The sequence below is a fragment of the Hetaerina americana genome, unplaced genomic scaffold, assembly GCF_022747635.1.
Source record: "Hetaerina americana unplaced genomic scaffold, ioHetAmer1.1.p SCAF_20, whole genome shotgun sequence".
NCBI classification, from domain to species: Eukaryota; Metazoa; Arthropoda; class Insecta; order Odonata; family Calopterygidae; genus Hetaerina; species Hetaerina americana.
Window position 1 is genome coordinate 5940487 of NW_027286764.1, and position 72089 is coordinate 6012575.

Consider the following 72089-nt stretch of genomic DNA (forward strand, 5'->3'; position numbering starts at 1 on the left):
GTAGTACGATGGGATTAATAACACATTTTCAACATCACTGCTAAAGAGACCTAAATCCAATTTATGCAAGAGCTTCAATCTGCAATTTAACCTTCGCTCCTTGAGTGATTTTCAGCCTAGCTGCTCTAATATTTTGGATACGCTACTATATTTATCATAACAATGTTTTACCAATCTAGCTCCTCTAAAATAACATGGAAACTCTCGTCCAATACGAAATACTTTTTTATTCTTTGAGTAAATCTTTGTTGCAATCACCATTGGTTCCTTTAAGCTATACGTAAATTTGAGAATCAGCATGCGAATTTTCTGTATGCCAAAATATTTTTCAAATTTTATTTTCTCTCGTCAGAATTCATAATGCCGCTGAACAATAAACGCTTGCGAATATAATTCACCGTCGCACATGATTTTCTCAATGAGATTAACTTTAGAAAATGGTGTAGGTTAATAATTAATTGTTACTCGATAATAACATGATGCTGGAAATTGAAATGGCGGACCGCAATATGAGCTTATTAAAATATTTGGCTTAGATCACACATTGCAGTGCTCATTATTTTTCTCTGCCCTTCGTCAATAGTTCATATTTGGTCTTTGAGTGAAGGCGTCATGGGAAACATATGAGTAAAAGAATCCTACTCACGTTCTATTTCGGATGGACACTCGATCAATGTTCAAGGACTTGTAGTAGAATGACTTCCCTTGTTCCCTAGGATTTCAATGACCTTCCTAGTGGAATAAAATCGCCTACGAGTCAAATTCAAAACCCACACACTGTGCACTCCTCACTGCATAACTCATTGCAATCACAGAAGAGTCCATTTGCTTGAATTTTCTCAATTCGGAAGAATATCAATGCAATAAACAACTTAAAATAATAATCACCATTGTAATTGTCTTCCGAGTTGAACGTTACGTCGAAAATTGTGTATCGTGACACATAGAGTCCACGTGTCTTTACTGTGTCATACGTATTATTGGAAGCCTGTTCAAAGATCGTGTGTGCTGTCTCATGAAAGTATTAATACTGAGGGGCAATTTTTAAGTTTCATATGATACGCCTTGGCTACCGAAATCCTTGGCCGTATATTAAAAAATGACTACGGTCAGAAAAGTATCGGCTGCCCTAAAAACATTGCCGGCCACTGAATCATCGTTATAAATACGGTATGATGGTATTTGTTATGATTACGTTAACTTTGGCCAGGAACAGCCTCAGAAATAATGGATGTTTATAACAAGAAAGCCTCTATCGTACAGTACTAAGTTATCGCTCGCATCCGTATCTAATCCTACGAAAATATTATGTGTCTATTGCTTCAAAATCTACAAAAACCTACGCATGTCATGCTACTCGCAACCATGTATCATGATTAAGAAATCTCTGACAAGAGGGCCAGAATCCACTAGGATGTGAATATTTTAAAATAAAATATAAAATTTTCTGTATCTCTAATTCATTATTTCTCCCCTGAGATCAATACCAAGAACAGTAATGATTTCTTTCTTCTACCACAATTTAAGCCAGTTCCGCATTTGACTATGGTGGAAAACATGATTTCCTGTGCATATATATTCAAATGTGGAGGTTATAACCTGTAAAAATTCCATTGGCATCAGCAAAATTAGTCTGGTGTGTTTTCACCCCCTGCCACACATCCTAGCGGTGGCATGCAGGGTTCTGAAATATTCAATATCGAAATAACCTCGCTATCAGGCGAGGTCAGACAAGGCCTTGGGAAACGACGCAGCACCGGAAACAGAGCCGAGGTCCTTCCTTCGGACTGGTCGGGTACCAGCTTCGCGTTGATTCACCGAATTGGCCGCGATTTACGCCTCCGCCTGCGCGCGTACTTTTTCGAGCCCTGTCGTCGTGTATACCATGAGGAAAGAGTGTTGTCAGTTGGAGTGATTCCGTGAGGGACAGTGGGTCGCGGGGCCGAAGTTTAGTGACGGCGTCCATAAACAGAAGTTGAGTGGGTAAATGCTAAGGTTAGCTGCCAGCGAAAGCTCATAGATCGAAACGTGGAAACTACTTGATGACTACAGTGTTGACGGAGGGGATCTTTTGAACCATCTTCCACTAATTGCATTATCATTTAAAGCAGTATAACCCAAAGTCAATTATATGGTAATTAGATGGAAGATCCTCATCATAAATTACATTCTTAATCGATTATTTAAAAAATAAGTTACTCGTTCTTCGGCGTAATTGGAGTATTTTTGCTGCGCAAGGTTGGCTTTAAGCCGGCATTTTCTATTCGCTTCTCGGTGATGTCTCTCGAAGTTAAATGCTGGTAATTATGAGCGATACTCGGTGCGAAACTGAGAGAAACAAATCGAAATTTGATCCGCCATCGCCCTTTGCCTGCTCTGCTAGGAACCAGTAGCGCTCCTAACGGCGCTGGCGGCGTTTCAGGGTACCCCAGGTGTGATTGTCTGCATGGCCCGTCCCATCCTGCCCCGCCCCACCCCGCCCTGCCCCCAACGACCACTTCTCCGGCTGATTTTTTACCATGCCACGCTGCGCACGTAGTCACTCTTTTGTTTCCCATTCCGTCTCCTTCCCTCGCATTTCATTTCTGTTATTTTTCCCTCTGCCCTCACCAGAGGACGAGTTCACGGCCACACCGCCGAATAATGCCCTTGGGCGCCACCGTTTGTGTCCAACTGAAACGCTAAAAAAGCTCTTTAACTTCAGCTCCAGTGCGTTTACAACTGAAAAAATACGCGGACGCTATTTATTGTAGCCTCAAAATTTCCCTTACAAGTTTTATGGAATGCAATTGCATTTTTAAAATACCCTGCAAGCCGCCGCAGGAGGGTGTGCAGAAAGTGATCGCGCACCAGCGATCTATTCATAAATCTCTACTTGCGCGATAGTGTGAATAGTATATGAATAGTGTACATTGCTAATGTAATCCGTCACTTTGTAATATGGCTTGGTTCCTATTTCTTGGTAAATAATTGTGTAGTTCACAAATAATCTGAGTTTGCTGCTGACGTGGGAGCTTAATTCGTAAACGTACTTAGAATCCACCATAACACCACTATAACATCTGTCTTTGGCGAACTTAATCCACCGAGGGCTACTTTTTATTTGGTTAGATTAGAGGTCCCTTATCCGGTTGATCCTTTTCTCATCCAAGGCATAATATTATATTTTTTTGTTTCAGTATGCTTTGATAGAACTTGTCAAATGTTTTCTTGGAATTTGGAAATACTGCAAACTTTGTTGATCTTGCAATGCCGCTATTTACCATTTCATGAATGGCCTAATTGTACTAAGCACGATCTGCTTTTCCTAAACTTTTACTGGTTTCTGCAGATTATATTCCTTCTGTCAAGACCTTAAAAATATGTTTTTTCATATGAAAGCGCTGCTTGAAAATTTGCTCCGTTAATGCTGCGATCGTTGCTTTTGTGTAATTTGTTAATAATTGAGCCAGCATTCATTGTGAAGTACTGAAGGGCTATAAAGACTTAGTTGCTTACACTTATTGTGAGTTGAGTACCAGAAATACATGACATTGTTCCTGGGTAAGGAGTTTAATTTTAATGAGCCATGTGACACCTTCCGATGTTGAATTAGTCCATTTTCATTCACAGGGTTCCTTGTCCCTCTTTTGTAATCAATCTACTGAAATTTCCTTGCAAATATATTATTAAAAACTCACTTGACCAGATATCATGGAAAGTTGTTCAAAGTATGAATGAGCTTTCCCTGTCAACGGAATGAATGCACTTTAGCGGTCGTCGATTGACATAATTAATAATACTTCCAGCTGCATTGGCTCCAACGCCCGTGTGCCATGAATTATCTCTCTTCTTTGCGACCGCCCTTTGCTCATTTCCACCGGTGCTTCTCGTTGTTTTGGCAATAAAATATAATAATGGCAATGAAATTTGCCTGTGGAAAATGTTCCAGAATGAAGTTGTGCTATTTATAAGAAATGAAAGGGTTTAAAACCATTTTAAACCATAAACTGATTAAACTGCACCTTTTTCAGGGATGTTAGGCGAATTAAATCAGCAATTAAACATGTTCAGTTGTAAAATATTGCAATAATTTTAACCAACACGATTTATGAGTCTTTCATTGGTGGTTTGTAGCTCGAAATTACTAGTTCGATTTACTTTAAAACTTAATTTTTAGGAATCTTTCTCCTGGCATTTATGTTCACACTGTGTAATTTATCTTTTCCATAGCACACACCCTAGCGGTGGCTTGCTGGGCACTAAATAAATCTAAAAAACTAACAAGTATTCAAGGCTCGATGGGTTTTTACGGAGTTATAATTTCTGTAACGAAAATACGTAAGGATATATTGCTTTGCGAATTATCGCAACTATAAAGCAGAAAATGGCAATATTAGTGCACTTAATAATGTAAAAACTCCTTAGAAGTTTTCTATCTTTCTAAAATCTTCATTCCTCATTTGAGTCAGCCTAGTTTTCTTGACTTTCTCATCAATACATGTTACAAATAACCATCTGTAGTACGATTTGATTCCTTGTACCTCACCTTTTCCCACAAAGCTCATTCACTGCTCCAGATTCTCAGCTTCACATTTATATTACGTATCTCTGAATCATATCATTATTTTCGCATAATCATTTTGTAATTCGCTCTAACGCGTAAAATTGGATGCTATAAATATTTTTCCTCAGCTAGGATGGTTGTAACGGCTTACTATTCTAAATTGAATTGGGTAGGTTTTCATATATCTCTTCTTCCTGTTCTCCATCCGTCAAGGCCCCGCCGATACTGTCTCGCTCTTCTTGGTTATTCACACACGACTGCGGAACAGTCCCAATATATATCATATATATCGTATATATCGCATATACTTCCCGCTTTTACTCCTTCGCGTCAGCGGTCTGATGAACCGCCCCGTTTCTCGAAAATGGAACAGATCGAGATTGGCCTCGAGACGTAATTACGTCGCCCCGGTCGAGTACAATTAATCACGGCGGTGGAAGGTAAGCCGCCGGGCAGCGCGAATGGCTGAGGGCTTCCTTCGGTCACCAGCGCCGTTGCACAATGGACGCCCCCCCCCCCTCCCTTCGGAATTCTTCGGGCAATGGTGTTCAAAAAAGGGCGCTTTCATCGAAATAGGAAAGTGAGGCGGTCTGGGGTGGCTCGGAATGGAGGGGGCGGGAGTGGGCGGATGAATAACTTTTTTCCCAAAATTCTCCCTTTGCCCTCTCTGAGCCGCTGGTGCGGGGGAGGGGGCCAGGGGGGGGAGAGGCGCCGGGTTTCTCGAGTGTCTGTTCTCCGTCTCTCCCCGAGTGCGTGGTTGCGCGTTCGCCGCTCTCCCCCGGTTGCCCCGGCGACGGGGGCGGAGGAGGTCCCCCCCCTGCGCAGTTGGAGCAGAATAGGTTGCTGGGGGTGGGGCGCACCCCTCTTGCCCCCGCCCCCGTGATGCGACGCCTACGGGAGCGGAGTGGCGGCATCGGAGACCCTTTTACTTCGTACAAAACCCGCGACTAACGATCCGTTAACTGTCACGGCTCGCAACTACGCGGAGAGTTTGCTGGGGCCAGGTTCCGTGTCGAGTATCAGGCGGGTTGCGGGGTGAAGCGGCGGCCCTGCCCTTTGAAGGGGCGGCGGCTGGGAAGGGGTTGAAGGAAAGTGAAATCGTCGTTGCGGAAGGAGAAAGGGGTGGGTCGAGCCCCCGGGGGTGGGGGAGTGGAGCGGGAGGAAAATGTTCGGATGGTGGAGAAGTAAATTGAGATTCGCGGGGGGAGGGGAGGGGAAGTGTGAAATTATTTTTCGCATTCAAATAGCCTCGGGACCACCGTTATCCAAATGTTCCCTTGCAGTGGAATGAAAATTTTCTTTTACCCCTGTGCAGGTAATTAATTCGAATACTCATTTACATACTTCATGAAAGTTAATATTTCGGTTTTGTTTACTCATGATTAAGCCGTTATGTGCAATTATTATCCTAAAAAATCGAGAAACAATGTGGACAAGTTAACACACACGAATGAATATAAGTTTCTCATATTTGTCTTTGCACAATTTCCTTTTCTAAGACTCTCAGTATGGTTCCATGTGGTACGCCTGTGAAAAATGTCCCCTTTATTTTTGGGGATATCACAGCAGGGATTCGTTGCTGTTTTGCATAGAGTACATTTTACTTGCCTTAGTTTACGTAATTTGAGTTAATATCGACTTTATGTTTAATTTGTCTCCATTGTGTCAGTCTCTAAGTATGCGATGTTTTCATTTTCAATGTCTTGCCCTGCAGTGTAGAAAATGTCTAATGTCTTGTGACTGGAGGGGAGAGAGGGGGTAGTTTTAAAAATCTTATTTGATGTTCATTTTCCATCTATTCGGGTTACTTCGACAGACGCCTCCCTTCTTGATATCAATTTTGAGTTAACTTAAAGATGGCAAAAGAAGGTAAAAGTTATAATGTTAGCATAATGTTGTATAAAAAGTTATAATGACATGGAAACAATTGTGATCGTAGAATGAATACTCCTCAGAAGGGGTCTCTTAATATCTCGTCTCTTAAATACAATTAAAAGCTAACATCTATAATAATTAAAAGCTAAGAATCTTTCCGTTTAGGTGTGACTTATTGCACACATGAACCGCAGAGTTTCAGGCTTAATTTTGTGGACATTTTCCATATTGCAGGGAAATTATAACTAATAATTGTGATTTCCACAATAATATTTTTATTCACTCGACCCGAATTCCAACACTTCGCCTCATCTTCACCTGAAAGTGACAAGATGTTTTGAAACTCAGGCCGTGTGGATAAAAATACTATAGTGGAAATTACACCTGTTAATTACAATTTCCCTCCAATGTTGAACCCATAATTTAGGAAGAAATGCTGTTCTATTTCCGCATTTTCTTCTATGAACAAAGATTTACCAGATTTGTCTCGTACATAGAGTTCTCTGTTGTTTTATGAATTTTTGATTTTTATGGGTTTCTATTAAAATGAAGTGAGGGATTTTTATAATTTTAACGCTGAAGAGTTTATTGTGTGATAATGAAGAGTTCAAGCGGAGCGGCCTCGGTCTGTTCCATCCGCTCTTCCTCAGCCAATGAGAGGAGTGCGTGACTATTTCAACCAGAAGTTTAAGCCTTACTATGAAAGGGTTCGCTGTGAGATGCGCTCCGGTGAATTCTCGTCCTGTGGTATGCTTAATCCCCGGGAGCGGAGGCGAGAGGAGGGCAAGTGGAGTCTGAACAGTGGTGCGCGGGTCACGACAGCCGTATGCGTGTTTGAGGTGGGAGGGACAAATGGGAGAGTGATTTTGCAGATTGTTTTTACTGCTCTCACGATAAAGCAAAGATGCCCTTCAGGGACTTTTTTCCGTTTAAATTCGCACAGTAATAATTTATGACGTGGAAACCCCCTGGCGGCGGAGCGTGGACGCACAAGGATGCTACTCCGAAGACTTTTGAGTGGATGTATCAATTCCGGATATTATTTTTTTTTTAATCGACTCAGTCCTACTACTTTCGGGACAAACCTAGTATCTACGAGAATACGTACATGTGTATTCTAGTATTTTCTAGACTGAAAACGTTAAGCGAGAATTAACGGGCAATGCGCCGCGGCGAGACCTCAGTCTTCGCCCTCAAAGGTGGATGGGCGCACACCATTCAGGGCGTCAGAATGGTGTGCGTCTGGAGTGTGCTTCCAAAGGGGCGAGCGTTCGGAGGTGTGCCCGTGGGAGGCAATGCGTGCGCGAAGGTTTTCCCATTGCCTCTGCCTCCTCGACGCGACTAATGGCTGCGAGTCCTGAGCTGGAAAATCTTTGAAAAGTTTCTTCGCGGTCGAATGCGTCGCAAAAGCCAGAACTCGCGAGTGGCACATTTCTTCCTGTAACTCGAGGGCATCTCCGCACTCCCGTGTTCTGTGGAATTACGCCCATGGAGTTCATTTTCTCTGCTTCACCCTTGGAAATTCATTATTGATTTGCTCGTTTAATTCCTGCTTGCTCCTAGGCTTACTAAAACACGATTCGATCCGCGTGTCCCCAACTGCCATCCATCCACCGATTGGCCGTGGGGCCGAAGTCACCCACGTCAGCCGAGAGAATTTCTACGCTGTTTCAAATGTTGCTCTTATCATCGAAAGAATAATGCCATATTCATTTACACAAGAAATATGAATGATGAGTAGTAGTAATTAACATTTTAACCCTTCAAACTCAAGCCCTTCTCTGAAAAATGTTGTCAACTGGCGTGATAACTTGAGCTCCTCCCGACCTTTTCTGGGACTGGCTATATTAAATAATATTTCTTTTAGCCGGAAAGGGTGTTTTATCTCTTGGAACTCATATCGTAATATGTACTGGTACATTGGGAAATGGTTAAGTAACATCGAAGGAAACCATAACATCTACTTCTGAAATTACGTAAGTTTTAATTCTGTTAACGACCTTCCCTCAAACTCAACCAAAAACCCCTTGGTTGTGTTTAAGGGAATAAAGACGGTCTAAATTTAAATTAGAGGATTCAAAAACTATTAGGATAGGAAAGGAGTGGGGGAATCAATTCCGGGTACAATTGGTCACATGGGGCAATTTTGTTTATGTTTTTTTGAGCAAACAGTATGGCTTGTCTCGGTAGGGTAGGGTTTGACAATTGGAAAGGGAATTTAGTTTTTTTATCAATAAGGTTAGGGCAGTCGTTTAAGGTGAACTTAAATTGTGAAATGTTTTTTAAGGGGTTCTTTTTAACTCCGGGATATGGCCCGTTCTTTAACAGCACACCGACTTTTTCCAAGCTCTGTTCATTTCCCAAAAATTCCGTTTTCATTTTCCATTTTTCAAATCCATAAATAGTTTTTATTTTATTTATGTTAAGAATCTCTAAATAGTGAGATAAAAAAACCTATACATCATACCCGAATTTTTATATCAAAGTTTTTACGTTTTCATAGTTTCTTTGAAATTGTTACTTTGGCGTACTGACCTCTTTCCGCTTTTTCCTTTGGTCATCCATCAACTTAAAAATCAAGATCTACTATCCTAAGGATCTAGGATCAGTAGTTGAGCATTGCATAATCGGATGATTATGCAATGCTCAACGTTCCACCGTTAGTATTTGAAAATTTCATAATTCTTTGAAATTTCTCAATCCTCCGCGCAAAGAAAATGTTTTCACATGAAACTCTTACTATGATAGTGATAACAGCTTTTGGATGTGTTTTGGATATAAACCGGTCTCAAATAGATTATTTCTTAGGTTAATATATTTTGTTTTTCTAAAAATCTAAAGGCAGTATAGACTCGTAGGCTCCCGAAGTTGACGTATCCCTAGGGGTTAGAGTTCAATGCAAGAGTGCACTCAATGTAAGAGTAGAAATATTGTCCCAAACGCCATGCGTGTTGAGAATTGATAGACCGGAGTCGTGCCTCCTCATGGGAAAAACTTATGCATGCAAATACTCAGTAATTATTATTATTATGCACTTTTTTGGCTATATATTTTTTCGGAATTTCCTGTTGCACGTTGACTTTGTTGGTAATGACCAATGTATACGCGAAGATTCGGGTGTAATTCATACTTGTATGGAAATCAAACATCATATTCATACTTCAAAAGATAAGATCAAGGCACTGTGATATATATTGAAATAACGAGTCATGAAGAGAGATTATCATTAGCCAATCACTTAAATTCAATCCAGAAGTGGTGCGAGACATGGGAGCTAGCATTAATTTGCATAAATGTGTTTCGATTGATTTTTGGAGGAAGAGTATTTCACCTGAATGCACTTAAAGTATACATGGAACCAACATAGTACACGTAGAATCCGTAAAATACTTGGGTGTAATGAAAGCTATGGGAAAATATCCTGGGGAAAAACATTCGTGAAATTGGCGGGATAGCTAATAAAAAGTTAGGATTTATGAAAATAATATTTGGGAATTGTAATGAGAGGGTCAAGAAGATTTGTTATATTACGTTCGTTAGGCCCCACTTTGAGTATACTGCGTCACCATTAAGTAGGCTTAATTTAGGAATTAGTTCGGAAAGATAGAAGAGCAGCAAGGTTTGTGAAAAGTTGTCATGAGCAAGGTAGCAGCGTCACGACAATTTTGAAGAAGAATTAGAATTGGGGACGCTATTTGACCGTAGGCTTAAATACGGGTTAAATTTACTGCTTAAATTTGAGACTGGTCACTTATCTGAGAATTTTAAGGGCATATTACATGCCTCCAGTTACTATGGTAGATCAGATCACCAACGTTAAATCACGGAGATTTAGTTTAGAACGAATAGGTTTAAAATGTCGTTTTTCCTCGAGCGATTGGAGATTATAATAAACATGACAGAAATCGCGTAGGAAATAATTAGAATTGGTAGTGTATGTCGATATCCCGCATGTCCATATCCTGCATGTTACATTTTTTATTTGACCCATCTTTTTAACAGTTCTACTGCATGATTTGAATGCACCAATCCTGTATCTAATATAGTCGTTGCATGTAAGTGCTGTCTTTCGTGTGATTAAAATTTTTCGAGCGCATGATTAAAATAATATTTGAATGGAGGTCACATGATTGGATTTTGCATGCGTGGATGGTTAATGAACACCCCCCGCCACACGCCCTTTGGCCCTCTGAATTATCTATCTACATCTAGACAACACTCCGCAAGCCGTCGGTGCCTGCGGGGTATTTTCTGGATGTAGATAGATTATTCTGTGGCGGACAAACCGGGCTCTGCTGAGAAAGCGCGTTCCTTTCACCTACATAAGAAATAAATGTTCGTCGGAGTTGAATGGCCTACACTTAGGATCATCTATTATCCATTCACCGGACTACTAACTTCTCATTCATCGTGTCATGAAATAACTTGCGACGCTCAAGCAGAGAAACATTTGAAGCTCCTTAAGATAAAGTCAAAGCTTGAATATCAACTCTTAAACGCAGTTCACAATTTCATCGTTGCTGTTTAGATCAAGAATGTTATTTATACGCTTCCCATCGGGCATAAATTTGCTCTGTCTTCTTATTGATATCCAGCCTAAGAAATCACCATTGATGTACAACAAGCAGCTGTGAGTTGATGAACTCCCATTCTCTCGAGTTGAAGACGTTCGCCATAAGTGCGTGCGGGCCCGTCGAGCCAAACCGCCTCAGCCTAACATTACCACTGCCAATTTGCAAGATTGAAGAACTAGGGACCGCTTCAAATATAATATATCTTACCAACTAATAAGGGAAAGGAGCAGGGCTTATTTACAGACAGAATCTGAACAACCGAGTCCGATCCCTCCTGGACCTCAAAGAACAAGAGCATAAAGAGGAATCCAACGGCCCAATCAGATATCAATGCGAGAGAATGTGAAAGCATTGTCCATCCGAGCGGGATTACATTGAAAACATTTTCATTGTGAATCAACGACTCCCAGATTACGCGGACTTACGAAAATACAAATTTATTTGTACCATAGCGATCAATAGCTACTTAGATAAATGGTCCCTTGATCTGATTTTTGAAGTAACTGCCATATTTTGAAGTATTTGAAATCATCTCTTCCTTCCTTTTATGTACCGTAAATTTTTTCCTTATTGATCCGTCGTGTCTGTAAGGTCTACAAAGTCTTTTTGTCTTCCATATCCCTTCTCTCCTGCGTACCTTAAATGACTTTGGATTTCGTGATGATCGTCTGGCTTTATCCATGCATTGATATTCTGTATACTCCTTCAACGTCTGATTTCGGTTTTGCTCTCATCTGCTTTCCCAATTGTCTACAGTTATTATTCATACACAGCACCATGCTCCAAAAGTCTGTGCTGCAAAAATAATGCTCTGAAGTGATGCGGGGTATTTATAAAGATGCCGAAGAATATTAGAAAACGCGTTCACGGAAAATCATAGCAATGTTTGTTCGTTATATTCTTCAGTCTCCTATGTCGGTTACATATTGTACGCATTTTCGCCTCGAAGATTTAATTTGTCTTCAAAATAAGCCATGACATTATCCTGTGGCTCACCAGCACTTTCTTATCCTCAAAATCATTCAGCATATTGTTCAGAAAACGTCTTGTGCATTGCTCACTTTCTACGGCTACTAGACCACTGCAAGAGATGGCGACCATCACGGCAGACATGAAGGGGGTCCCTGGCGAGGCGGAAGTGGGAGACTCCGGACCTTGGAATTGTGACTGGCGCTGCTGATTCCATATTTCCGCGTTCCGAGTCCCTCTAGACGGCGCCGTCTTGTCAAAAGACTGCGGGGGCATTTTTTAATGAAGTGGAGTGGGCGAAGAGTCCCCGAATCTGACCCCAGGATTTCGATCCCCACTATCGTGGCTATGTTTATACCTTCATTGCACTTTCAGAGCCACACATACAGCACACACTGGTATGAAATTTATCCAATACACCTTCACCGCCGATGGTAATTGTCAAACACACGGTTTGTATAAAAACTTTTGGATTAATAGATTTATTTCATAAATTGATACAATGCCTCAAAATTCATCAATCAGTACATCCCTTGAGCATCGACGCACTTTTGCCAGCGGTTTTTCCGCGACTCGAAGGCTCCCTGAGAGGAGGATTCCGGATATGGTTACTCTTAAGGGTACGCGTACACGTTTCTTTTAGTCTTGGTGTGGTTCCTTTGAGAGAGGGAGGATTTGGGGTTAGGAAATAGTCTGCTGGTGCCAATTCGGGACTGTAAGGGGGTTGGGGAATCGTTGCAGAAGGTCTTCGAAAGCAGACAGACTCAGCTCTTGGTCGTCCGTCCAAAGACTTTAGGGACGGGTCAGCGCAGATATTTCGCCAAATTCTCAGTGATAATGTGCTATCATCTTATCAATGCCAATACCGATCATGCGTACACTCGACAACAGACGGTCTAAATTCAGCACTCGACGAACACGTCAGGGAAAAATTGTTAGCGATGATATTTTTCATGCAAAGCATGTACGGTGAGAATGATAACAGGATCAGCAGTAAATGTGAACGCTTACGGTAGGAATGTAATTTTTGAACAGATTTTGCGACACACTTTACCTTTCACTTACTCAATAGAAAGACGATTTGGAAAATTTCAATTTTGATATTCCGTATGAAAATCCACATTCAAAAAAGAGTCGATATAGCCTCCCGAGACTATCAAAGAATGAAAGGATATGTTGGGAAATTATGTGTGAAGGTTTGCCTCGTCAATAGTTTGTAGACCGCTCAGGAGGTGGAATCAAAACGACCCATCCTTCGCCCCGCTTACACCTGGTATGCCGATGGCTCATCAACATTACAGGTTGTTGGGGGTCGAATGCATCCCAAAATGTTCTTTCGTGAAGATTATGGTGAGCTGAGATAATTTGCAAATTCGTAGCTATATTATTATACAGCCGGAATGTCGCACTGCGGCGGTTACTAATAGCGACACTAGTTCCGGAGGAATCACACCACAAACCATCCACTTTGTCTCAATCTTCTCTCATACCCTCACTGGGCATTAGTTTACTTAATAAATAATTTGAAAGGTGCCCTTAATGCATTCGATCCATTGATTTCATTATTGTTTGGACAGCATCTCAATGCCCCGCATTAACCCGATGTCAAGAGCGACAGTGAGCCTCATCTTTTCTCCCTTGCTCTCCTCACTCCATTCATGTCGTGATCTTGATCGCCTCTTACCTGGATTTTTTTGAAGGGCTCACAATAAACTCATAGCCCTGTGTTTATATCGCTTTCTATTTGTTCTAAGAATGCGTATGTCCAGTGAGTACTCCTTTGCTCCTTAAAAATCGAAATATATGGAGGGTGTGAGGTTGGGCAAGAGGGTGGAAGGGTGTTGTTGGTATTGATGAAGAGAACACGATATTCCAGTGAAGAATGATCTGGTACTTTCCCGGCGAATAATGTTTTCCAAGATTATTCGGGTCTCCCACCGGGTCCACGTTCGTAGGGTTGCCGACGTTTCGATGGCCGAGTCGTCCATCGTCTTCAGGGCATGTCCAGTGAAGCTGCCCTGAAGACGATGGACGACTCGGCCATCGAAACGTCGGCAACCCTACGAACGTGGACCCGGTGGGAGACCCGAATAATCTTGGAAAACGATATTCCAGTGTTGTCCAGACCCTGTCGCGAGGGGAATCCGCAGTTTTAAAGGGAAAGTCGTCGGAGAGAACTCGTGCCATAGAAATATCCCTTTGCCTACGGTTGTTCTCGAATGGTGACCGTACACATTGTATGCGAGCGAAGAGAGAATTATGGAACCGTCGGGGGTGGGTGAAAGTGCGGGACGGCCGAAGGGGCGGGAGCGGGCATACTTGTGCACTTCGGAGCAATGTCCCCGCTCGCTGCCCACGCAGAACAATTGAATTCCGAACCCCGTCACACTCAGGCGCTCGCGCGACGAGCCGTACCATCCATTCAATCGCCACGGAGGCGATATATAGTATACACACGGCCCCGCGAACCCCGACAGCAAAATTTCCTCCCTACCCATTGCCACACACACCTCCCCCGGGGGCGACCAACGGCCGACCGAAAAACGGGATACACAGCGAGCCCCCGGGCCCGGCCCCCCGGTGTCCGGGCGTGGTTTATTCCGCGGGCGCCACGCCGTAATATCCGGGAGGGAAGGAGAGGGGCGGCGGGGGGGGGGGGTGAGGGAGAGGCAGGAATGTTGAGTTGGGCAATGATTTGAAATGGTATCGGAATGAAAACTGAATGCGAGTGAATGGAGTGTGACCGCTTACTGAGGTGATGCGGTCACTCTCGTCCGCCCGCTCCTTCAGTAATGTTAGTCCGAGGGGGTTTCGGGACCCCGGGAGGAGGAGTGGTGAGCTAGAGGTCGCCTCCAGGATTTCAAGAGGGAAGAAAATGGGAAGGGATTGGAGGGGTTACCTCAGCTACACCACTATTTTATACCATCATTGAAAAATATTTTTCAATAAAATCACATGATACAGCCGTAAGAATAAAAAATACTATGATCAGCCCGACATCCTACCCTATCTGACGCGTAATTGGCTTACTTCCAGGTACTTTTTACAATGCAAACACAAAAATTGCAAATAAATACGAGATATTTGCTAGTAAGTACGTTTTCTCGTCGTTTCTTGTTTTATTGTGTCTTCCCATCTTCACATTTGTTGTATTTTGAGAACCGGAGAAAGTCGCAGGAAGGCGAGATCTGGTAAATGAGGAGGATGATCAAGGATGGTGATTGAATTTTTTGCCAGAAACTGGCGAACAATCAATGCCGAATGTGCAGGTGCATTGTCATGGCGAAGGATCCAATCATAATGTTTGATTACAATAGTGTGCACTGTTGATTTTCTTAAATTCAGTTCATCTTCTATCATTCGGACTGTTTTCCGACGGTCGGTAAGGACATGGGACCGCACACGATCAATGTTGTCGTCAACACAGGTGGTCTTCCCGGCCTTGCATCATTCCTGGCGTCTTGACGCTCATCTTTAAAACGCTTGATCCACTTGAAAACGGACGTTTTCTTCAGAGTATTATCACCGTAAACAGCTGTCAACATTTCAGTAATTCCGGGATAACTTTTACCGCAGTTCACCAGAAACTAAATGTTAATTCTTGCTCCGTTATTTCGTAAATTTCCATTTTCGGCAAACAGTAAAAGAGCAAGGGCAACATGAAATAACATATCTGTCACCATACGCACAGCTCGACGATCCGCCAAGCACTCATTGGGTCTCAGGCAACTAGCGCCGCTGGGGTGGGCGGGGTTATACTCTGCGCAATGACCGCCAGAGTGCACCAGTTCGCGTATTTATTGGACAGACCTCGTATTATCCCATAACTGTCATTCCAGTATTCCCCGCTTACCTTTCATGTCACCTCGCACAGACCTAGCACATCTATATTTCTTCCTCTGGTGATTTCTCACTTTATATTGTCAAGTTTTCCTGCCTTCAACCTTGACCTGATACTCCTAAAATGTACAAAGTGACAACATTTTTCGAGACACAAAATAATCTGAACCACCACCTTTCAACACTTCAATTGACAAAAACGAAAAAAATTGACCAAAATGTACTAAGGGTCCAACTATTACGAGATATAAAATAATCCGAATAAAAATACAAAAAATGGAAAATTATGATTACCTCTCATAGCCAAACCGCATTAAATAACTATTTTTAAGTTGAACTACTTTTTCTATACCTCAACAGAAAAATCCCTAAAAATGGCTTACAATGTACGAAGTGAAAACATTTTTCGAGAAAGAAAATAATCTGAACAAAAAAAGAAGAAAAATATGCTTTTCTCTGGTAAAAAAAACCCATATTAGACAGCCATTTTTAAATTAACCACCATTTCAAGACTTCAATGGAAAAAACACGTAAAAATTGACACAAATGGACAAAAATGTAGAAAAAACATTTTTCGAGATATAGAGTAACCTGAAGATAAATAAAAAATAGCATAAATTAGCTTATTTCTAGTAGACGAGCCATATTAGATATTCGTTCTAAAGGTCATCAAATTTTTTACTCATCAACAGAAGCAATACGTTAATATGGATGAAAATGTACGAAGTGACCAAAATTTAGGAGAAATAAATTAATCTGACCAAATCTACTAAAAGAGAAAAAATATCTTCATTTGGCGTATGCAAGCCATATTACATAATCATGTTAAAGTCACCCAACGTTTTCTACACACAATCGAAACAAAATGTGAAATGGGACGGAAAAGTACAAAGTGACAAAAATATACGAGACAAAAAATAATCCGAATGAGAAGGCAAAAAGTGGAAAAATATGAATACTTCTCGTAGCCAAACCATTTAATATAACCATTTTAAAGTTAACCAACTTTTTCTACTCTTCAACGGATAAAATACGTACAAAATGGACAAATTTTTCGAGTTAAAAATTAATCCGAATCTCTACACTTCATTGGAAACAATTCGTAAAAATAAACCAAAATTCTCCAAGTGACAAAAATTTAAGAAATATAAAATAATCAGAATATTTGGTATAAACATAAAAAACAGAAAAATACGATTATTTCTCGTAGCCAAAAGATATAAAATAACCATTTTGAAGTTAACCAATTCTTTCTATTCTTCAATGGAAAAAATACGTAAAAAATGGACAAAATGTTTCGAAGTAACATTATTCTAGAAATAAAATTCTGAATAAAAATGAAAAAAGAGGAAAAATATGCTTCTTTCTCGTAGACAAACCATATTACAAAGCCATTTCTCATTCAACCACATGTTTTGACATTTCAACGGAAAAAAGCCCAAAAATGGACAAAGTGACCGAAAGTTACGAGACACCAAGTCCGAAATAAATCATTATATTAAATTATCCGAATTAAAATACAAAAAGGGGAAAAATATAATTACTTCTTCTGGCCAAGCCATATTATATTCTAAATTTTATTATTAACCATCTGTTCCTACATTTCATAGAAAACAATTATATTTTTAAAGTATTGTTTTCGTTGAAGTTTAGATTTAAAAGTTGGGTTTAAAATAGTTTATCTTATATTGTTTGGCTTCTACAAATAATCACATTTTTCCAATGTTTGTATTTTCTTTCGGATCCTGTTACGTCTTGTAAAATTTTGAGCACTTCCGTCCATTTTTTATGTATTTTTTCCGTCGAAGTGTGAAAAAATGTGTTAACTTTAAAATCGGTTTCTAGTATGGTTTGGCTACGTGAGACAATCATATTTTTCCCCTTTTAACATTTTTGTTCTGTATGTCTCGTAAAATTTCGTTACATCTTCTTTTTTTGTCATTTCTTTACATTTGGTATCCGTTGAAGATTAGATGAAGGTCGTTAACTTTTAAATTGGATATCTAATTGAAATCGGGTTTAGGTACGAGAAATAAATAGATTTGGCAGTATATTTAATTGTTTCCAGATTGTGTTAAGTGCTGAAACTTTTTTCATTTCGTACACTTTCCTTTTTTACATATTTTTTCCTATTTATATCAGGATAAATTTTGTCAATTCTTTCACTGCCATTCCTTTTTATTGCATTCCTTCCGTCGTCTTTTGTAGGATACATAAGGCCGTAAAAGCTCCAATTGGTACGAGTATATCTTACGAAGATACTAATTATTTTCTGCTTTTCGTTCTATTTCGATTGCAAATTGTAATAATTTGATAATTAATAGCATTCACTCGATAACATTTTGAAAGCTCTACCCTAAAATGAACGAAAAGGCACATCAAGTCAAAATGAGGAATTTTTGATACGACAAATTATCATATTTCATTTCGTTTGGAGCTTTGTATTTTTCTTAAAATTTTGTCTTTTCTCTAATTTTCGTGTAAATTTAAACTATTCTTGTTGTTTAATTGCACTAAAATGCCGTTTACTTCAAAATTAGGTTTTGAATACGTTTCGGCTTCTTATAGAAAAACCATATTTTAACTTTTCTCCTCTTTTCGTGGTGATTCCATTTTCTGACGTATTTTTTTTTGTTCATTCTCTTGCATTTTATACCTTGCCGTAGGTTGCTGCATACCATAAGAGCTCTAAACTCAAATTAATTTACCAAATACGGTGTGTCTACGAGTATTAATAAATTATTTTCAATTTTCCTATTCCTCATTTAGCTTCTGTTATACATTGAAAAATTTTTCCCGTTCCTTCATTCTCGTGGAGTTTTTTTTTCTAATATACGATTCAAGTGCACAAATTTTCCGCTAAACACACAGCTATCTGGCTAACTTTGGCCATGAAGTAAAAATGATCATATATCATGCATCGTATTTTTTTAGCCTATTGTTTCACGTAAATTTTTTGCTGCTCTGGCACTCTCAGGCATTTTTTACCTAGCTTACAAAGAGCACAAAAAAGCCCTTTCACTCAAAAATTAGTATAAAATGGTTTGGTTATGCCTGATAAATGATAATTATCAGTTTTCCCATGTTCGTTCCGATTATGTTATATTTCGAAAAAATTTTTCTTTTCAATTTTTCCCAGGGTTGCCAATACAAATACGCCGCTAAACAGAAAATTGAATATAAACTAGTTTTACTCCGAGAAAAAACTGAACGTATATCTATTTTCGTTCAGATTCTTCTTTTATCTCGAAATTATTTTTTAATCTTACACTGTGGTGCCTTTTTAGCCAATTACTGGCTTTGCAGAGCACAGAAAGGCCGCCGAGTTACCTCGAAAACTAGATCACAGAATACATCAAGCGTTATCTCGAGAGTTACCTCGAGAGGAACCTCGATTGTTACCTCGATTTAATTCTGGAGTTAATCCTCGACGTGGCCTTCGAAGTAACCTTCGATGAAACCCATGTGTTCACTTTCGGGGTTAATGTTTGAGGTAACTATTGAGGTTGTTCTTGAGTTGATTTCTATTGAGTTTATCCTGAGGTACCTCTTTATGTAACTCTTGAGGTAACACTCGTGGTAACTATTGATTTAACTCTCGAGGTAACTCTCCTCTAAACAAACTCTGAATTACTAGGGAGTTACATCGAGAGTTAACTCAAGATGTTACTCAAGTCTTACCTCGAGGATTAGCTCCAACGTTACCTCGAGGATTACCTACATCAACGCCTCGACAGTTACCTAAAGATTTATCTCGAGAATTACCTCAAGAGTTACCTCGGGAGTAACATCGTTAGTTACCTCTTTATAAAACTTGGAAATTACCTCGGAAGTTACCTCGGGAGTTACCACATAAGTAACCTCGAGAGTTACCTTGAGTGTTACCTCATAAGTAACCTCCAGGTTTACATCGAAGTTACCTCGAGAGTTAATTTCAGAGTTACCTTAAGAGGTCCCTCAATAGTTACCTCCAGAGATGCTTCGGGAGTTACTACAAGGGTTATTGCGGAGTTACCACGAGAATACCTTGAGAGTTAACACGAGAGGTAAATCAAGAGTTAAATCAACATCAACCTAAAATGTTAAAACAAGACTTCGCTAGATAAATATCACAAAAGTTACCACCAGAGTTACCTCGAAGGTATCACCAAGTGTTACCTTGGAATTACCTCAACAGTTACCTCAGGATATACCTCATATGTTGCCTCGAGAGGTACTCATGAGTTACATCCAGGTTAAACTCGATAGTTACCTCGGAAAATACCTCCTGAGGTACATGGCGAGTTACCTCGAGAGTAACCTTAAGAATTACCTCATGAATTACCTCAAGAGATGCCTCAAGAGATACTTCGAGAGTTACCTCGAGAATTACCTCTAGAACTTCCCTGAGAGTTAACTCGAGTGTTACCCCGAGAATACCTCGGGAGTTAAATCGTTTCAGAGTTACCTAAAGAGTTCCTTTAATAGTTACCTCAAGAGATACTTCGGGAGTTACCTCAAGAGTTATTTAGGAGTTACATCGAGATTACCTTGAGAGTTAACACAAGAGTGATTTAACGAAAATGTTTAAACAAGATTAACCTAGAGATTACATCAAAAGTTACCTCGAGGGTTACTTCGAAAGCTACCTAGAGTCTGCCTCCAAAGTTACTTTCTCAGTTACCTCGGAAAACCTTGAGACTTACTTCATGGGTTACCTCCATGGATACATCTAGAGTTCCTTAGAGAATTAGCACGGGAATTACCTCCTGAGTTACATCGAGAGGGTTACGTTGAGAGATACCTCAAGAGTTACCTCAATAGGTACCTCGAAAATTACCTCCAGAGTTATATTGAGAGTGGTAACAACTCAAGTCTTACGTCGAGGGTTAACTTGAAGGTAACCTCGAGAGTGGCCAAGATTTTACATCGGGAATTACCACGAGAGTTACCACAAAAAATATCTCGAAAGGTACCTCGTGAGTAACCTCGGTATTACCTCATGAATTACCTTGAATGTTACCTCAATAGGTAGAATTCGAGAGTTACCTCGAAAATGAACTCGTGAATTACCTTGAAAGTAACCTCACCGCAGGGTTACCTCGAGAGGTTTATTTCAAAAAATACCTCTTGAGGTACATCGCGAGTTACCTCTCGAGGTATCTCTTAAGGTACCTCGAGAGGTAAGTCACGATGTGCCTCAAGAGTTACCTCTAGAAATACATCGAGTTGCCTCAAGTCTTACTTTTGTGATTATCTCAAACGTTACCTCGGCAGTTACCTAAAGAGGTACCTCGAGATTTACCTCGAGAGTTACCAAAGGAAAAACCTCGATAGTATGCAAGGATTTACCTTAAGATAACCTCGAAAAGTACCCCAATAATTGCTTCTTTAGTTATGCTAAGAGTTACCGCAGGAGCTACCTCGAAAATGAACTCTTCAATTACCTTGAAAGTAACCTGACAGCAGGGTTACCTTGGGAGGTAGCTCGAGATTTACTTCACAAAATACCTTCTTAGGTACATCGCGAGTTGCCACGAGAGTCACCTTGAATGTTAACTGAAGTTTTTCCTCGTTGGTTAACCCGACGGTTACCTCGAGAGTTACGACCGGAATCACCTCGGAAGATACCTCGAAAGTTTCCTCGGGAGTTACCTGGAGAGTCACCTCGTGATTAACCTCGATTGTTAATCAAGTTACCCCGAGTGTTACCTAATAAGTAACCTCAAAATTCACCCTGGGGTGACCTCGAGGTTACCTCGGGAGAAACCTCAATGATGCCGTGGGAGCAACCTCGATGATACCTCGAGATGGACCTCGAGTTTATTCTAGAGGTTTATCCAAAGTTACCTCGAGTTACCTTGAAAGTAACCTCGAGAGTTAACTTAAGTTTTACCTCGACGGTTACCTCTAAGATTACCTCGAAAGTTACCTCAAGACTTACCTTAAGAGTTAACTCGACGGGTACGTCGAAAATTACCTCAGAAGATACCGCGAAAATTTCCTCGAGTACTATCTCCAATGATACTTCGAGAGTTACCTAAAGATTTAACTTGAAATTTACTTCGACAATTACCACGTTAGTAGCCCTATAGTTTGTTAATGAGGGATATCTCATTGATAAACTATAGCATTAGATCTAAAGTTTTATTTAAAGTGTTGAGAGCTATCACCGAGAGATTTATCTCAAGATACACTGTTACTCCGTAAGTAACGTCGAGAGTAACAACATGAGTCACCTCAGAGTTACCTCAAAAGTTACCCCCAGAGTTATTTATAGAGTTACCGCGTGAGTTACCTCGGAAAATACTTCCTGAGGTACATCGCGAGTTACTTCGGGAGTTACCTTAAAAGTTACCCGATAATTTACTCAAGGTTTAACTAAAAATTTAAAACTAGATTAACCTAGAGAATTACCTTAAAAGTTACCTCGAGGGTTACCTCGAGAGTTGCCTTGAGATTTCCCCCGTGAAGTACCCCGAGAGTTACCTTGCGCGTTACCTAAAGAATAAACCTCAAAAGTTACATCGGCAGTTACCTCGGGAATTCCCTACTTATACTATATTTCCCTCGAGTCATAGCTCTATGCCTACCCCGAGTTATCTTGAGAATTATTTTAGGACATACCTTTAAAGTTAACACGAGAGTTACCAAGAGAGGTACCACGACAGATACCTTGAGTGTTACCTCATACGTTAACTCAATCCTTACCTCGAGAAATACCTCGGGATGACCTCGAGAGTCTCTCCAGCATACCCTCTGAATTTACCATGAGCATTACGACGAGAGGAATATCTAGTGTTCCTTTCAACCGTTATCTCGATAACACCTCGAGAGTTAACTGGAAAATTACCTAGACATACCTCGAGGGTATCAACGAGGTTCACCTGGAAATTCGCCCCTCTTCCTCGAGGTTTACTTGTCTTCCTCAAAAGGTACTTCGAAAGTTGCCTTACCTCGATGAAGAGGTACCTCAAGACATGCGTGAATACTTACCCCGAGAGATAACTTGAGAATTATTTCAGGACAAACCTCTGAGCTAACCACGAGAGTTACCACGAGAGTTACCTCGAGAGTTACCCTGAGAAATAACTCGCGTCTTACCTCGTCGGTCTCTTCAAAAGTTAACTGAAAGATTACCTCCAGAGTTACCTCGATTGCTAACAAATAAGTTACCTCGAGAGGTACCTTAGTCTTACTTGTAAGGAAGGTTATCGAGAATTACTTCGAGAGTCAAGGGTTGCTTCGAGAATGGCCTCGATGTAGTATCAAGAGTAACCTCGATGTTTACCGCGAGAGTTACCGCATGAGTTACTTCAAGCGTTACCTCAAGAGTCACCTCAAAGATATCTCAAGATTTGCATCGACAATTTATTAGAATGATTCATCAAGAGTTACCTCGACAGTTACTTCGAAAGTTATCTCAAGAGTTAAGCCCAGTTTTTCGTCGCGGGTTCCCTAAAGAATAACCTCCATAGTTAAATCACGAGTTACTTCGTGAATTGCCTCGAGAATTACCTTGAGAGTCAACTCGAGAGTGACCTCGAGAGTACCTCGAGAGATAACACAAGATTTAGCTACAATGTTAATAAGAAATTAGCCTAGAGAATTACCACCAAAGCTACCTTGAGGGTTACCTCGAAAATTACCTAGAGGCTTCCTGAACAGGTACTTCGAGAGTCACCTCGTGAGTTTCTTCGAGAGTTACTTCGAGAGTTATCTCGAGATTTACTAAAGGAGTTAAACCGAGAGTTACTTTAAGAGTTACTTTAGCAGTTACCTCGGAAATTACCTCCTTCGGTACATTGAGTTACCTCGAAAGTTACCTTAAAAGTTATTTCATTAGTTACCACGAGATTTACCTCGGGAGTTACCTCGAGAATTTTCAGGATACACCTCTGAAGTTATTACGAGAGTTACCTCAAGAATACATAAAGAGTTAACCCAAACTGTTTCTCATGAGTTACCTCGAGAAATACTTCTTTAGTTACCTAGGAACTTCCCTCTCGAATTACTCGAGAGTTACATCGGCAGTTACCTCCAGAGATACCTCTTAACTGGAAAATTACCCCAAGGGATGCCTCGAGGGTTACCTCGATGTTACTCCGAGTGTTTTTCTTAGAGTAGACTCGAGAGTTGCCTTGAGAGTTTCCTAGGGAGTTACCTCGATGTAACCTTCGGGGTTACTCTCGAGAGTTACCATGAAAGTAACCGAGTTAATTACCTTGCTTTAAGTATCCTCAAAACCCAACCCAACGGTTAACTCGAGAGTTAAGTCGACAGTTACTTCAAGAAACATCCTTTGGTAAATCGATTTACCTCAAAGGTGCCCTTAAGATTTACCTCAAGAGGTACTTCAGGAGTTATCTCGGACTAACCTAAAATGTTACACATAGAGATACCTCAAGAGTTACTTCAAGAGTTACTTCAAGAGTTATCTCAAGAGTTAACACGACAGTTACCTAAAGACTTACCTAAAATGTGAAAACAAGCTATCCTAGAGAAATACCTTAAACGTTACCTCAATAGTTCCCTCAAGAGTTATCTCGGGAGTTACATCGAATAAACAAGAGAGTGCCCAATGAATAACCTGCTGAGGTCTATCGAGATTTACCTCCAGAGTTATGTAAAGTGTTACTTCAACGTCACCACAGAAGTTACCTCGGGTTTTCATCAGGAGTTACTTCAGGATACCCTCTGAAGTTACAACGAGGGTTACAGTGAGAGTTACATATAGGGTTAACTCGAGAGTAACCTCGAGAATATCAAAGACTTAACTGGAAAATACCTACAGAGATACATCGAGGGATACCTCGAGGTTTACCTCGAAATTTTTACCGCTTCTTTTTCTAAAAGTAGTTGGAAAATTAGATAGCAACTCGAGAGTTTCCTCAAGAGGTACCTCAAGACATACCTCAATAGTTATCTCGAGAGTTACCTCGTGTATTACCTTATGGGTTATCTCTAAATTTACCTTGAGAGTAACCTCGAAAAACACCTTAGTCCTACTTGTAAGGGGTACTTCGAGGGATACTACGAAAGTTACCTCAGAGTGAAATCGAGACATACCCCGAGTTACTAAGAGAGTTACCTAGATAAAATCCTCGAGATTATCCTTGATAGTTACCTACAGGGTTACCTCGTGAGTTACCTCAAAAGATACCTTCAGAGTAACGTCGAGAGTAACCTTGAGAGTTACCTCGAGAATTACCTTGAGAGTACCTCGAGATTTACCTTTAAAGTAAACACGCGAGTTACTTTGAGATTTATTGCAATATATACCTGGGAAGTTACCTCGTGAGGTACTTGGACTAAACTTACTGAGAGTTTACTGCAGTTACTGAGTAAGCCCTATCAAGACCATTACCACGGTTTTCACTCGAGCGTTATCTCGAGGGATCCCTCCAGAATTACTTTGAGACATACCTTAACAGTGCCTTAAAGGTTAACCCAAGAGATACATCTAACGTTACCTTGAGAGTTAACCCGAGAGTTACCCCGAGAATATCTCTAGATTGAACTCCACAAGATTTAACTAAATTAAATTAACCTCCAGAGTTCCTCCGAGTGTTACTTCGAGAACGACCGCGAACGTTACCTCAACAGATTCTTCCTCAACAGGTGCTTTGCGATTCACCTCGAGTCTTCTTTATGGTTTGGTTGGGAGATCCCACGAGAGTTCCTTTGAGAGTAATTTTGAGAGTTATCACGAGTATTAACCTGCAGAGTTCATCGAGAGTTACCTCGAGAGTTATCTTAAGAGTTGCCTAAATAGCTACCTTGAAAATTACCTAGGGAGTACCTCGAGAATTAATTCAGGATATACCTCTGAAGTTACCTCGAGGGGTAAGGCGAGAAGTACATGAAGAATTACCTAGAGTTACCTCGAGAGTTCTCAAGAATCTTGAGAATTTCCTTGAGAGTTAATTTTAGCGTTACTTCGAGAATGCCTGGAAAGTTAATTTGAGAGTTAACTCAAGATATGCCACAAAACAAGATTTATCCACAGAATCACCTCAATTACCACAACGTTGCTGCGAGAGTTACATCTTGAGTTACCTCGAGAGTTACCTTGGGAATACCGCAAGATTCCTCAAACAATACCCTGATAGTAACCTCGAAAATTACCGTGAGTCGTTCTCCACAGGGGTATCACGAGTTAACCCGAGAATTACCTTGAAAAAACCGTTCTTGAGTTACCATTCGATTGACTTTAAGAGTTACCTACATGGTTACCTCTGAAGCTATTCGACGAATAGCTCCAGAGGTAAAGAATTCGATGAAGTTGAGGAATTACCTTTGGCGTTACCTCGAAATTTACGTCGAGAGACCCCTGAACACTCCATAATAGTTACCTCGAGAGACATATCGAGAGTTACCTCAGGATATACGTCTGAAATACCCCGGGAAATACTCTAAGTTTTCTCGAGATTTACATCTAGAGATACTTCAAGAGTTACCTCAATAGGCTCCTCGATAGTTAAATCGAAGTTACCTAGAGTGTTTTTCATCAGGTACTTGGAGAATCATTTCGTGGGTTTGCTCAAGAGTAACCTCTATAGTTACCTCGAGAGTTACATCGGTAGTTTCCTCGGGCTCACCTCATTTGGTACATAGTGACTTACCTCGAGAGTTACTGTAAGAGTTCCTTAATAGTCACTTCGAGAGTTACCTTGGGAGTTACCCTGAGAATTACTTCAGGATATACCTCTGAAGTTAAAGCGAGTTTCCGCTAGAGTTACATCTAGAGGTACCTCGAGAGTAACCTCAAGAATACCTCGAGTGTTGACTCCAAAGTTAACTCCAGAGTTACCTTCAGGTCTACCGGGTCAGGAGTTACCTCGAAAATTACCCCGAGTCTTTCTCTATAGGAAATTCCAGAGTTAACATGGAAAAACTTAAAAGGTTACCTTGAGACTTATTTCATGAGTTAACTCCTGGGTAACCTCAAGATTACATCGAGAGATACTTCAAGATTCACCTAAATAGGCACCACGAGAGTTACCTCGAGTTACCTCAGGTTATACCTCAGAAGACACCGCGTTACCTAAGGATATATCACGGGAGTAACCAAGAGGGTCACCTTAAGTTACGCCAAGATTTACGTCAATATACGTCCGATACCCCAATAGGTGTTCGCAGAGTTTACTTGAGATTTACCTCAGGATATACCAATGAATTTACCGCGAGAATTACCACGACAGTCACCTCAATTATGACATTTATAGTTACCTCGAGTGTAACCACGAAAGAAACATCGATAGTTACCTAAGGATTTACCCTACCCCTCGGAAGTTCCCTGAAGAATTACCTTGTTAGTTACCTCTTGAATATCCTCGGTGGTAACATCGACAGTTCTCATAAAAAATGACTCGAATTATACATTGGAATATGCCTCAAGAGTCACTTTGTGAGTTATTCCAAGAGTTACCTCGAGATTTAATTTCAGAGTACCTGAAGTATTACCTCAAGGTATACCTAGTATGCTACCTCGGGAGTCACCCCGGGATGTACCTCGAGAGTTACCTCGAAAATAAACTCGAGAGTTACCTCAAAGGTTACTTGATGTGTTACCTCCAGGGTTACCTCGAAAGTTACTACGACGTTTACTTTGAGGTTTACCGGGAAAAATATCTGGAGAGTTACCAAGAGAGTTACCCCGAGAGTTATCTCGGGAGTTGCCACAATAATAGTTACCTTTATGGTAACTGCGAGTGTTCCCTTGAATTACTCTTGAGGTGATTAACGAGGTTACTATTGAAGTAAACTTAGAGGTATAAGGTAATTTTCTTGGTAACGCTTGAGGTAACTCTTGTGGTGAATCTCGAGGTACTTCTCTAGGCATCGTCCGGGGTATAACCTGAGGTAACGGTGTATGTAAGGTTTGAGGTAACACTCGAGGTAAATATTAAGTTAACTGTTGAGATAACGTATGCTCCGAATGCTGAAGTACCTACAGAGTTAAATCGAAGGTTACCTCGAGAGTTAACTGAAGTCCTTCATCGAGTATTACGTCCAATGGTACATTGAAAATTACGAAATATGTTCATCGAGAAATACCTTGAGAGTTACCTAGATGGTTATCTCATGATACTATATAACTCCGAAAATACCTCAGGAATCACCTCTTGAGTTACCTAGAGAAATCCCTCGAGAGTTACTTTGAGAATTACCTCGAAAATGAACTCAAGAGTTACTTCCTTATATCCTCCATAAGTTGCCTCAAGTTACCTTGACTGCAAGGTTATCTCGAGGACTACCTCGTGAGTAACCCTGAGAGCTAACTCATGAGTTACAAAGAGGATTACCTCGAAAGTTACCTATAGAGGTACCTCGAGAATTACCTCGAGACTAGATAGTGAGAGCTAACTAATGCCTTGCCTCCGGAATAACCTCGAGAGCTACTTCGAGAGTACGTAGAGTGTTACCTTAAAATACACCTCTGGAGTTACCTCGTATGTAACCTCGAAAGTTACCCTGAGAGCTACCTCGAAATTCACCTTGATGGTTCCCCGAAAGGTTTATCTAGTTACATCCACTGTTAACTCGGGATTAACCTCCTATGGTCCATCGAGATTTACCTCGAGTTACTTTAAGAATTACCTCAATTATTACCTCGAGAGTTACCTTGGGGGTTTCCTAAAAAATTACTTCAGCATATACCTCCGTGGTTACCACGAGGTTTCCGTGATAGTTACATCTAGATTAACCTCGAGAGTTAACTCAAATTTCAACTCCAGAGTTACCGCGACGATTACCTCGAGAGTTGACTCGAAAGTTACTATGCATTAAGTCTTTCTCTACAGGTAATTCCTGAGTAACCTCGAGTTACCTCCGAAAAACCTTGCAGGTTACGTTGAGAATTATTTCATGTGTTGCTTCCAGGTTTACCTCTGGATTTACTTCCAGAGCTAGCTCAGCAGTAATCTCCTGAATAACATCGAGAGTTACCTCGAGAGTTACTTTTATATTAACCTCCATAGTAAAAACGAGAGTTACCTAGATAGTTACCTAGGGATTTACCTTCAGATATACCGCGGACATTAGCTCCAGATTTAGCTCGTTACTTACCTCAAGAGTTACCTCCAGAGGTACCCCAAGATTTACCTCGTAAGATACCTCGAAAGTGTCCTCATTAGTAACATTGAAAGTTACCTTTACGTTACACCGAGGGGGACCCCGAGTTACCTCAACAACTACCTCTGGATGTAAATCGACAGTTACCTTGAATTTTATACCTTAATAGTTACCCGAGAGTAACTTAAGGATTTACCTCAGAGTTACCAAAATAGTTGCCCCAAGAGATACCTCGAAAAATACTTCATAAGTTACCAGTAGAGTTACCTCGAGAATAAATCTAGAGTTAACACGAGTATTACCTCAAGATTTACCTAGAATGTTAAGAAAGGAATCACCTAAAGATTTACGTAAAAAATTACCTCGAAGGTTACCTCGATACTTATCTCAAGAATACCTTGAGATTTAACTGGAAAATTCCTCTCGATATAACTAAATAAATTAAATAATATATAATAAATATAACTAAATAATATTAAAACGAGATTAACCTAGGGAATTGCCTGATTTGTCTCCTCCAGAGTTAATTCAAGAGTTACTACCGGGGTAACCTCGATAATTACAGAGCGATTTACCCTAAGTTACACCTCTAAAGTTACATCAGGAAATACTTCGGGAGTTACATCGATACTTCTCTTAAATATTATCTTGTAGGTTGCCTCATGGGATAATTCTTCAGTTATCTCGACAGTTACCTCGAGAATTTCTTCGAGAAAACCTAAACAGTTTCCCCAGGATAAACTAAGGGAACTAACTCGAGGGTAACCTTTAGAGTTACCTAAATAGTCACCTATAGAGTTACCTCTAAGGTTACTTCAAGTTACCTATAAAGGTTTCTCCGAGAGAAACCTCAAGAGTTACCTCCAGACTTACCTCGAGTTTTACGTCAAATTATCTCAAAAGTTACCACAAGAGACCTCGAAAATTGCCTTGAACGTTATCTCAAGAATTTAGTTTTTACCTCTATAGGTACCTCGAGAGCTTCCTCGAAAGATACATCCGGATATACCTCTGAAGTTACCACAAGAGTTACCACGGGAATAACGTCGAGAGTAACCTTTAGGGTTACCCCGACAGTTAACTCAAATCTTACCTCGAGGGTTACTTCTAGAGTTACCTTGAGATTTTCCTGGAACGTTTCCTCGAATGCTACCTTGAGAGTTATCTCGATAGTAACCTCTAAAGATACCTCAAAAGTTGCCTCGAGTATTATCTCGTGATTAACCTCGAATATTACCTCAAAAGTAGCCTTGGACCTCATACTTCAAGTCCTCTACAGTTACCACGAGTTTTAAATCAAGTCTTACCCTGAGGATTACCCTAAATCTAACCTCGGATACGAACGGAAGGAAGGACCTGAAGACTTACCTCGAGAGTGACCTGGAGATTAACCTCGAGAATCACTGCGTGAGTTACCTCTATAGTAACCTAAAGACTTCCCTCACGATTGATCTCGGCAGTTACATCGGCAGTTACCACCAGATATACCTCTTAACTGGGAAATTACCTCAAGAGATACCAAGAGACTTTTACCTCGCGGTTAACTCAAAATTACCCCGAGTCTATTTATAAAGGGACTTCGAGAGTAACGTCTAGAGTTACCTTAAGAGGTACCTCGTGAGCTGCCTCGTGAGTTACCTCGAGGGTTATCTCGAGTTACCAAGAAAGTGTCAACGATAATTACCTTACCATAAGTTACCTCAAGACCTGAGCACCCTCAAAACTTGAGGTTACTCTTTAGATAACCCAGGATACTTTATGAGGTTACCATGAGGGTTACCGAGGGAGTTAAATCTAGAGTTACCTCGAGGATAACCTCTAGAATACCTAGTCTTAACTGAAAAAGACCTTCAGAAGCACATCGAGGTTTACCTCTAACATTGCCACGACTCTTTATCTAAGGGTAGTTAAAACGGTAGTACCTAGAGAGTTATCTCGAGAGGAACTTTAGAATTACTTCGATTATTACCTAATATGATATCTCGAAAGTTACCTTGAAGGTACCATAATCCAAATTGTAAAGTGTATTACTAGAGTTCCTCCGAGAGTCACTGCGACGGTTACCGAGAGAGTAAAGTCGAGATAACCTCGAGAGTACTGCGATAGTTAACTCAAGTGTTACCTCGAGGGTTACCTCAAGCGTTATCTCAAGAATTATCGCGAGAGTAACCTCGACATTTACCGGGTTAGCTCCCTCGTGAAATTCCTCGAAAGACTTCTCCAGTGTTGCCTCGGGGGGTATCTTGAGAGTACCTCGAAAATAAACTCGAGAGTTACCTCAAAGGTTACTTGATGTGTTACCTCCAGGGTTACCTCAAGATATACCTTGGGGGTTTCTTCGGAAGTCACTTTGAGGGTTACCTTAAGGGTTCCCTTGAAAGTTCCTTGTCTTCCTCAAAACGTACTTCGAGAGTCAAGTCGTGAGTTTCCTCGAGAGCTACCTTGGGAGGTTCTTGAAGATGTACATTAAGACTTACCAGGAGAGTTACCTTGAGATTTATCTCAAGCATTATCTCGAGAGTTACAGTGGCAGTTTCCTCGAGAGTAACGTTTTGAGTTACTTTTAGAGTTACCTCAATAGTTACCGGAAGTGTTACCTCAGGTGTTCCCCCGACATGTACTTAAGAATATACCTCAGACGTTACCACGAGATTTCCCGTGAGAGTTGCATCTAGAGTTACCTCGAGAATGCCTCGAGAGTCAACTCAAAACGTACCTCTAGGGATGCCTCGAAGATTATTTCAAGAATTACCTCGAACGTTGACCAGTCTTCCCCTATAGGTAATTCCTGAGATACCTCGAGTGTTACCTCAGAAAAACCTTGTGAGGTGCTTTGAGACTTGCTTCATGAGGTACCTCCTGGGTTACCTCTAGATTCAAGAGTTATTTCGAAAATTAACTTCTGTAAAATATTGAGTTATTCAAGAGTTACCTTAAGATACCCTTTAACAGTTGGTATCCCCTATGGGTATCAAGAGAATTACGCCGAGATAACTCCATATATACCTCTGAAGTTACCTCGAAAAATACCAAGGGAGTGACTTCGAGAGTAACCTTTAGAGTTACCCCGATAGTTAACTCAAGTCTTACCTCGAGGGTGAACTTGAGGGTTACGTCAAAGGTTCCTTGAGAGTTACTTGGAGATTTACCTCGAGCGTAATCTCGAGAGTTACCTTTGAAGATACCTTGAAAGCTACCTCGAGAGTTACGTCGAGTATGATCTCGTGATTAAAACCCGAATTTTATCCGAAAGTTACGTCGGAAGATACCTCAAACCTATAGTTTCCTGTAGTGTTAACTCAGACCTTTAGGATTATCTGAAACTTTACCTCGGAGTTACCTGAAGAGTGACCTCGAGAATTACGTTGAGATTAAGCTCGAGAGTTACCAAGAGAGTTACCTCGATAGTTACTTAGGGATTTACCTCAAGAATTATCTCGACAATTACTTCGACAGTTACCTCGAGAGATACCTCTTAATTGGAAAATTACCTCCGGAGATACCTCGAGGTTTACCACGAAAGTTACCCCGCGTCTTTTTCTAAAGGTATTTAAACTGCAATCTTGAGAGTTACCTTAAGAGTTACCTCGAGCGCTCCCTCAAGAGTAACCTTTAAGGTTACCTCGAGAGTTACCGCGCAAGTATCCTCGAGAATAACCTTAAAAGTGACCACATAACTGTTCATTGCCAGACATTACAGTTACCTCAAGCGTTACCTCGAGAGTCATATAAAAATACATGCTAAGGTACATCGAGATATACCTCGAAGGTTACTTTAAGAGTTACCATAGAGTTACCTCAATGATTACGTAAAGAGATACCTCAATAGTGTCTTCAAGCGTTACCTTGAGAGTTTCCACGAGAATACCTCAAGAGTTACCTCGAGAATATATCGACAAAACTGGAACATTAACTCCAGAGTAACCTTCGATGGTTACCTCCTAGTTTACCTCGAAAAATAGCCAAATTTTTTTCTAGAGAGAAAGACCTCTAACGTACCTTGAGAGTTAAGTTGAGAGTTACTCCGAGATTTATCTTAAAATTTACATAAAATTTTAAAACAAGGGTTCTTAAAAAAATTACCTCTTATTTACCTCCAGAGATACCTTCTCGGGGTATTTTGATAGCTACCTTAAAAGTAACATCGAGTGTTACCTTGAATTACTCTGGAGATAATTTTCGAGATAACTTGAGGGTAACTCTCGAAGGGTACTCTCGAGGAACTTCTCGAGGTAACCTCTGAGGTATATCCTGAGGTGACTCTTTGTTATTCGAGGTAAGTATTGAGTTAACTCTCATGGGAACCTTCGAGGTAGCTCTCGAGGTAACCCTCCTCTAAATAAACTCTGAAATACCTACAGAGTTAAATCGAATGTTACCTGGAGATATTAACTCAAGTCTTACATCGAGTATTACATCCATTGTAAACTTGAAAATGTCCTCGAGATTTACCTCTAGAGTTACCTAGAGAGTTATCCCATGATAAAACTCGGACGTTACTAACGATTTACCTCGTGAGGAACCTAGAGAGAGGCCTTGAGAGTTACCTCGTGAGTTACCTGGCACTTTAACTCAAGAGTTACCGCAATATATACCTCATACGTTCCCCATGAGGAACCTCATGAGTTACCTCGAAAGTTAACTACAAGGTGATCTCAAGTTATACCACGGGAGTAACCGTGAGATATACCATGAGTTACTTATAGGGTTACTTGGAAAGTTATCTCTTGAGGTTCCTCGAGAATAAATTGAGACGAACAGTAAGACCTAATTCAATCCTTACTTCGTGAGTTACTTCGATAATGTCTCGAGAGTTACCTAAAATGCACCTCGGAAGCTACCACGTACGTTACCTCGGAGGATACCTCGAGTTACCTCGAAGGGTACCTCGGGAGTTACCTGGAAGTGTACCTCGAAATTAATCTCGTAAATTACCTTGAGAGTTACCGATTAACTTAGTCCAGAGTTTCTTCGAGTTTCATCTCGAGAGTTACCTTTGGAAATACCTCCTGGACCGAAACATCGGGAATAACATCGAAAGTTGCCATCAGAGTTCCCTCGGGAGTTACCTCGAGAGTTACGCCAAACGTTACCTCAACAGTTACACAAGAAATACCTTGAATGTTACCTTAAGAGATACCTCGAAATATACTACAATAGTACCTCGATAGTTACCTCGAGAATACCTAAAACATCTCGACTACGAACAACTCGATAGCTAACTCAAGATGTACCTAAAATGTTAAATCGAGATTGACCTTGAGAATTACTTCAAATACCCACGAGTTGCCGCGAATGTTGAGAGTTACCTTCAGAGTTACCTCGAGAGTTACCTCGAGAGTCCTTGAGAGTTACCTTGTGAGTTACCTCGAGAGTTACCTCGAGAGTAACCCTAAGAGTTACCTCGAAAGTTACCTCAAGAGTTACCTCAAGAGTTACCTCGAGAGTTACCTCGAGAGTTACCTCGAGATTTACCTCGAGAGTTACGTCGAGAGTAACCCCCAGAGTTACCTCGATAATTACCTCGTAGTTACCTCGAGAGTTACCTCAAGAGTTACATCGAAGGTTACCTCGAGAGTGATCTCGAGAGTCAAGTCGAGAGTTACCTTGAGGGTTACCTCGAGAGATACCTCGAGAGTTACCTCGAGAGTTACCTCGAGAGATACCTCGAGAGTTACTTTGGGAGTTACCTCGAAGGTTGCCTCAAGAGTTACCTCGAGAGTTACCTCGAGTGACATCGAGTTACCTAGAGAGTCACCTCAAGATTTACCTCGAGATTAACTCGAGAGTTACATCGACAGTGACCTCGAGAGTTACCTAGAGAGTTACCTCGAGAGTTACCTCAAGAGTTACATCGAGGGTTACCTCGAGAGTTACCTCGAGAGTGTCCTCGAAAGTTACCTCGAGAGTTACCTCAAGAGTTACCTTGAGAGTAACCTTGAGAGTTACCTCGAGGGTTGCCTCGAATGTTACCTCGAGAGTTACCTCCAGAGTTACCTCGAGAGTTACCTCAAGAGTTACCTCGAGAGTTACCAAGAGAGTTACCTCATGAGTTACCCCGAGAGTTACCTAGAGAGTTACCTCGAGAGTTACTTCGAGAGTTACCTCGTCAGTTACCTCGAGAGTTACCTTTAGAGTAACCTCGAGAGTAACCTCGAGAGTTACCTTGAGAGTTACCTCGAGAGTTACCTCGAGAGTTACCTTGAGAGTAACCTTGAGAGTTACCTCGAGGGTTGCCTCGAGAGTTACCTCGAGAGTTACCTCCAGAGTTACCTCGAGAGTTACCTCAAGAGTTACCTCGAGAGTTACCAAGAGAGTTACCTCATGAGTTACCTCGAGAGTTACCTAGAGAGTTACCTCGAGAGTTACTTAGAGAGTTACCTCGTATGTTACCTCGAGAGTTACCTTGAGAGTAACCTCGAGAGTAACCTCGAGAGTTACCTCGATGGTTGCCTCGTGAGTTACCTCGAGAGTTACCTCTAGAGTTACCTCGAGAGTTACCTCGAGAGTTACCTCAAGAGTTACCTCGAGAGTAACCCCGGGAGTTACCTCAAGAGTTACCTCGAGAGTTACCTAGAGATTTACCCCGAGATTTACCTCGAGAGTTACCTCGAGAGTTACCTCGAGAGTTACCTCGAGAGATACCTGGAGAGTTTCCTCGAGGGGTTCCTCGAGAGTTACCTCGAAAGTTAGCTCGAAAGTTACTTCGAGAGTTACCTCAAGAGTTACCTCGTGAGTTACCTCAAGTTACCTCAAGAGGTACCTCGAGTTACCTCGAGAGTTTCCTCGAGAGTAACCTCGAGATTTACCTCGAGAACTACCTCGAGAGTTACCTAGAGTTACATCCAGTTACCTCGAGTGTCACCTCAAGAAATACCCCGAGAATTACCCTGAGTTACCAGTAGAGTTACCTCGAGTTACCTCGAGAGTTACCTCGAGAGTTACCTTGATTTACCTCGAGTTACATGGAGAGTTACCTCGAGATTTACCTTGAGAGTTACCTTGAGAGTAACATTGAGAGTTACCTCGACAGTTACCTCGAGACTAACCTCGAGAGTAACCTCAAGACTAACCTCGAGAGTTACCTCGAGTGTCATCTCGGGAGTTACCTCGAGAATAACCTCGAGAGTTACCTCGAGAGTTACCTCTAGAGTTACCTCGAGAGTTACCTGGAGAGTTACCTAGAGAGTTACCATTACAGTCACCTCGAGAGTTACCTCCAGAGTTACCTCGAGAGTTACCTCGAGATTTCCCTCGAGAGATTCCTTGAGAGTTACCTCGAGAGTTACCTTGGAAGTGACCTCGAAAGTTACCTCTAGAGTTACCTCGACATTTACCTCGACTATTACCCCTATAGTTACCTTGAAAGTTACCCCGAGGCTTCCTCGACTGGTAAATCCTGAGTAACTCCGAGATGTTCCGCTGGAAAAGTCTTGAAAGTTAACTCGAGAATGACTTCATGAGTTACCTCCAGGGTTATTTCAGGATATTTTTCTTATTTTTCTCGGGAATAACCTCTTGAGTAACATCGAGAGTTACCTAAAGATTTACCTCGGGAATTTCTATGAGATTAACCTCCTGAGTACAATGAGAGTTACCTAGGGATTTCCATTAAGATATACCAAAGAAGGTAGCTCAAGATTTACCTCGTTACTTACCTCAAGAGTTACCTCGGGGCTATCTCAATAGTTACCACAAAGGTTACCTTGAGAGTTAACTCGAAAGTATCCTAGTTGGCAACCTTGAAAGTTGCCTTTTAAGTTACCCCTAGGGACCCCTGGGAGTTTTCTCGTGAATTTCCTCTAGAGTAATCTCAATAGGTAACTAGCCTTACCTTAAGGTTAAGCCTTACCTCAATAGGTAACTAGCCTTACCTCGATAAATTTCCTTTGGAATTACCTCGGTATTACTTCAAGAGTTACCCGATATATGCTTGGGAATTACTTCGACGGATTCCTTAAACATGACCTTGATATCTCTTGTAAAATGCCTCAAGACTTGTTTTGTGGGTTATCTCGGCAGTTATCTCATGGTTTACGTGAGGGCATACTTCTATAGTTACCACGGGATTTACCTCAAGAATTACGTCTAGAGTCATCTTGAGATATAACTCAAGTCCGACCTCGAGGGTAAACTTTGGGAGTAACTTTGAAAAATCCCTTGATTGTTACCTCAAGATATACTTTTGTAGTTACTTAGGAGCTTACCTGTAGAATTACCTTGAGAGTTGCCTTTAATGCAATCTCGACAGTTACGTTGAGAATTACCTCGGGAAGTACCTCTTGAGGTAAAGCGAGATTTGCATCGAAAGTTACCCTTACAACTATCTCGAGAGTTACTTCTAGAGTTACTTATAGAGTTACCTCGAGATTTTAATCAAGAACTACTTTGAGTAATACTTCAAATTTTACCTCAGCAATTACCTGAAGGGTTACCTCGAGATTTACCTCGAGATTAAACTCAAGATTTCAATTGAGAGTAGCTTTTACAGTTACCTAGATAAGACCTTGAGATACCTTTTAAACCTTGAGATATACCTAGGAGGTTACCTCAAGAGTTACCTCGGAGGTTATATCAAGGGTTCCCTTAAGGTTTACCTCTGGATATACCTTGGAAGTTGCATCAAATGTTTCTTCGTTACCTAATGGGTTACCTTGAGAGTTACCGCGGGATTGACCTCAAGATTTACCTTGAAAGCTAACTCAAGTCCTACCTCGAGGGTAACCTTGAGAGTAACCTCGATATTTATCTTAAATTTACATCGAGATATCCCTCGGAAGTCACAAAGGAAGTTACCTCGAGACTTACCTCGGGTATTAACTCGAGAGATACTTTGCGAATTACCTGAAAGGTTTCCTTGAGCGTTACCTTGAATTTAAGCTCGAGTTACCTTGTGAGTTCCCTAATGAGTTACATCCAGGGTTACCTCAAGAATACGTCAAGAGTTACCTCGGGAATCACCACCTAAGGTACTTCAAGATTTACCTCAAATGTTACCTGAAAATATACCACGAGAGTTACCTCGAGAGGTTCTTCAAGATATACGTCAATAGCTACCACAAGAGTTACCCAAAATTTGTTATCGAACACGGTTTAGGTACGAGAAAAAATGAATTTTACAAATATTTTCCATACAATAAATGATATCTTAAAGTTACAAATTTGAGCTTATACGGTTTTACGCACACTTCATGGCATGACAGTGAAAAAATTGAAAATATTAGCCTGATCTAAATAGGAAAAAATATGTAAAAAGGACATGGGTGCAAATGGACCAAATTCTTCAACAAATACGACAATCTGAAAGCAATCGCATAAAGTGCAAAATATATTTCTTTCTCGTAGCGAAACCATATAAGATAACCAGCTTCAAATTTAACGACTTTTCCTAATCTTCAACGGCAACAAAACGTAGCAAAAATGACGAAAAAGGAAGATGTGATAAAATTTTACGACACATTATTTATACTGACCTAAATAACAAAAAGTGGAAAAAAGGATAACTTCTAATAGCCAAACATAATTAAATAACCTTTTTCATTGTTAACCCCTTTATTGACACTTCAAAGGAAAAAACCTACTAAAGTGTTTTCTTTAATGGGAAGGAAAAGATTGGTAAAATTAAAAATAAGAATCTAATATGGCTTCGTTACAAGAAATAATCAGATTTTCCACTTTTCATATTTTCATTTGGTTTATTTTGCGTCAGCTAAATTTTCCTCATTAAGTATATTTTCGTCCATTTTGTACGTGGTTTTTCTGTTAAAGTGTAAAAATATGTGGTAAAATTTCAACAGTTTATGTAAAATTGTTTTCCAACGAGAAATAAAAATATTTTTCCCCATTTTGTATTTTCATTTGGATTTTTAATGTCTCGTAAAATTTTGTCACTTTTTAGTCATTTTCGTCCATTTTTACATATTATTTCCGTTGAAACGCACAAAATGTTGCTAGTATAATTGTTGCAGTTATTTATTTGAAAGTTACGACAAATCACTTTTGATCCTCCTTATGTATTTTCATTCGCGCTATTTTAATTCTCGTTAATTCGTTTCGTTTTACACATTTTCGTCTCTTTCCACATGTTTCCTTCAAAGTGTAGAAAAAGTTGGGTAACTTTAAAATGAAATTCCTTAAATGGTTTGCCTACGAGAAATAGGCGTATTATCCCTCTTTTTTTATTTTATTTTAGATTAGTTTTTATCTCAAAAAATGTTGTCACCTTATGATTTTTCGTTTATTTTTTTACGTTAATTGTCCGTTAAAATGAAGAAAGAGTCGATTAACTATAATACTGGAGTCTCCCCTTGGATTAAATACGAGAAACAATCAAAATATTTCTCTTTTTGTACTTTCATTTAGATTAAATTGAATCTCTATCTTTTTTGTAATGTTTAGGATAAACTCGTCTATTTTTTCCTTGTATATTCCGTTAAAATTAAAAAGTTTGTAATCTGTAAAATACTAGTCTTTTTTATGTTTTGCGACGAAAAATAGCTCTTTTAGTTTTTCATTAGGGTTATTTTAAATCTCGTTAATTTGTTTCACTTTATACATTGTCGTCCATTTCTATATATTGTTTCCTTTTAAGTGTATAAAAAGTTGGCTTGCTTTAAAATAAAATTCCTAAAATTGTTTTACTGCGAGAAACAAGCGTATTTTCCATTTTTTTATTTTTGGTCATTATCTTTAATCTTGAAAATTGTGGTCAGCTTATACACTTACGTATATTTTTTACGTGTGTTCTCCGCTAAAATGTAGAAATAGTCGGTTAACTTAAAAAAGTAGTCTTTCAAGAATTAAATACGAGGAATTATCGTATTTTTTCCATTTTTGCTGTTTCATTTCAATTATATTGAATCTCGTTCACATTGAAATTTTTTGGACACTTTCTACATATATTTACTTCTAATATCCGTTATATAATTATAAACATTTGTTTTATTTTAAATATTTTTCTATTATTTGTGTGGCAGCGAAAAATAGATCTTTTTATCCTTCATATGTAAATTCATTCAGGTTATTTTAAATCTCGCTAATTTGTTTCACTTTACATAATTTCACCACATTGTTTCCTTTGACGTGTGTATAAAGTTGGCTAACTTTATAATTACATTCCAAAACAGGCTTGCCTACGAGAAATAAGCGTATTTCCCCTCTTTTCGTTCAGATTTTTTTATCTTGAAAATTGTTGTCACTTCGTACATTTTCAATTATCTCTTTACGTGTTTTGTCTATTAAAATGTAGAAATAGTCAGTTAACTTTTCAAATAATAGTCTTTCACGGACTGAATACGAGAAATCGTAATTTTCCTCTTTTTGTAGTTTCATTTCGATTATTTTGAGTTTCGTTCATATTTTAAATTTTTTAGACACTGCATTTGTTTCCGTTAAAATTAAAATATTTGTGTTTTTTAAATAGTTGTCTTTTATTTGTTAGTCTATGAAAAAGACCTCTTTTAATCCTCCATATGCATTTTAATTCAGGTTATCCTACATCTCGTTTATTATCTTCACTTTATGCATTTTCGTCAAATTCGACATTGTTTCCGTTGAAGTGTAGAAAAAGTTGGCTAACTTTAAAATTAAATTCATAAAATGTTTTGCCTACAAGAAATAAGAGTATTTTACCTCTTTTTTATTTTTGTTAAGAATATTTTTTATCTCGAAAAATGTAGTCACTTCGTACAATTTCATCTAGTTTTTTACGAGTTCTGTCCGTTAAAATGTAAAAGGAGTCGGTTAACTTTAAAATAGTAGTCTAACACCGATTAATTACGAAAATTAAACGTATTTTTCCACTTTTCGTAGCTAAATTTCGAATATATTGAACCTTGTTCACATTTGTAACTTTTTGGACACCTTTGTCATTGTTTTAACTTTGTCACTTGTTAATTCCGTTAAAATCAAAAAAGTTTATTATATCTCGAAAATAGTAGTCTTTTATTTTTGTGGCCACGAAAAATAGATCTTTTAATCCTCCTTTTGTATTTTTATTCGGGTTAATTTAAATCTCGTTAATTTTTTTCACAATACATATTTTCGTTCATTTCTACATATTACTTCCTTGAAAATGTAGAAAAAGTTGGCTAACTTTAAAATTAAATTCCTAAAATGATTTGCCTACGACAAATTAGCGTATTTTCTCTCTTGCCTATAATTATTAAGATTTTTTTAAATCTCGAAAATTGTTGTCATTTTGTACATTTTCGTCTTTTTTACGTGTTTTGTAGGTTACCGCACTATTTTAATTCTCGATAATTTGTTTCATTTTACACATTTTCGTCTCTTTCCACATAATGTTTGCTTCAAAGTGTAGAAAAAGTTGGGTAACTTTAAAATGAAATTCCTTAAATGGTTTGCCTACGAGAAATAGGCGTATTTTCCCTCTTTTTTTATTTTATTTTAGATTATTTTTATCTCAAACAATGTTGTCACCTTATGATTTTTCGTTTATTTTTTTACGTTAATTGTCCGTTAAAATGATGAAAGAGTCGATTAACTTTAATACTGGAGACTCCCCTTGGATTAAATACGAGAAACAATCAAAATATTTCTCTTTTTGTACTTTCATTTAGATTAAATTGAATCTCTATCATATTTGTAATTTTATGATAAATTCGTATATTTTTTCCTTGTATATTCCGTTACAATTAAAAAGTTTGTAATCTGTAAAATATTAGTCTATTATATGTTTGGCGAGAAAAAAAGCTTTTATAATCCTCCTTTAGTTTTTCATTCGGGTTATTTTAAATCTCGTTAATTTGTTTCACGCATTTTCCTCCATTTCTACATATTGTTTTCTTTGAAGTGTAGAAAAAGTTGGCTAACTTTAAAATTAATTTCCTAAACCTGCAAGATATAAAATTATTTTCCATCTTTTTTATTTTATTTCAGATTATTTTTTATTTAGTACAATTGTGTCACTTTGTACATTTTCGTTTATTTTTTTTGTGTTTTGTCCGTTAAAATGTAGACATAGTCGGCTAACTTTAAAGCAGTTGTCATTCACGGAAAAAATACGATAAATTATTCTATTTTTCTCTTTTAGTAGTTTCATTTCGATTATTTTGAATCTCTTTTATAAGTATTTGTAAGTTTTTGGGCACTTCCGTCAATTTTTTACTTGTTATTTCCGTTAAAATTAAAAATGTTTCTAATCTTTAAAATATCAGGCATTTAATTCTTTTTTTCTACGAAAAAAAGCACTTTTAATCCTCCGTTTCAATTTTCATTCGGGTTGTTTTATGCCTCGTTAGTTTGTTTCACTTTACACAATTTTGTCCTTTTCTATGTATTGTTTCCTTTGAAGTGTAGAAAAAGTTGGCTAATTTTAAAGTAACATTTCTAAGGAGATACTTACGAAACATAAACGTATGGTATAAGAGTATTTTTTGTCTCGAAAATTGTCACTTTGTATATTTTCGTCTAATTTTTTACGTGATATGTTTGTTAAAATGTTAATAAAGTCGGTTAACTTAAAATAGTAGTCTTACACTGATTAAATATACAAAATTTAGACTTTTCGACTCTTTCGAATTTTTGTGTTTCATTTTGATTATATTGAATCTAGTTCATATTTGTAACGTTTTCAACACTTTCGTCATTTTTTGACTTTTATTTCCGTTAAAATTAAAAAAGTTTGATGTCTTAAATAAGGTACTGTTTAATTGTTTGGCTACGAAAAATAGCTCTTTTGATCCTCCTTATGTATTTTTTTCGGGGTGTTTTATATATGGTCAATTTTTTTCACTTTACGCATTTTCGTTTATTTCTTCGTATTGTTTCCTTTGAAGTGTAGAAAACGTTTGCTAACTTATGTTGAATTCCTATATTGATTTGTCTACGATAAAATGGGATATTTTGCATCTGATTTTATTTTTTCAGAATATTTTTTTCATCGAAAATTGTTTTTGTCTTGTAAATTTTTCTAGTGTTTGGTACGTTAAAATAAAGGAAGGGTGGGTACATTTTAAAATGGTAGTCCTACTCCGATAAAATACAAATATTAATCGTATTTTTTGTCTTTTTTTAGTTTCATTTCGATGGAATTGAATCTCGTTCATATTTGTAATTTTTTGGACACTTTCGTCATTTTTAGTTGTTCTTTCCGTTAAAATGAAAAAAGTTGGCTGTCTTTAAAACAGCAGTTTTTTATTTGTTTGGCTACGAAAAATAGCTCTTATAATCATCCTAACGTATTTTCATTCGGGTTATTTTATATTTCTTAAATTTGTTTCACTTTGCACATTTTCGTCCATTTCTACATATTTCGTCCTTTGAAGTGTAGAGTAAGTTGGCTAACTTTAAAATTAAATTCCTGAAATAGTTTTCCTACGATAAAAAGCGTATATTCCCTATTTTTTTGTTCATATTATTGTTATCTCGAAATTGTAGTGACTTTGTAAATATTTTTTATTTTTTACGTGTTTTGTCCGTTTAAATATAGAGACTCGTTGCACTTTAAAATAGTAGTCTTGCACGGAATAAATACGAGAAATAATCATTAATTTCCTCTTTTTTATTTTCATTTCGTATATATTATATTCGTACATAAACGCAGCTTTTGGGATTAAGCCAATATATCGGCGACGCAATAGACGAAGGAAAGGATTTGGATGCAGTAATTGTTGACTTTTCGGCAGCTTTTGACCGAGTGTCTCACGATAAATTATTCCCTATCCTAGAATACTCCTCCATAGTATGGGATCCATATGAGGGGGGGACATGTTAAAAAGACAGAAAAAGTTCAAAGAAAGGCAGCAAGATATGTACTCGGAAGGCATAAAAGAACAGATAGTGTCACAGAAATGTTAGATGTACTGAAATGGGAGAGTTTGAAAAATAGAAGAAAAAGGAGTAGGTTAGGCGCGATGTATAGAATTGCTAAAAAGGACGAAGCGTGGGAAGATTTATGGCAAGGGATAGAAAAGCCTAACTTTAAGGGAAAAAACGACCATAGCCACAAAATAAAAATAAGGACCCAAAAACAAAAAAGAAATAATGCTCTTTTTTAAATAGAACCATAATTGATTGGAACCAGCTGCCTGGAGGTTTGTTTGAGCCCTTTCCATCCAATTGTAGAAGTTTTAAGTATAAATGTAAAGCAACCACTGGGTAATAAACTTCATTGTAGATATGAAAATGTTGTTTGTATGTGATGTTGACGGTATGTTGAATGTGATATGGAAGTTGGTTTGTATGTGATGTGGAAGTGCCATTGTATGTAAAAATATTTTGTCTCTTTTCTGTTTTTTTTGTGTGTCCGTGTGTAATTTTCGTTGTAAGAGCTGTGACCAAACTTGACCGTTGCCACCAGGAAAATCGCCTAATTGTAACGTAATTCTGTAAATAAAATAAATAAAAATATTGAATCTAGTTCATATTTGTAATTTTTTGGACACTTTCGTCATTTTTTTACTTGTTATTTCCGTTAAAATTAAATGATTTTTATCTTTAAAATAGTAGTTTATTTTTGATTGGGTAAGAAAAATAGCTTTTTTTTAATACTCCTTATGCATTTTCATTCGGTTTATTTTATATCTCGTTAATTTATTTCTCGTCATACATTGTCGTCAATTTAAACATATTGTTTACTTTGAAGTGTAGAAAAAGGGCGCTAACTTTAAATTGAAATTCCTACAATGGTTTTTCTACGAGAAATAAGCGAATTTTCTCTCTTTTTTATTTTGTTTCTTTCTTTCTATTTTCTTTGTATCTTTTTTAGATTATTTTTTATCTCCAAAATTGTTGTCTTTTTTTACATTTTCGTCTATTTTTTGCGTGTTTTGTCCGTTTAAATATAGAAAGAGACGGTGAACTTTAAAATTAAAGTCTAACACGGATTAAATACGATAAATATTCGTATTTTTCCTCTTTTTGTATTTTCATTTCAATTATATGAATCTTGTTAATATTTGTAATGTTTTGGACATCTTCGTCATTTCTTTACTCGTATTTTCCGTTTTAATTTAAAAAGTTTGGTATCTTTAAAATAGTAGTCTTTTATTTGTTAGGGAACGAAAAATAGCTCTTTTCAGCCTCCTTATGTATTTTCATTCGGGGTATTTTATATATGGTTAATCTTTTTCACTTTATACATTTTCGTCCATTTCTACATATTGTTTCTTTTGAAGTGTAGAAAATGTTTGGTAATTTTAAAGTTAAATTCCTAAAATGGTTTACTTACGAGAAATAAGCGTATTTTCCCTGTTTGTTTTTTTTTCGGATTATTTTTAATATGGAAAATTGTTTTCACATTGTACATTTTCGTCCATTTCTTACTTGTTTTTGCCATTGATATGGAGAAAAAGTTGGTTAACTTTATTAAAAATATTAATCTTATGTGGGTTTCAATGCAACAATTTCAGAGTTTAAAAATCATTCGCCTTGACTGGGAATCGAACCCAGATCCCTCAATATCCGGTCGAGTGATTTAGCCACTTAAGCTACCGAGGCGTCCTCTTAACCTCTGAAATTTTGGGGCTTTAAAAGGAACAAGATGTTGTGACGAAATACCGTACATACAATGTCACAGGCAAAGCCCCAAAATTTCAGAGTTTAAGAGGACGCCTCGGTAGCTTAAGTGGCTAAAGCACTCGACCGGATATTGAGGGATCTGGGTTCGATTGCCAGTCAGGGCGAATGATTTTTAAACTCTGAAATTGTTGCATTGAAATGCACATTAGCGGATGAATCCGTTAAAAGTTACTGTTGCGGCATCTCCCGCAGTTTCTTTGGAACTTATGTGGGTTAGCTACGAAAAAGAATCATTTTTTCCTCTGATTGTATTTTATTTAAATTTCGGTAATATTTTTTACATTGTATGCTTCGTTCCTTTTCACATATTGTTTCCTTGTATGTGTAGAAGGAGTTGGTTTACCTTAAAATGAAGTACCTTATATTCTTTTTCTACCGGAGATTAGCATATTTTTCCAAAATTTTTATTATTCAGATTCTTTTTAATCTGGTAAAATTATCTCTTCGTACATTTTTGTCCAATTTTTACGTGTTTTTTCTTCCGTTTGAGTGTAGATAAAATGTTAAATTTGAAGTTTTTTAGTGTTTGGCTATTGTTTTTTCTTTTGGTACTCTCATTTCCATTTTTTAACAAGAGTTATGGATTTATCCATCCAAATTGTCGTTTAACTAAAAGTTACTTATTTAATATCGGTTTTTCAGCGAAACAATCCTTTTTTTTCATTTTTCGTATTTTACTAAAGTTTTCTTGGTTTTTCATTAGAAAATATCTTTTGGTACACTCTCGCTCTTTTTCAACCGTATTTGGTTATTGAAAAAAGTTTTCTTACATTTATCATTTCATAAATTTAAGAAATGGATAAAATAATGAATCCCTGCGTTCAGGTTTTACTTTACAAAATCAAAGTCGAAATAACTTGTCTTTCACCGTTGCGGGAAACGGTTATAATTTCCTCTTTTGTATTTTAGTTTAGATTTTACCAAGTCTTGCAAAGGAGTTTCTTTTGGTACACTTTTGGGTACTTTCAACTAGGAGGTTTGATCCTAGAGAATGAATTTTAAACTTAAAATTATAATCTTATTTTTTCGCTTTTTTTAAGTTTTAGTATTAATTTAATTAGATTAAATTAAATTTAGAAATTTTTTTTCTCATGGTGTATTCTCGCGCATTTTTAACCACGTGTGTCGGTTAAATTGTACAAAATGGTCTTGAACCTTTAAATTGCGTATTATTCACGTTATTTCCACTCTAGGTCTTGATAGGTTTTTTTTATACTTCGTTAAATAACCCTTACTCTTCCAGTTATTTCAAAACCAATTTTAAATAGCCTTAGGGGAATGGGTAGTTATACCCAAAAAATAATCGTATAGTTTTTACACTCATCTTAATTTGAAATATTTGTAATATGTTGTCATTTTTGTTGTATTCATTTAATTTCTAAATTTGTTGAAAAATGAAACAATTAATGAAATATTAGGAAACCATTTTGCAAATATGTTTAAGACTCTCAATTACACTTCAAATGTTAATCTAACCTTTTTAGTAATCATAGGTTAATTTTATTTAATTTTTTTCCCGGAAATTTTTGAACCAGGGCATTAAATTATTTAGGGACCTCAATATTTAGTAATTTTATCATCGAAAATTTGTCCTGGGTGAAAAGCTTTCTTAATTCTACTTGTAAAAGTTTTCAGAAACTTGAAATGTTTTGTCGAGATGTCATATATGGCGTCATACAAGAGTACGAGTGGGGAAGGAGATTGAAAGCGCATAGCAAGAGGACTTAAGAGATCAAGTTACAGAAAGGCCCAGTGCGCCGCCAGTTATAATGCGCATGTGCATAGCGGCGTTTAACCAGAGAAGGAGGAAACAGAAGTCCCTTGAGAAAGTTTGGGGCATAATGAATGAGGAAGGGAAACCCTTTTGGTTCGAAGAACCTTTTGAAGGTGATGGTGGGGAGAAGCAGCGGCAGGCTGAAAGAGTTTGATGAGGGCGCAACACAGTAAAATAATTCCCGTAATTAATACAAAAATACTAATTTGTTATTAATTACGGGAAAATAATGTTATTCTAGAAATTTAAATAACACACTCGTAATTACTTCTCGGCTACCAATCTCTCATTGAAGCTTTTACGCATATATTTTAATTAAAAATCCATTAGTCATCGATGTAACGTGTGTTTCCCTGAGAAGTCAAATTCAATTTTTAGAAATTGGATGTTGAAAACTATGAAAACTGTTCTCGCGAAATAAATCGCTGTGGAATACCTTAAGGGGTTTATGGACAGCAATAAATTGTCAAACCCAATTTATTGCTGCCTAACAGCATTCTTACCCGACATGAGTAAGTTATTGCAATTTCTTCTGTTTTACTTGCATCCTACTTATTACATACTCATTACTTTCGGAACGCACCCTGTACTGCTTCAGAAATATCCAAAGAGCAGTTGTGTGTCGAGGATCCTGGGACGGATTCAGATATGAAATCGGCAGAGAAGAACAACAGTTTAGGATTTCAGCGCAACAGATATATCGGTGCAGATATGGGGGTTTGTCGAAAGCTGTTCCTTTTGGACATTGAACTGCCATAAATAACTCATTAATATAGAACTGGAAACACCCAGGAGGAAAACTTAGTCAAATATCTTCCATTGGGACTGATGAGGAAAGCGTTAAGGACTGGTGAGACTGTGAAAGCAGGGGAGTGGAATAATCAAGCACGCAGCAACAGAAGGGGCACACGGAAACGATAGCAATGTAAATACGAGTAATAAGGGAAGACAAACGGAGAATTGAATTCTGAGCTATTGTTGATGGTACGGGTGTCTTTGGGTAAAACACATATTTAGAATTTCATGCCCTCCGAAGGTAGTGTTTTGTTGATTTTGATCGAAGTTGTGTCCAATGGCCTACGGTCACGGGAAATTTCAGGCCCCATAAACCCAGAGGTTCAACACCCTTGTGACTAGTTACTTTAATTAATTGTCGCCTTTCTCCCTCCTGTTTAAGTATTTAATTTTTAAGAAGCACATTCGACGAGATGGCAGTATATTATTTCAACTAGTTCAAATATAAATCTTTCTCTAAATTTCGCCGCTGGAAAACCCTCCCGTTCGATCACGTTTCGTGATCTCTTGGCCCCTGTGGCGTGGTCGTACGTACGATCGAGCAACAGCACCCTCAAAGCAGTAAGCGAGCTTCGAGGCAATTGGGAGCCCGAAAGTTTTTCCAAACTGCGTTAAATTTGTGCACGAGTCATCTTTTCTTTAGAAGTCTGGAGCAAAGCAGACATGGTCACCTCGGTATCTTCCTAGTCCTCCCGGACGGGAATACACTTTCGAAAGCTAGCGCGAAAATTCTAATATATTGACCAATTATAATCGAGTCCGTTTTCACCCGGGGCCAAGAATCGCCTGTGAGCCAAGAATGCGCTACATTGCAATATCGCGCAAAAATTGAATGGGAATACACATAAAATTTTATTTATTTTACTGACGAGCACAGATGGCAAAGAATTCCGTTTCTTGGCCAGATTTCAATCTCACTTTCACTTTCACAGGATATAATAAATACTAATCAAGACAGTGTTTTACATCACACACACATCTTAAAAAATATAATGGGCCCACCCAAAGACAAAATTAACATAATACAGCAAAGCGAGGTTTATAAACTCTTACTGAAACACCATCTTCATTGGACGGATAGGGAGGACAATTGATGTTAGGATTAAAGAACTCCAATCTAGATTCACAGATAAAGACAACAGATCCCAATTCGCCAAACACCTCTTAGAAAAGAATCACGCCAGTAACTTCACAGCAGACATTCTTCACACTGAAATGAAAGGACGCAGGTTGAATGCTTTGGAGGAGTTGGATATTTGGCAATCCCTTCGGTCTGACAGGTTTGAGGTGGTCAATGAAACATTATACCTCTCCCGTTCCCCCCTCCTAAAATTCTTAAAAGACTCCAATATCTTTCTGCACCAACCTCACCCCCACCTACGTAGTGACGATCATCGACCGTCCCTTAATAAAGGTAAAACCTTTGCAGACAAACACCCCCACTCCCCTAGCCCACCAATAGGTTGCTGTACCAGCACTCAACTTACCCCCTCTCCCTTACTCTCCCTACCTTCCCCCCTCTTGAAGCCAGGTTATAAAATAATTTGAAAAAAATTTTATATCTATGTATGTCACCTGACGATGATGCCCGATATTGAAACCATGGACGTGTGAAGTAATTAATCTTCTGTGTGGAAGTGCAAAGTTTCTTTCTCTATCGTCATCTTGAATGTGAGTGAATGAGAAGTGGAAGTGTCGAGCTTCCGCGGGAGCGCCCATTCTCGCGCTCCAATTGCCCCGGGAGGCATAAGACGATCGCTTTGGCGCCCAAGTGGAAGCATGTCCTCTCGGGGGAGGGTGTGCCAGCAACCACCTCCACCCCCCCCTCTCTTCTCACCACCACGCCCACTCTAACCCCCCTCGCGGGACCCCGCCGCCGGGGTTAACTCCTTCCTCCCTCTCCAGGTTACATCCCCGGCGACACACGCCCACCCACGCGTACCTCGAAAACAACCCCGATGATCGATCGTTTAGTGGGCAATCAGCCTCTGCCCGTAAAGAGAAGAGCAGAGAGCTTTGGGAGGAGGTTGTCAGGTCCACACACAGGGTTAGTAACCCTTTTGGATCGCCGGGTTAATTTTTATGCTAAAAATAAGTCAATGAAATTTTGTAGCCTGTTTATTTAAAGTCTATTATACTCAACAAGACGATCGTGTTCGGAGTAATATGCATGCATTCATCTGAAACAGAACTTGTCGTCATTCTTGGAAAAAATAATAGTACTTAATGATAAAGCGGAGTTTATTAAGGATATTTAGAAAAGGGAGACTTCTTAACGACCGAGTCGCAGTAGCTATAGGGGGAGCCGACGAAGAGCTGATATTTTTCGCGCCATAAGGGATGGATGAGAAAGGCGGAAGGGCGAAGAGAAACCCCGGAGTCAGCAGTATCCTACTTTTAGCGAAAGACGCCAAGGAGTCCGCAGTTGAACGACTTATCCAACGGACGGCGTGCTCACTCCAAGTGCTCTCCACAAAGCACCGCAACTAGGGATCGGAATACCACCGAAAAATATTCGCCGCATCCGTGATTCAATCCCTGGCCCTCTGGGCGGAATCAGGTACTTCAGCCACCGCACCAACTCGATCCCCTCTTGACGACCGACAACGATGGTAGGACCAAAAGAAACGTAATAGGAGAATAATATCTATCTCTTATTTGCATCGCATTTTTGTTGTTGTTTTTGCTAAGAACCTCCTCTTAACTTCTATCTATGTAATTTTACTTCGTCTATAATGAACTAAGAAGTTTTCAAGTATAAATAAATTTTAAAAATTGTCTCTTAAATTTTTTAGACATAAAAAATGCTCAATTTACTTCAAGTTTCCGCCTAGAGGTCCGTAGCCCGTATTGTAAATCGGTATTTTCTGCAAATGGAATGGTCATCTCCGGGAATCCACTCCTCGGGAGCTCCGGCATCATCAACCGTGGGAACACGGCGCAGAATCCGACCCGGCTTCCGAAGGTGGATGGGTGCTAATTATGGGTGTGTCTGAGGTCCTTATGGATTCACAACGCCCCCTTCCCTTCCACTTCACTCCTCCCATCTCCTCTGTTTGCGGAATTCCTCCCGGATCCTCAAACACGACCACTGGGCGTTTAATATTGCTTCCAGAATGGGTTCTGGGGAGCTATAACTATAATGGGTTGAAACGGGCGGTAATCGAAGACGTGATGTTGGAATTAGCGACGCACTGTGCAATACTTTTCGTGGAGAGAGAGGAGGATGTATTCAAAACCCCTCCGCGCGCGGCTCAATCCACGGTTGATGACATTCTCCCTGGTTGATGTCGGCGCGAGAACAGGCCGCCTTATTAACTGTTCCCTCAAGTCTATCCCCCCAACCCTCCAGACCTCCTTAACGAGATACAAACCATGTGAAGGTGGGGGATGAATTTCAAAGTTAGCGTTGATTACTGGAGTTCTCTCCTCTTCCCGATATGCTCTTTCACTCATGAAATCCCAAGTTTCTCTTATCCTCTTTCCCCGTTGGTGTTCATTCACATCTCTTCCTTCTGGTTCCTTGGCATTCAATTTCGGGGGAATATGGCGAGGCGTTCCCTCAATAACCGCCCTCCGGCCACAGAAACCAGAGCATTGAGTTTCACAAATTTTCCGCGCTCAGGTTAGCTTATGATGTGACATCACATAAAGACTGATAAAAGTGTGATACTGACAAATGGTGATACATATTTGTGTCTCTCGCAAAAAAATACGTGAGGTAAGAATATCACAGTGCATATTGAGACCTCGTTTGGAAGGGTAACAAATCAGCCTCTTTTGAGTTATAACTCATCAAGATCTATGTAAAATGTGCCTGAAGGGGAAACGAAATTTAAATTGTCAATCACTCCCAATTTTTCCAAAGAAGGTTTATTTCAGTTCAAAATCATAGTTTCTCAAGTAGCGGATAAAATATTTCAATTGATTGAATTATTCGTTGGCATAGTCATTTGCTTTCGTATTTATCTTTCAGTAGAGGAGTTGCTTCCAAACGGCTCTTGATGCTATTTTTTAGAAATTATCACATTATCTCTCCTTCTCAATGCTGAAAAAATGTACATTAATTGTTTTCAGCAGAATCGTGATTTTCACTTCATAGCATTGATGTTAGTCGTTTTCTTTTTGCCAAAACGTTCCCTCTTGACGCTTGGCTTGTAGCTGCCCGATGATTTAATCGTTCAGCTGCTGTGTTTGCGACTTCTTAGCCCGTCGATGAAGGAGGGTCCAATCAACTCCTTTTCCTTTACAATTGTGGTTGGTCGTCGTCCCGTCCCGTTGCTGCTCTTGGGCGTTTGTGCCTTTCCCAGGAGACAGGTTTTAAGCCGCCGATCGACCGCAAGTGCTCTTCTTTTTTACCTTCAAGCTCCTCATAAAAGGCCGTCGCGCGAGTCTTGATGACATCTCCGACGGGCGCAGTTTCAGTCAAGGCGTGGAGAATTTCTGCGGCATAGTTCCAGCCAAGCCCAAGTATACTGTTGAGTGCCCCTCTTTCCGTACCCTCCAAGTGGTGGAAGGCCGTCGGAGTCATTCTGCCACTCCATGCCGGTAAAGCGTACATCAAGATTGGGCGAATTTCCGCCACGTACAGATACGTCTTCGTCTTGATAGAGCGGGACGATGAACGCAGCAGCGGCCAGAGTTGCAGTCGTCTTCCTCTTGCCTTCCTGGTGGCAGCGAGGGCGTAACTTTTGAATGTCTTTTATCCAGCATGACGCCTAGATAGGTCACCTCTTCCTTCCATGGCGCCTCCTCGGTGCCCACGAGGATTTCTCCTGGTTCTCGCAGTCCTCCAGGTGTAAAAAGAATCTTCTGCGTCTTTGCGTTGTTGACGCTGATTCGCCACAGGGCGTACCACTCCAGCAGTTTGTCTACTGCTCGCTGCAGGTATGTTGCCGCCATGTGTGCTCTCCGCCAAGTGGTCACTATTGCTGCGTCATCCGCATACAGGGCAACCATGGTATGTCGCCCTTGGTCCACCGGGAGGTCCGCCGTGTATAGATTAAAATGTATCGGTCCAATCACCAATCCTTGCGGCACGCCTGCGTGGACCTCTTTCGGCCATGACAGCGCGCGTCCCCAGGAGACAGGGAAAGTCCTACCTGTCAGGCATGATGTCAGCAATCGGCGCTGCCAATTTGGAAACCGCTGTTTTGCAAGTTTTCGACTAAGGCCAGCGTGCCATATCCGGTCGAAGGCTTTCCTGATGTCAAAGAACGCCGCCATTGAGCAGCATCGCCGATGGAATCCGGCCGTCACCTGTTCCACGAGACGGACGAGCTGGTGTATGGTGGAGTGTTCCTCTCGAAAACCGTACTGTGATGCCGGCAAGATTGAGCAGGCCGCGATGTGCCTCAGGAGATGTGGCAGCAGTACCCTCTCAAGCAGCTTTCCCAGGGTCGCTAGCAGGCCGATCGGGCGGTAGTTCTCTACGTTCCGAGCGGACTTCGGCGGCTTCGGTAATAAAATGACTTTTGCCGATTTCCAGATGGCCGAAAATGTCCCATGCAGAAGCAAGCCGTAAAGAGCGTAATAAGGTGAGTTGCGAGCGATACAGGCATCTGTCGAACAGCCTCGTTCGGGATGTTGTCCTTTCCTGGTGCTTTCTTGGAGCGGAATCGTCCAAGGGCTGCTCTCAGGTCGTTTTCGGTAGCCATCGTTACCATCATGGTGCCCTCCTTCGTTGTTTCATCCTCATCAGGAAAGTCACTAGGTTCATCAGGTACCAGTGGATCCGGTGTCGACGTGAAAGTGGCCTCCAGTATAGTTGCTGCAAATTCAGCCTTTTCCTCTTCCGTGATAAGAGGGCCGCTAGGTGAGTCGATCGGTGGGTCGATCCGAATGTTGTGGCGAAGAGAAGCTGCCATTCTCCAGATGCTCCCATCTTCGGTTCGGAGGGAAGTAACCTTCCTTTCCCGCGTCGTCTGCCTGTGGTCATTGATGAGCTGCCTCACTTCGGCTCGTTTTCTTCTAAACCGTGCCCCATCCGCGGGACATTTAGTTCTTTCAAATCGTCGTCGAAGCCGATTTCATTCGAGGATGCGGCGAAGGATAGAATGCGGCAGCGTTAGATGTCCAGAAGGGCGGCTAACTTTTATTGGCAGGGTGTTCTGTAATGCTTGGTCCACGCCAGCTGTTATGACAGAAGCATATTCGTCCAGCATAGCTTGTGACGTGAGTGATGCCGGTTGTTCCGGTAAAATTTCGGACAGGATCTGCCTGTGCACTGCCCAGTCTGTTGTATCCAGGCATCGCACCTGCCGTGGGGGAAGTAACGTCGGGCAGCATCCCAGATAGGCGCAGACTGGGTAGTGGTCGCTGTCCAACGTCGGTGTCGCCACGAGAGAAAGCGAACTCGTGAGCCTACGGTGCAGCGCAATATCTAAGACGTCTTCGCTCGTGCCGTGGTGCTGATGCGTTGGCCCATGTGGACCCGCGACGCGTACTCCGTTGTTCTGAGTCCATGTGAGCAGCGCTCTACCCCGAGGGATCGGTGTAATTGAATGCCATGCGACATTCTTTGCATTTAGATCCCCGAGAAAAAGCGACGGCCGTGACCCGGAGAATATGACTTCGAAGTCCCGTGTGGCTAGAGGTCGTTTTGATGGGAGATATAGTGACCCCACTGTGAGAGAGCCGAGCGAAGTATCTCCTTCAACTGCTGTCGCCTCTAGATGCAGTCGAGCTGGTAGGTCAATTTTTCTCGCAGCCAGGTCAAGCGAAACGAGGACCGCCGTGCCCCCTCCTCTTGTTTGCCGGTCATCTCGGTAAACTGCATAGCCTGGAACGCCGTATGAAGTTCCAGGACGGAGATGAGTCTCTTGCAGACAGACGATTGAGATTCTTGCCTTCTGTAGAAAGGCAAGCAGTGCAGGAGTCTTTCGCTTCAAAACGCCGCCGACATTCCATGTGGCTAGGATGATAGATTTATTTGATTCTCGCCTATGGTCCATTTTGGTTTGGGAAAATAGCGGTAAGATCGTCCGTTAAAGCTTGCAGCTGTTGTTGCAATAGTGCAGCAGAGGACGTAAATGCTTCCAGGATGGAAGAGAGGGATGTAACCAAAGTTGGAGCCGGCATCTGTGAGTCTGCAGCTCGCCTCTTCTGGAGAAGAGGAGTTTTTATTTCTTCCGCCGTCTCACTGGCGACCGCAGCCGGCATCGAAAGAGGAGGAAAGTGAAGGTGCTTGCACATGGTCGGACGTTGAGTTGCGTTGGTTGGGTGTCCCAGCTTCCACGCGTCGAATGTACCAAGCGTCTTCTGCTGATGAGAAGGCAGCTCTGTTTCAGCGGCGGTGTTCTTCTCCCCCTGGGTTGGTGCGCCTTTCCTCCGGAGCCTGGCCATTTTCATCTCCTTCTGTTGGACGTAGACAGGGCAGGTCCTGAAAAATGTACGATGATTTCCTCCGCATTTACAGCAACAAGTCTTCTTCCTTTCCTTGTCCGCACATTGGATGCCTTCATCTGCACCAGCACACTTGTAGCATCGCGGGGCTGCCGTGCAGTTGGAAGATGCGTGTCCGAATCGGGTCCACCTGTGACACATTTGCGGCTCCCTGTGCTGATATTTTGCCACCTTGACACGGTAATTACCAATGTATTTTATGCCAAGCATTTCTTTTGTTTGCCATTCAGGGTTTTCCTTGACAATGACAAGGAAGGTTCCTCACCAGATGCTCAGGTTCCACCAGAATCCCCATGGTGTCAATATCCTCTTTCAGTAGCTCAACTGGGTAGGTCTACGAACCGCGTAGAAATTGGCTCTTTACGATTTCGGGCCCCAGGTCGAGAATTGTGCATTTGACTGCACCAACAGCTGCTTTAAGGCCGCATAATCAGCCGCAGTCTTCAGTTGAAGTCTCGTCGAGTCGGCTGTGTGGATTGCAGTAAAGGACTTGTCCGTTACCTTGGATCGGACAAGTTTCAGCAAGGCCGCGTGGTCTACTACATCGTATATGATGAGTGCCGGGGGGCGTGGTTCCTTGTTTCGGCTTGCCGGGGATCCAGATGGTGCAGATGAATCGTCAGCCTCCATCGTCACGGGAGCAGAAGAGATGTCCGTGTCGGGGTCCGTCAAGAGTGGTGAGTATTCATGACTCGTGCATACCGGGCGCTTATTAGTTGCTTCTTCAATGGAGAGGAATGGTACGCTACGCTTCCCGGCTCTTCTGGGATCCTTGACGTGTCGCCAGTCGTCGTTGCATTTCGCTGCAGGGCCCGTTCTGATGCATGGGAACGTCCATATTTAGAGCGCCGACAGTATGAACAGGATTTGAAGAAGTATTTTCCGGCTGCTGGTCGAGAAGAGTCCTAATGCCCGCTGGCGAGGGCACGATGCCCATATTGGGCGCCTTACTGCGATGTCCCTCAATTATTCAATGATGTCAGCAACCAGGGTTATAAGTACTCAGTAGAATAGTCCAAGGGAGGCGTAGGTCGAAATTTCAGTAGGTATATCACCAGGTCAGGTCTTCCTTTCCTTTAACTCAGTTCTCAATCGAAACTCTAGATGGGTCGGTCTGCATTTCGGTCAAGTCGTCGACCAGGTCTTGATGTTCGTTATTCGTAATTGGTCAATACTTTTACTTTTATTTCAGGTATCCATTCATGCATTTTTTTTAGCATGACAGCATACAAGGTCGTCCTGTATTTGCAACTAACTTAAATTTCATATTTTCAAACATTATTATATATTCAAAATATGCCATTGATAAATTCCCCTCTTTCGCTACTGGAGATGTTGTGTACGTGCCTTCAAGTCACTGCTCTTTATGACGACTCCATCAGTGACATCTCGTGGGCTCGCGGATATTATGAGTTCACCTTAACAGAATGAATGGTTAATATTAGAAACTATTTGCTGATCCCACTCCTGCCTTTGTAATAATGTACTCTTTCCGCTGCCAGCCCCTTAATGGAGAGCCTCTAGCTGTTCAATATCCTTCGTGGAATTTAGGATGCTGTTTTCCAGCCACGGTACATAAAATCATGGTTGTTTTCCCTCCTTGTTGGCGCACTTCCCTATCGATTTAATCATTGTGTTTAAGCACGTAGTTGCGTTATTCTTGTATCCTATTGTATTATTATACAATGTGGTGATTTTCATATTTCTTCAAATAGGACGACAACACTTAGGCATACTTACATTGGCTCGGCTTAACACTGTTGCCCACCACCTTAGTGTTATGCCCTTGATACCAATTCTGTTTTTATTCGTAAATCTACATAATAACATCCACATTTAATTTGAAGCCATTTATAATTGTGTTTTTAATTAATATATTTTATGAATATTCTTTATTTCTAACAGTTATTTAAGGCAAAGTTACACTATGTTGAGTTAGTAAAAGTTAGGGGAAGTTAAAGTAAATCAGCAAAAACGAAAATTGTGTTCCGTTCTAGTCTCTTAAAATAAATTGAATACTATTCCCACACTCGATAAAATAAGATTTCTTATCGGATTATTTCGTGGCATCGGCTTGTGAAAAATATTTCATATTCATGAGATATAGGCGTGCATGGAACGGTGCTAATTAAACTACGGTCTTACATTTTCAATACTCGATATACGTATTCATCAGAAATTTTCTCGAATCTCATTGTCTTTTTTTTGCAAATGATGATTTTTGCAGAACTATAATTTTCCTCTTTGTAAGCAGATATGCAAAGTAGTCTCTGTTGCCATCAGAAATTAATTCCCTTGTTTTTTTACCTTCTTTTCTTGTCCTATTTTCCAAAACCCTATCTTCCGAAATTTCACATTTTCTTTGCTGTTGTTAACTTTTCTCAGAAAAGGAAATGCCTCGAATCGTTCAAGGTTTTCCTCCAAAGAAATAATCAAGGATTATATTTTCCCATTGAGTCAAATTCATACAGTGTTAAATGTTTTCATCCTTTATTCAGAAATGGGCGTTATGTTCATCTGGTATTTTTGCAAAAGGTTTTTTGATTGCTTTCATCTCTGTCACCTCGGGATAACATCAATTTTTTTTGGCTCGGACTTTTTTCACGCTTGTCCTTGGCAGTCTGATGAGTTGCAATTAATTTATCGCAAGGTTTTCCAGGAACACCACCGCGGGAAAACATGCTCATCCTTGTTCCTAGAATCCACCTGATTTGACTTCGGGGCATATCCACTTGCACCTCGGGGTGCATTTGAGAAATTAAATTTGACAACGAAGGGTGCTCAAGGAAACTAATCTGTTCCGTCCCAAATCCCACCAACGGTTGTCAACCATAAAGATACATATAGGTTCAAGGTAAGTTTCACCTTGAATCTTAACTCTTCACGTCGTATCGAATTCATGCATTTATGGGGGCATTAAAAGTCGGAGCCAATTCCTCTCCCCTTGCCAGCATTATTTTCTCTTGTCGTCTTAGTAACCATGAAATCGCGTAAAACAAATAAATTTTCCTCCCGCAGTTTCATCGGTAACAGGAGATTATTATTGCTTTGCATCCCATCTTGGTGAGTGTCCTTGTTGTAGCGCAGTCATACACTTTGACCCCGGGTGGAATGCAGCTCGCCCTGCCCCCGGGAGCGGTGACGAGCGGCCGGTGAATATTCATGCTGGGCCGCCGATAAAGACCGCCGCTGCCGCCCGGGGGCGCATGGTTGCTAATTGCTGGGGAAAGGACTCCGCGGAGGGGTTCAGCATTGATGAGGAACTGGGCGCTCCGTTTTCATTAGTAGGAGACGGGGCCCATTTCTACCCGATGTCATCCAACTATTGTGCCTGGCACCATAGTGAGGTTGGGAATGAAAAAGAAGCCATTTTTGGCAATGAAAATCCACGCGCCACTACAATGGGGCCCGGTGAAACTCGATCGGACGAAAAGGAGGCCACGGATGTTGATCTGTAAGTGTGGACGAATGAAAATTCACCGTCTCCACATAGCCCAGCATCGATGCGACCCCTTCGCCATCATTTATATTTTTATTTCTATCTTTTTTTCGGGATTTAATACCCTTCAAATTTGATATTATGCAACAACTTTTAAGTCTCCGCGGGGTAAAGGTTAGATTCCGCAATTATACAATTTATCCATGTAACTCAATTTATTGATATAATTTTTCATTCTTATTTTTCGTATTCAGAAGACGTGGCGGTGCAGTGTGTAGAGCGCTTGGATGCTGACCGGGGATTCACATCTGGGTGATATCAGGCTCAGAAACACTCAAGTTGCGCGATTTTTTGAGAACCAGAGGTTTCTGGGAAACTACTAGTGGTACAGGAAAATGAACTGCCACCCCCCTCCCCCTAACCTCATACACGAATTTCTCCCACCGTTCGGCTTAGTTCTGGGAGCTTAACTCTGAACTCCCCTATACGACCAACCCTCTGGTTTATAACTGCGTTGATTTTCGAATGCCTGGAAATTATTACAGTAATAGTTACTGGAGCCGACCGACACCTGGGTCTATTTACGCCATTAGGAAGATAGGTTGAGAGTAAGTTGGTAGAGGCAGGAAATTCGGAGAATGAAGGAAGCGTTGAGAGAAACTCAGGGCCGGTATTATAAAAAAATAACGGAAAGGGCCAGGAGTCCAGAATGTCACGTCTCGCCGACAGAAGGCTTACTTCGTTTCGGGTAGAGATGGATGCCTCCACATAACTCTGCTCTCGCCGGGAGAGGAGGCGGAGGTGTCGGGATGGGGAGCTGGTCTACCAGCCACTGCAAAACACCAAAACCCGATTCCCGGCCGAGTCAAGCAAGGGAAGAGAACTCGGCCAAATGGCTGGAGGCCGCAGACAGGGACTAGATCGAAGAAGAGAGGGAGTTAGTCAAATACTGTAAGAAAGGCGAAGGACTTGAATTTACTTATAAGGAACATGAGAGCCCACACAAGAAAACGGAAACAGGCATTGAAAGGTTTCAATCGCGGCACAGATCTCAACATAAACAGCAGTTCTTGGGATCGAAGTAAGCCATTGTAATCTGAATGCCCTATCCCAAACAAATCGTTTTAATTCAAATTTAAATCATAAAGGCACCTTTGCGCCGCCAGGTGGTGCCAACGACCACGACACACGCAGGGAATGATGGGCAGGACAAATGAAATCTTAAAATGCTCATTCCCGAAATAACGGCCATCATAATCCTGTTTTGGCCTAAAGTGACGTGCAATTACTTGAAATGGTCAGTTGCAGTGGTCAAGTGCAGTCTTTCTTTTAGCATTCCAAGTGCATTGATTTCTTGGGGGGGCGTCCACAATGTCAACTCTCCGATAGTTGGCGCGAATAAACCACAATGATCTTCCTGGGGACATGAAATCGTAATTTGTGCTCAATTTCATTATTAAAAAAATAATTTCTAGACTACGACGGGGTGTAAAAAACGATCATTGTGCATCAAATTTTAATGTGGTGGATTAAATTCAAACGTGCCTTCAAATTTTCAGCTCAAATTGCTCAGGCGCTCATCCCTCGTGAGCATCCTCGAGTGAGCAAACCGACCGTTAGGGGACAGAACACGACGGCGGGTTCGGTGGGCAGTAGTGTGGTCCGAAAACATATCGTTAAACAAGTTTTGTTTTTCAATACATCCACCGCTCAAATGTGTGTTGCGTTGAAAAAAGGATAATGCGAATTAAAAGTGAAATAAGAAAGTTTTTACACGTGGCTATTTGACCTAAAATGTTTTAAATTGACAGAATCCATGTGCCAACGTTTATGAACCCATAGCTGTGTCGATTTTCGTGCAAAAGAAATCTCAGACAGTGCGTGAGAATTGCTTAATTTTAATTTTGAGGTCAAGTATTTATTCGGAGATTGGTCCAAAAGTTCCCTTGCGTCATCTGGGCGATTCAAGGACTTGGCTCAGGGAGCAGATATGGCAGGAGCAGTCGGTGGCAGTGAGACGGGATTTGAGACAAAATTTAGTGTAAAGGTTGTGCTTCGGAATACTAGATGCATTCACAAGGCCAAATTTATTTTTTGCAATTAGTATAACTAGTCTTGGTTAGATAATATTTGTTTATGTTATCTGACTGTTATGTTTGGCAGTAAAACAAAGAGTAATATGTTCAGTTCATATTTCGAGTTCAACTGTTAGTTTACCAGTCAGCCAAGTAAGGATTGCAAGCATTGCTGAGCGCATCGGAAGACAAGTGCGATGGGAAGGGGATGACAATTAATGTTAACAAAACGAATTTTATGCGGTGTTCGAGAAAGAGAAAGGCTAACTTAAATATTTAAATAAAACTTCACACACTAGTGCAGGTAGAACAATTTACGTATCTCGAAAGTGTTTTTAGCCAAAATTGTCTGAGTAGTAAGGACATGAGATGAAGACGCGTTAGGCAAAGAAGCTTTCACAAGGAGGATGAAATTCATGGCAGGAACGTTGAGTAAGGATGTTAAGAAAAGGCTCGGGATGCTCGTTAATTGGTTGGCAGCGGGATGTTGAAGACTGTGATAGAGGGGAGAATGTTAGGCAAATGAGGTAGGGGCAGGAATAGGATAGGCATGTTGGACGGAATGAAAGGACGAATGAAGTACACGGAGATGAAGACGGACGTTGTACAGTTGGATATCTGTTTGTGATTTGTTAGGAGAGGCAAGGAAGCGTATCATTGTATCGCTGAATAAGCAGTGCCCATCTAAATATACCTTAACCGGTAGAACATACCTTAATGAACAAACATACAGGGAGCAAACCAAACGGGTAGAATCCCAATAATAATATTATTTCGAGTGTGCTCATTTAAAGCAAGCAATAACCTAATGCAACATGTATTGTCATATTGGGATGGATAAATATATAAACGTCAACTGTTTATGAGAAAATTTTGATTCAAATAAGTTTGAAAATATTTGGCTGTATTTCTCTCGTGCATAAAATTTGACTGGTATGCATTTTGAAAGGGACGCCCTCATGACCTATTTTCAGCGACTTGAAGACTTACATCATACAGGTTCAGCTCAAATATCTTTTGCATGCTAGTTACAAGTTTTAGAAAAGAAATTCCTGTTCTAATATATGTAGGTGGTATTATAACAGCATAGGTAGAACCAAAAGTTTTGATTAAAACATTGCTTACTCTTGTCATTTTGCTGATGCAAATAAAGGAAAGAAATCTTTACATTTTTAGATTTAAATTAAATTGTTTATCAGTCGATGATCAAGCAGTTATCTATAATTTTTCACAGGTGGTAAGCATTGTTTATAATACTTTTATTTAAATTCGGAGAGGGTGATCGGGCATTCCCGAGATCCACTTGAGAGAGGGAGGAGGGCAGGGGGGTAATCGGAGAGGCGCCGAGCAGGGGTTATATTATTTATAATATATCAATGAAAGTGTTTCGGAATGAACTAGGTGACGGTTCTAACACGTCTGGAGACCTCTTGTGATTGAAAGATTCTATTGAAACCATTGAAGTAGGCCGTGGCACGCAGAGCAAATATTTTGTCACGCAAAGCAAGTGTGCATATATATATATATATATATATATATATATATATATATATATATATATATATATATATATATATATATATATATATATATATATATATATATATATATATATATATATATATATACACACACACACACATACATACACATACATATATAAATATATATGCACACACGCACACATGCACTTGAATATGCATACACACAGGTAAAATATTTCTCCAAATAATCAGATTAAAGGTTTCAATGCTATGGCCAACACCTGGTTTCGCTTCGCGCTAATTATGTAGAACTGATATTGCATATCACTGTTGGGGAGAATCATACGTATCCACTGGAGGAGGGAAGTCCCCGCACTTGCCCTTGCTTTTGTCGATACATTATATACTCTCGTTTTCAAAGCGGAAACCTCAGGATTGCCAGATGCCGGCGGCGGGAGCGGGGCGTGGACGAATGGCGCGGGATTCGCCATGGGCTGAGCTCGAAGTAGACAGGGAGCGAAGGGTGCCAGCGGGGAGGGAAATGAGAGATGTTTGCCGCGATCTGGATAAAATGGGACCTGCAGAGGACGACCATGAAATGCAGTACTTGCTTTAATTAAATGGTGGGATAAACAGTGTACCTGCACGATGCCGCATTTATCGAAGAGGAATATTCGATCCGCAAGAATTTTATTTGGGCCCCTCCGAACTGCCGATGGCTGCTTGTGACATCGTGTTGGTCTCACGAGAAGGGCGGAAGAATTGTGAACGAGAGTCATTTTCTGAATGCCCTCTTTCACTAGAGTTTTCTTATTTTCTAAAATATCCATACTTTTAAATTTACAGTTATTTTCACCCTTTCCACCTCCATCTTAATGGTAAATATTTATGTAGGATCTTAATTTCTCACGAGCGCAGGACGGGTTGGGACTAGTATTTGGTTTCATCGTCCGAAGCAGATGATTTCGGGCAAATGAAACGGGCTGAAATATGCAAGCTTCAACAAACCCATGAAGATATTTACATTGCTGTTAAACATAAATATTAGCCACGTGCATTTTTGAGCGTCTTTAAAGCGTCTTGTGAGTGTCACGCTGTTTGTGAATATTTTAAACTATTGAAAACGATCGCCAAATGTAAGTCGTCTCGGCGAATCAAGTGAATGTGTATAATATGAAAAATTAAACAAACAAATGCTCCCCTGTGAGCCACTTTCCAAGCCCACCTAGCTCGGTTGAACAAGGTTGTCAGTGGCGTACGTACAACAGTGTGTGTGCTAGACATTTCCGCGTATGAATTTCATATGTTTTCCGAGATTGCGTAGGTGGGGGTCACGACGCGCCGGCCCTGGCCTCCGCCGTCAGGCAGGCGTGGCGGGAGACATGGAGGCGCCCGTGGATGAGATGATACGTGCTGCGGACGGGGGTGTGGGGCTCCTTGAGGTGTATCCAGCAGAATGCCCCAGGAATCCAGAGTTAGTTTGAAATTAGTTTCGAATGCAATTACAGCCTCCCAAGGAGTTGTTCTTAACTTCACCTCACGTTCCAAAATGAGTTTAATAATGCTGACGCAACAGTTCGGTTTCAGGCGGAAGGGACAAAGGTAGGGTCGGGGTGGGTGAGGGGGTGTTGGTTAAAGAAAGGGTGCGAGGAGTGGAAGGGGATTGTGGAGGAGAGAAATGACGGCTCAAGGGCTTCGGGGTGTGTGAGTGGATATTAGGGTTAGGGGTTCAGATATGGTGGACACGAATGGTGGAAAGGCTGAGGTGGGATTTTTCTACCGATGGCGTGGGTGGAAACGGATTATCTAAATCCACACTCAACTGTTTCCCAAGGCGTCCTCTTCAGTTGCTAAGTCACCAGAAAAGTTTGAAATGTGTCGTGAACCATTGCTTAAGAATTGTTGAAGAAGAGAGTAGATTGATAAGAGGGGGCCAATCTATCAACCGATGTCATGTATTTAGTAGGTAGGAGCTCCGGTTAATTGGAATATCATGAATTATCAGGAAGTAGGGAGACGCTGTAGACGTGATGTTGCCCAATTTGGGAAGACATTTAATATTGCCTACAATATTTCTATCACACTCTTCAATATTGCATTTCCAAAAAAATCCCCGAATCTACTTTTTTAATCTTTACATATATTTTCAACCATCGACCTTAAAATTTTAAAATTTATTTTCGAGGAGATGATAAAAATAAAAGCAGTATCATCTTTGCCATTTCCAGAATTACAATTGCATGCATGTCGCGAAAATTCGTTAGAACTTGGCTCTAAAACATTTTCCCATATTTTTTTAAACCGTTCCTTTCACAACGCAGACTCAGGAGTTATTTATGGTCCCGTGAAATTAGTCCTTCCTATTTCAGATATATTTCTGTAAATTAGATAAGAGTTCGCTTTAATCTAAAAATATTATAATTAGTTGTTGGTAAATTTTAGAAAAAAAATAGAATTTGAGGTGATATTCTCCTCACGAAGATTCCCACATCACGGAACTAATTTTGAAACTTTGCACAGGAAAAGTCCCCAAAGGTTTTGTCAAACGAAAAAATATTATAATTAGTTCTCGCTACTTAAAGGGAGAAAGTATTTAAATTCTAGGTCGAAGGGGAAGTTCACGCAATCCCCATTACTGTCAATGTGTGGTTTCAAAGGTAGTAAAATTTAACATAGCACCTCAATGAGAAAAATATCCAAGCATGTCCAAATTCAATACCAATTATTTCCGTCTAACGCAATAATATTGTAATTGATTCTCTGTTAGTTTATGAGAAAATAGTATTTTAAAATCTTTATGGGTCAACTTTACCTGCCACAATCTCCATTGCAGAATTAAATTGGAAGTTTTGAAGTTCTAAAATTCTGCTTGTTATGCCATGGTAATCAAGAAGGAGGTACGAGGTTAAAAGTAAGCAATAAGAATTGCTTTTTCATTTAAAATGAACGCCTGTATTACCTCTAAATTCGTAATTAAAATGTTAGTCAGCACTTTTGTTATGGGCAATACGTGTTATTCTTACAGATTTTATGCCAATTGTTATTATTTTGCATCCAAACATTACATATTTGGTTTTATATTAGTATCGATGAAATATTAATGGTTTTAACTTATGGTCTTGACTATATCATAGAAGCATTTTGTTGATCTAATATTTTTCTCATACGATCAAATATTATTGGCGATTAAAACAATTCAGTTATTCCCAAATCTCTCTTTGGATGAAAACTTTCTATTGCCCGATCATGAAGCACGGCTCCGCAAGCTAATCACCAAAAGGGAAATTCGAGCGAGAGCGGTCATTGCCTTCGCTCCAACCTTGATGCCAACCAACTTCCTCTCCGCCATCGGTTCCGCGACTCCGCGATGACTGCCTCCTACATATCTGTCGTTACCATTACCGTATAATTATTTGAGTTCTCATTTCTACATTTGCAGCTAACACAAGGTGTACACTAATACAAGCTGTACAAAAATAATCTCTTAGAAATTCATTTTCAATTTTTATTGAAATTCAATTGGCACAGTAATAAATGTAATATATATTTTTTATTAAAAAGAATTCGGTGAATGCTTACACCACACCTGCTTTTATCTGCATGATAATATGCAAAATTTCTCTTTCTGCCTTTTAAATGTAATTTTTACGTACTCTATTGTAATATCATGGGTTTAATTATTACCGTTCATTCCAAATATAATTTGTATTAGGACAGAGATATTCAAAATTCTATAAATTTTTGTGATAAGAGGTGAAAAGCATCATCAATGCGGCCTATTAAATATTTTTTGAAAACATTAATTACTTGAATGAGAGTTGTTTTGTAAAATTTCAACCTCTTGTTTTGGACTTTTTTGTAAAGATTACTGATGACTAATTCTGATAAGATGGGCTTTGACAGAAGTTTTTGGCACTAAATCGGGACGTAGTTATGAATTTTTATCTAAAATTAAGGTAATAACTACCTAAATTTTTACCAACCTTGGAATTAGATGCAGTAATGTGGACCTATGTGAAAAAATTTATTTGTTTATTTAAAAGATTATTCACTTACAATTACAGCGGCGCCAATTTACATTTAAAATATAACAAAAATATGAAAGAGTACAAAATACAACACTAGCATAACAATTATTGTAGGAATGAATTTTGGTAAGAACGACTAACGACTGGAAATGATTGATTGGAGCGGGTGAAGGTGGCGACATTGTAATGACTGTGGCGGGAATGGAACTATAGGAATCCAGGTTAAAAATCATTTCTAATTACAACCGTCACCATTCAATTTTTTTGTAGTACTGTCGATCGAACTTGAATGCTACGACCATAGTGAGGACTCCGTTTTTTTCTATTTTGATGGCTTATCATGACTTTTTTGCCCTAGAAATCTTTATGTCCTCCGACATTTTGCCAAACATGATATATACCACAGTGACCAACCGGAAGGTTGGTTTTATAGGCGAATAGCTATATGTATATATATATATATATATATATATATATACATATATATATATGTGTATATATATATATATGTATATATATATATATATATATATATATATATATATGTATATATATATATATATAACCATAGGGAATATTGATCCACACTTCAGAGAATGAGGCAGTCACTTGGTACATTCACACAACTTGGGCAAAGGTAGTTGCGTCAAAGGTTTCCGAGAATCGCAACCGGATCCTGCGGTCAATATCCAATTGAATGATGAAAAAGATATTTCGAATTGTAATGAAGTATTTTAATTATCTGCTGCTCCACATTGAGATAGCGAGTACATATTGCTTGAATTTTTTATTTGCACGTGCTAGTGACGATTGCAATTGAAAGTGTATTCAGTGGATCTTTGAAAACTCTATGAGTCCAATTAATACTTCCGATTGAATGAGTCTAACTATTAGGGAAACGTGGTCGTGGGAGGCGGAGGGGTGGGGGGTTGCCATTTTAGGGGGGCGTGATCCTCTGGCATCCCCTGCTTGATGTCTGACGGGGTGAGAAAGGCGGAGGACAGTTCCTCCCCCTCCCATCCCCCATCGACCCCTCTCCCCCCTACTCATCTCTAAGTCGAGGAAGAAATGAGGGAACTGGATCTTTGTGCAATTAGAGAATCCTCATAAGCTTCACCTCGACATTTCGCCGTTTCTTCGGGTCTTCCCTTCCATCGAAAGAGGAAATGTCGCGAATATCATCGCAGGTGTCTTCTCTTTCCTTCGCAAAGTAACTCCCGTAACCCGTTCGCGGGGCCCCCTCCTGATGATGGCACACAGCGGCTAAGCTATGGTCGTCAATATATATTAAATGTAGCTGTGTTTTTGTTGCACATAAAACGCTAAAATTGATAAAATTAAAAATACCTTGGTAATTTAAGCAAGAAATGTGATATTTTTGCATGAAAAATAACTAAACGGTTAATCCAAGTTACCAGTTGGTAAAACATTTCTGCTTGGATGAATCGGGAATAGTTTCTCAAACTGTGAGTAAATCACGGGTAACTGAGCGCTATTTATGAAAATGAAACCTTTGCACTACATTGCCCAAACAAATGTATTTTTAAATTACCCTGTTTTCATGTTATTGAATAAAATATATGTGCGTTTGTCAATAATATGCTCATATTCTTGATATAAATTGCAGTGCATAAGGGTACATAGAAATCACTTTGAAATGGAGTCATTTTAAGGAATAATTTTATTGTAAATTAAATATGAATTACCACTTCCTTGCCAAACTGAAGAAAAATCCACCAAACAGTTGGGAAATATTTGTTTTTGATTAAAATTTATGCCCAAGCAAGTCGGAAATTTCGACAAAATATGTCCATAGAAGACTTAATTGCGGTTTGGAATTTTTAGAACCAATATTATTCCATTTAACGCTGAGCAGCTGCGTTTTTTTGGGCGAGGGTCACAAACCTCTATACCGCAAAACATTCGATTATTTAGCAACGCATGGCGAAGCTAAATTAATCGACAGCCGGCGAAGTGTTGGTTGAATGGCGGCGAAGGGTCGGCACGGTGGCTGAGGGAGGAGGAGGGGCGGAAAGGGGTGGGGGGAAGGATGCGGAGGGGGTGAGATTGAATTGAGTTGTCACCCCAAATTTTGGGGATGGTCGTGGTCAGCAAGTCAGTTAGGCACGGAGTAGATTTTCATTTTTTAATGCCTTTTCCTCTTAGATTGCCCATTCCATTAACGCCATAAGGAGGAAAAACAATAGAGTTTAAAAATTAAATGCCAGTTCATAAAGAAACACTCCGTATTTTGTCGCATTAGATTAAATTCACTTATAAACCTTTATGTGAACTCGTGTGATTTGTGTTTCACATACACATACATTCACACACACACACAAATATATATATATATATATATATATATATATATACTATATTATTATTAGGTAATTTACCGGTTAAGGTAGGTTTTTGGATGGACACAGCTACTAAATAAATATTTTGTGATTCCTAACAAAATACAAAATCCAGTATCCTACTCTACATCAGGTCCCTCTACAGCTCTGAGTACTTCCTTCCTCCATTTATCCCGTCCAACATCCCTATCCTGTTCCCTCCCTTTCCACGTTTGCCTAATATTCTCCCCTCTATTACAGTCTTCAACATCCCACTGCTGGGCAATACCCCCTTCATCCACTTCTCCTCCCTCCATTGGATTTCTCTCAACAAACCCCTCTCTTCGCCCACCATACCAAGTACTTCCTCGTTTGTTTTCTTCTCTGTCCATTTCACCTTCTCCATTCTTCTCTACACCCACATTTCAAAAGCCTCCAGTCTACGTCTATCCTCCTGCTTCAATGACCACGTTTCCGCGCCGTACATAGCTACGCTCCATATCAAAGTTTTTACGAGTCTTTTCTCAATATCCTAACTCAACGTCCCTCTCAGCAACTCCCTCCTTAAAATTATTAAATTATTAAATACCTTTTCCTTACACTAAACATAGATTTCATTTAACACACATACAACCCTGCTTTACCACTCAGTTTTAGCTCCTTTCCTACCGCCATTACATCCGTGTCGCATGGTCTTTATTGTTGGCAATTGGAAAATCCCCGTTAGTGATTCTGTATAGCCCCACCTATTTGGAAATGTGCATATTTTCCTCCGGAGTCATTTATTGAATTTTTTGGTCATGGATCGTTGATTTCTTTTACTTTTATTCTGTGCACTATTTCCCGCATTCGTTGAACTAATGTTTGGCGGATGCTATGTTTAGAATTGGTTCGAGGAATCCCATCCTTATCCAATCTTTAACAATTTAAATTGTTGACATTCGCCCCGGTCTACTTGTAGTTTACTAATAATCACTAGCTTCTACGGTTTACTTGTTAAAATATCTGTTGAATATAAAAGCTGAAGCCTTCAACTAACGAATGGCTGACTTTCAAATCCTCCATGTTGCATTTGACGCAAAATGAGGCGATGCGCTATGCATGAGCGAGCGATGAGAGGAAAGGAGAGCCTCGCTCGCTCCTTCGTAGCGTCAAGTACGCGAGTCATCCAATCGAAGGATGGCTTACCAATTGAAACGCTATTAAATAATTGTAATGATTTTCATGCGCGCGTATATGCAGTTTTATATGCATACATTTTTTGTATAAATTGTATAGGGAAAAGCTTCGTGAAAAATAGATATATTTTGCTAAATATTGTCACAACGACTCTCTTGATTCTTCTGACTACTTCCCTTGAGCGTCAAAACACTTTTGCCCGTGCGGTATTTCGTCGACTCGAGGGCTCCCTGGAAGGCGGATTCCAGAAAAGGGTGCTCTTAAAGGTACACGCGCAAGTTTCCTTGACGGCGCTTGGGTGCCCTTTGAAGAAGCGAGGACTTCACTTTTGGGAATAGGAAATAGTCTGCTCGTGCCAAGTCGAGGGGACTGTGCGGGGGGTTGGGGAATCGTCGCGATGACGTTGCAGAAGGTACTCGCAAGCCGACACTCGCCTCTGCTCTTGGTCGTCCGTCAAGATCTTCGGGACGCCGAGTTTAACGCAGGTCTTTCGCATTGCCGAATTTTCAGTGATAGTGAAGTGCAATGTCATCTTTTTAATGCCACCATATGATCTGTGTTCGCTTAGCCATCGGACTCATCACTGAAAGCTGCTATTGAAAAGATCCTCGCACAAGGATTTCTTTACCTTGTGTTCATTATAAAAATCGCAGTGGGAATCTTAGATACGCGAAGCTCAACAGATAGCTAGCTAATATATCCAGCTATAGCATTTAATATTTACTAAAACAAAGAATGATAGGGAAAGATAAGATTGCTCTTCCCAAAAGAGAATATTTTCCAAGCAAAGCATAAATATTCCATTAATCGCTTCTTCGAGCATTCTCTATGCATCCGGGTGTAAAACTTAATGTTATAATTTGATTTTTTACTAAAATTTTACTTAGTTTTCTGAGAAGGCGCTATATTTTTAATCAAAACAGAAAACTGGCAGAGATAGCAAGGAAAATGACTTAAGCAAAAATGCTGATTTCCAGTAAATGCTGATGAATTCAATGCTTGTTCGATGAATTCCATTGGGATTCTCGACCGGGTCAAGTTCTTATTTCCGCCGCCGTTTTGATTGTCGAGTCAACCATCACACTCCAACAGAGGTCCAATGTTAGCAGCGATCCTCAGATTGTAACGGCCCCCAGACATCTGACGCGGGTCGCGTTGATTTCACATGCCCTCCCGCACTAACTCCAACCGTCCACGTCGGCGGAAAAAAGTCATCCCACTTTTTTTCGGGATTTGACCTTTAATCTCCCTAATACTCTCATCAGTTATCCGTAACTTCCTTGTTTCCAATTTAATTTCATAAAGTGCCGTTTGCGGCTTTCTTTCTCCCTGCTGTGATGTATTTCCATTATTCCTATCCTATATCCGTCTCCCTATTATACTCTCTCCTCTTACTCTCATAGTCTTTTCTATTGCCACCTAGAACTCCTTTGCGCTTTGACTTATAATTCAACGTACAATTTTGTCATGCGTGTTTCTTATATTTTTCTCTTCATTATGACGTTAAATTTAATTAAATATGATTAATGATATGAATCCAAATGGGCTCTCAGGAAACTGCTCAAGTTTATTACGCAATTCTTAAATCTTTGCCCGACCATATTATCTTTGCCTAACTGATATTTCTATGAGGCTACGGAGATTTACCGCACATGCCAAGATCTATTTTGGTTTTTCAGTCTAGTTTTCGTTACGATGAAGCCATTACTCCGGCAGAACAACCCTAATGTTTTTTCTTCCCGGTCATTCCATGCTCCCGAACCTTAGTCCTCCGCCCCACTAACATCTTTCCCTTCCTCCGCTATTACGTTCCAACCCCTCATCACTTTCAAAGGTTTCCTTCCAGGAGCACTCAAATTTACTTCTTCTAATTGATTTGCACACTCTGTCTATTTCTTTGTCTATGGTAGCTCGTTTGCATTTACTTTTAGACCTGTAAATTTAGTAGTTTCATGCCTGATCTGGTGGGATTCGAACATAATAAAGAACGTTTACTAGCAATTTCCGACTACATGAGATTTATTGTACGATCAGGTTTTGACGTATTACATCTTATTCTGGTTCTAAAATGACGTTCCCCTCTTGCTCAAAATAAATTTGTCCCAAAAATAAGTAGAATGATTTTTTTGTTACCAAAATGTTTTTTCAAAAAATTCGCGAAAAATTTCGCTTT